The following is a 61,719-nucleotide window of genomic DNA, read 5'->3' on the forward strand; positions in this document are numbered from 1 at the left end:
TATGTATTCAGCATATTGTAATTATGTATTCAGATTTAACTGCACATGTATGTATTCATATTTATTTAAAATATAAATGCAATATGTATTCAGCAGTTTACTAAATTATATTCAGCAGAATGTATTCACGCAATAATCCAATACACCAACTAACTATATCCAGAATGTAATCACGCAAAAATCCAAATACACCAACTAATCAATATGTATTATTTCAAAATGTCACCGAAATCTATGACACATCGTTATAGCACTAATACAAGTCAGAATGTGAACTAAGTCCTACGTGGAGCATTTCTACAAGTACGCTTATTATGTCCTCTCTGCCCACATATGCTACATGAATGTTGATTTTTCTTCTGCAACAATTCACTGAGCGGCTTATCGCGCTTCTTCTTTGGCCTTTCAGGAGGTCTTTTCCATTTGGGTGGTAAGACAACTTCCTGTGATATATGTGCTGGTATATTCCATTTATTTTGATCCGGTAGCGGATACACGGGCACCTCGTATGTCATTACAACAGACTTTGGTTTGTAATAGTCAGAGCAATAATCTTCTGGCATTAGAAACTTGCTCTTCAAGACAGCTCAAGCGTGTGGGCATGGTAATTCATCAACTTGGAACCGCCCACAACTGCATTTTCTCTCTAAGAGGCACACGGTGTAATGCCTTCCTTCATCGTTCACCATATGCAAGTATTCAATCGATGGTACCACCTACATTTAAACATAGGCCTAGAAGTTTTGAACATTTTTAAAAAAAATCATATATATATCAAAGAATAGACGTATTAATTACAGTATAGATATATACAATTAAAATATAATTTAAATATACAACAGTAAATTTTTATTTATCTTTCAGAATCATCATATATATTTATTTCAAACAAATATGTATTTAATACAAATATATATGTATATATAAAATACAAAGACATACAGTTGTATACAATGAAATACATTGAATACAGTGGAATATATTTTATATGTAGGCTGGCAGAATATTAAAGATGATGACATCTTAACTGATGAATACAGTGATATACAGTAACTATCTGCTTATGAAATGCATATGGTTAGAAACAAAACCATTAAATTCAACTAACGATACAATGAGCATATGGACTGTATTTCGAATAGTAGAAATTGTATCAGAAATAAATACACCTTGTACCAGGGTTAAATATATGATACAATGACTTAAAAAAAAACTTACAGTCATGCATGTAGACATTGCCTCATTCAAAGTAAGCATCTCCTGGTATTTTTTTCCAAGCGTTGTGTATGTAGGTGAAGCTTCTTTCCGATTGCTGCAATTCCAACGTCCAAACATCTTCCTAACTTCTTCGAGCAATTCCCTTGCTGACACAAGTGCGGCATTGATTGACTTAGTAATATTTGACGTCATGGTCTATCCCCTATTAACAGGTGCATACAACCTAGCCCACTTTTTGTATCCAGCTAATTCCAAGTATTCTTTCACCCTAATATCTACCTTCTCCACCTTCTCCATTAGACCGTCAAATTCAGCATGTGTGTATGCTTTTGCCATCGAGAAGTATATCTCGCTCAACTTTGAATGACTCTTTTTAAATTTTTTATATACGTTGTTCCATAGATGCCATATACAAGTAAAATATGGTACCGCTGGATACACTCTCGATACAGATTTGATGATACTCTCACTCTTATCTGAAACGATGCACATGTTTTCCCTCTCACCATATGCTTCCTTGAATTGTTCAAAGAACCACGGCCAAGCAGCATCGTTCTCTGAATCAATAACACCATATGCTGGTGGCAGTATATGACCTGTAAAAATAATTGCATACATATTAAAAATATGTATTTCAATCTTTAATAGGCAGTAAGATTAACAAATTTTATTACAATCTCCATACTCACCTGCACCATCCAACGTATTGGTTGAGATGAATGTCCCGGTGTAATATGATTTTAGGTGGCTTCCATCCACAATCACAATGGGTATACAATGATCGAACCCTTTTATAAAGGCATACAAAGATATATACACATACATGAACTCATATTTTGGCGATTTTACCATTCTAATGTGCGAACCAGGATATGTCATATCCATTGTATATAAGTACCCTAGTAATTTATTGTATGAATCAGCCTGTTCGCCTCTCAAAAAATTTATTGCCTTTTCTTTAGCCCGCCACGCCAACATGTAACTAACATCTACACCCAAATCTGATTTCACATCATCAATTATATCCTTTGGGGTGTATTTTCTCTTATGATTAGTAAGCTCGGACCTAATCATACCACCGATAAGACTACTACTTGCTTGACGTTGCTCATACACCTTATTCTTCAACGGACATGTATGCTTATCATTGAACTCTCTCACTTTGAACATTTGTGATTTGTTAATGCTAGAAGCCTTAAACCTCCATTCACAATCATTTGACATGCATAATAATGTATAGCTGCAAATAATGTTTCCTCAATATATACGATGAGTATAAATGATTAACAATTCACTAATATATATGCGAATACATTGTTACATATATATATATATATATATATATACACACACACACATTATTATAAAATACACACATATACATGTGAATAAGACTGTAATTATATATATACATTTAAATATGTATAAATATATCTAAAAACAAACAGCGAAAGCCACTGTAATATCTATTTTATCAATAAAATATAGATGAATACATGTGTTCGAAATACATAGGTACACCAATGAAAGTCATGTAAATACATCCAAGCATATCTGAATACATCTAAATACAATTTAAAAATTCTACCATGAATACAATATATAAAAAATCTCAAAATACACACAAGTATACATGTGAGTACGGCTGTAATTATATATATACAATTAAATACGTATAAATACATCCAAGAACAACCAGTGAAAGTCACTGTAATAAATATTCATCAGTAAAATACAGATGAATACATGTATTTGAAAGTCACATTAATAATTATTATATGTTTAATATTTGAAAGTGATGTAAATACATCCAAACAAATCTAAATACATCTAAATACAATTTAAAAATTCTGACATGGAAACAATATACAATTTCACATTCAATATACATAACCATACATTTGAATATAATATGATGTTTAACAAGTTGCAGCTAAGAACGCTCAAACCTGATAGCATTAGACCTATCAACCCGGAATTAAAATCTTTCACATATTGCATAATGCTCCATCACCTGTTTCAATGTAGCTTTATCCTTATATACTTGTCCAGCCATAACCTCGCTTTGATTTGTTTTTGAAATAATCAAATTCGTATCCAATTCGAACACCTCAATTGATTCTCCTGAATTGACAGACTCAATAGCAAGTGTATCATCTGTATCAAAATTACACCTTTGATTTGCTTCATCAATTTGCACAATGTCGCCTTGAATTAAACTACCTCCAGCTACAACTTATTTGTCAATTGTTGTTATGCACAAAGGATACATTCTGAATTCTCTGTTCACTTTTTTCAACTCTACATACACCATGTAACCCATGTCGTTATGTATTTCCATTAGCGTGCAATTTCTATCTATTTTGTATTCGATTTTGATTGACTTTGAGCGCAAATCTATGTCGAATTGTTTCGAAATTGAAGCAACCAAATCATTGTACGAGGCATACCCCTTTATCAGTATCCCCTCAATCGAATAATCGACATAGTTGCTCTCACTGTCCCACTTACCAGAATGACGCAGTAGCACGGTTAAACTTGCCATATGTAAAATCGAATTATACCGATTTCTGTATATAATTGTATGAATCTTGAATTTTATTGGTTGAAAACAGAAACACCCAAGAACGATATCAACAGAAAAAGGGAAGGATTAGAAACTCGGCGATTGCTCTGTTTTGTTGTATTTATCGTGTGAGAAAAATATTCAGCATATTCGTGTCAAATACAGATTATGGGTGATGTAATTGAGTTAATTGAGTTATATTAGGAGTCTATTATGTTAATTGATTCACTTTCCGTTTAAAAACAGCTGAATAGACCATGAATTGTGCTATTTACGTTACTGTATTCACAAATATATATCGTGAATACAATCGAATACAATAATTGTCTAGCTGGAATCCCCTGTTTCACGCCGATTTTTGCTACTGTATTCTCGAATACACTCTAAAAAACTGAAAACATAGCTATAGGAAGTAATATAGTAAATGGTAGCTACAACTAGTTAATAACCACTAAACAATAGTGGTTTGTGAAATTTTCTCATCTTAAATTCCGTACTCAGTCAAACATATATCACATAAATTAAAATGGAGAGAATATGTCTTTCTTTTAGGTTAGACTTTGATGTTATTGTACTAAAACATAATATTCAATTCATAAAAAATGGTGAAGCAGAAGAGATATTGCAATATTACCGGGGTAAATACTTGTTTGCACCTGAGTATTTGCATTAAAATATACTAATTTATCCTTGCTGAGTTGATTAATGTAAAAATATGTAATTAACTATGACTCAGTGGTAACCATATTTGTGAAAACAAGTGTAGGGATGTTCACAAAAAAAAAAAAAAAAAAAAAAAGCCCGAACCAAAATCAAATCCAAAAAATCTATAATTTGGGTTTGATTTTTAATTTTAAAATTCGACAAAATCTAGTTATGTTTTTATTTTAAGTAAAATATAATTAAAAAAAATAAACAAAACCAACTATATAAATATTACTGTAAAAGTTATAATTATATCCTATATATGCATGAATAATTCTCTCTATATATATATATATATGATTTTTTTATGGTATATGTTTTGTTTTTCAAAGTAGTATTATTTAGAGAATAATGGGTCTAAGTTAACAAGAATATACAAACAATAGAAATTGTCGATAGACCTTCCGCCCTTCAGTCTATAGTATTTTTTATTCACGACTTACGACTACTTGTTTGGATGGTTGTTACCTGTTGTGTTGTGTTGTACGTATACTTATTTTAAATACAATATTTGTTTTGATTGTTACTTAAATTTTATTGTATTGTATCGTTAAATCTGTCGTTATGTAACGATGAAAAGTGTCACTTTATGGAATGACAAATTTGGTGTGATCGCACCGTTACCTTTTTTCTCATCTTGCCCTTCCTTATTATTAAGTAATCATATTTTATCATTTATCCTACTTTTTATATAACTAGTGTTAGTGTACGCGCTTTGCGCGTGTACCTAACTCAATAAAAATTTATTTAAAATTTATCTTTGAATTATAAAATAAAAATATAAGTTCTTAAAAATAATGAATGTTGGTCGTATATAACTAATAAAAAATAAAACTGGTCTACGGAAATACTCAATATTCAACTTAAAATGCATTTCAAAGAATGACTTAAGTTAGAAACTTAGAATAGAAAGTGTTTATTTAATTTGAAAGTATTATTATTTAAGTGAGATTAGTATTTAAATAATATTAATTAGCTAGCTCATACCAAATTTTAGGTATTTAATTGCAACTATATTTTTATTCGATAAGAATTCTTTCTCAAATAGTAAAACAATTAGGTGAAAAATCATTCATGCATGACGTGTTCCAAAAAAAAGCAAATTAAATTCTTTGTAAATCTAAAAAATTTAAGAATCACTTTATATCATAAATAAGGCCTGCAATTGAAATGCCCTTTTAGAAGCCATAATTATAGTCAAGAAACTCGCTTATATTCAGCTAAATTTAATATAATCTAGAAAAGTTAAAAGATCTCATAAATTATCTTGTTGGAATAATTGATAATTTTGGAGTTTGTTATTGATTTCGGCTCAATATTCCAAATAATTGTAATTGCTAATTTAAAAGCTTTGAAAACTAAAATTATAATATAGAATACTATTATTAGTGGAATAGACTTCTATATATTTTTAAATATTCTAATATATAAGAGTTTAGTATAAATCAGAACGTATAAAGGTTAAAAAATTGGACCACTCCATGTTATCCAAAGCCAAACTCATTTCCTCTTTCTTTAATGTTCTTATTCTCTCCTTTATTTATTTTATTTATTATTTATAAATTATAAATAATTTAAGTGTACAATTTATATAAGGTAAAATATTAATAATTTTAAAGTTCTAAATGTAAGAATAGTTAATACAGTTCAAATAAGGAAAAAAATTATTATACAAACTCCTAAATGTTAGGGAATTAATTAAATGACTATTTTTTTAATATTAGAAAAATAAACAAATGACTATTTTATCCAGTGTGATCTCTATTTTTAAAGGGTAAAAAAGGCGAACGACATTTCGCTAAGGGCCTTCGTGCTTTTAATATAGTATAGATAATTCCACCTCGTATTTTATTTTTTTTAATTTAGAGGATATTATATGCAGTTTATTAGGTGCAAATAACTTATGTTTAGTTTTCTTATATATTTTATCCTTCTAGCAATTCTACCTTTATATACAGCCAATGATCCGTTCACTATAAAGTTTTCAAATTTAGCAATATTTTATCACATGAGCAGATTTTAAAAAAGGACGAAAATCGACTTATTGAAACAAAAGACTTACTTGTTATGGTTTCACTTAACAATTTGAAACATTGAATTAATTGATTTGATTTTTTTTAAAATAAAAAATCGATTCAAATCAAATTATGAACACTCTCAAACACATATGTCATGTATTTATTAAATTGATAATTAATTTTTATTCATTTACCAGTCTACCTTCCCTCAAATTGCCAGCTCCCTTTGCCAATAGGTAGAATTAGAGGTGTACATAGGTCGGATTGGTTCGAATTTTTAAATTATCAAACCAAATTAATGATATCGGGTTTTTAAATTTATAAACCAAACCAAACCAAACCAACAAAGTCGGGTTTTTCAATCTCGATTTTTCTCGGTTTTTTCGGGGGGTTTTCCGGTAAAGTCTTCATAGCATAAAATATGTAACTTGTGCTCCAAATATTTTTTAAGTCCTAGTAAAATACAATTATATAATATATTTTCCAAGAAATTAACATAATAATATGAGATAAGTCATAGCATTATACTAAAATATTCAATAACAAAGATAAAATAATAAAATTACATAAAACAAATATTGCTAATTAATAAGCCATAATAAAAAATAACATAATCTAAAAATACTATATAGGTCATGCTAAAATAAGTATAGCTAATAAGTACTAATATTAATTACATAACTAAGCACTAAAGAAAAAGATAAACTAAGTTATGCATTTTAATTATAAACAATGTAAAACTAAAATAATTATCTAACACTTTCGTCATTTCTAGTATTGAAATTGAATTTTTTTTTTGTTAGCATTAGTATTTATTTGAACTTTGTTTGAGTTACTACATATATGGGCTTTAAAATTTATTTACCATTCAAGAATGTTAAATCTAAACTTGAAATAATACGTTAAAAGATAAAAATGTGAAAAAGTTTAAGAAATATTTATAAATTACATTACAATAAATATTTATATGTATAAAATATTTTTAAAAATTATATAAATGTACTATCGGGTTGGTTTGGTTTCGGTTTGACTTTTTTTAGTTAAAACCAAACCAAACCAGTTATGGTAAGGTTTGATTTTCCAATACCAAACCAAATCAAACCAAACCACATCGGATTTTTTTTCGGTTTGACTCGGATTATCGATTTGGTGCGGTTTATCGGTTTTCTTTGTACACCCCTAGGTAAAATCATTCATATTTTTCATTAAATTGTCTCCATGTGACCTATAGGCAGTGGCGTAGTCACATACATTGAAGGTTGGTCAACCAAATACCCTTCATCGAAAAATTATAATGTAACTGTATATATAAAAATTTATATTGTGTATATATATGTCAAAAATTATTTTTTATTAAAATTTGAACATACTTCGCGAAATTTCTGATTTTGTCACTGCTTATAGGTCACAGGTTTGAACTATAAAAACAATCACTAATACTTGATTCGAGTAGACTGTCTACATCTCACCCTTTGGAGTATAACTCTTCTCCGAATCTTATATAAATACGAATTGATTTGTGAATCGAGTTGTGCTTTTATCCATATTTGTTTTTGCGGCCCTAAAGACCCCATGGTTGTTGAAACTAAAGTTTGGAATTGGTACCCTTCATATATATATATGTATATACAGAGAGAGACCATGTACTTGCCCTTTCTCCTTGGTCTTTGATGCAAAGAACCTCCTATCCACAATTTCCTCCCACTCTCTTGTTTTCTCAACCACAAATAAAAAAACATAAAATTTTCTCTCTCACACAGTCACACATTGATGCCAAAATCAAGATTTGTCCATGTAAGCAAAATCAGATACTTGGAGAAGGAGAATCATATTCTTTTGATGCCACATCAGACATGTTCACGTGGTCTCACTCCACGTAAGCAATTCAATCGACAAAAACCTCAGCTGCTGTAGTCCACACTTTTGGTATAGAATGGGTGGATTGAGCTCTTCTTTTCTTTTCTTTTTAATTATTTTGAAATATACTTTAGGTTAAATTTTATGGGCTGTTTGAGTTTGTGCAGATGTACCGCATTTGACGTACACAGTAACCAATTTATCATGTAAATCTGTCTTAAAATAATACATTCTTTTATATAAACGTAGTTTGAGTGAGCTTCGAGGTGAAAAATAATCTTAAATTTATAGCTCTAAACTTGTCGTAAGATTTACGTGGCTATAAAGTATATAAGTAAGAATAAAATAAAATAAAAATTAAAATTAAATCATTTATATATATGTGTGTGTGATACTCTTCTTCAAATAGATATGATAAAAAGATAATGTCACATCAAAAGAAGAAGTATATATCTGCATCTTCGCATTAAGGTTAAAAAAGATACTTCTTTCGTTCAAATTTATGTGGCAGTGTCTCACTAAAAAAATTTAAAAAAAAAATTGAAACTTATAATTGAAAGAAGTCATAAATATTTGTGTGATTATATATTATTTTATTAAAAAATTAAAATTAAATTATTTTAGAAAAATATGTATAAAAATTGGGACAGAAGAAATAACAAAAGCAATAACACTTTCAAACAACCTCCTTAAAATTATAAATCTTCCTTTGTTAAAACCTTATTTATGAAAGTTATATATATATATATATATATATATATATATATATATATATATATATATATATATATAAGATAAGATAGAGCAAGTGGATTAGGCTAAAATGTTTTGACACCCTTATCCAACTCATTCTTTTTCTTTTTCTCCTTATCTAAGACATTAAATAATAATTAGCATAGGAAATGCCCATACTCCAAAAGACAGATAATGAAAAAATTGAAGGCCAAGGAACGCAGGTGGGTTTCACATGGTTCAATCTCTTATGTGGACTAAAATTAGCCATGTAAGCAAACACACAGAATTTGATTTCCTTTGTCCGTTACAACTTTAATTAAAGATTTCGGGTTTAAGTTCAGGTATAAAATCATTTATGTTAGAGAGCATTTTTACTCGAATGTTAGACTTTTCGTACAAATTCGGATATAATCAAATTCTAATAAGCGGACTCACTATCGATTAAAAATTTGAGCCAATACAAGAATAGGAATCGAACTTAATTAAGCAATGCACTAAAGGGGTCGTTGGGTATGATGGATAAGCAAAATAATCTGAGATAAAAATTTAGTATTGCCTTATTTTTTATTTGGTTACTAATCCTAGGATAAATTATCTCAGGATTAAAAATAGTATCAGGATAACTTATATCTGTCAGATAGTAAAATAGTAGTCTCAAGATAAGTTATCCTAAAATAAAATAATAAAATTGACAATTTCAAAATTAATATAACATACTAACAGACAATAAGAAATAATATTAAGGTAACTAATTTCAAGATTAATTAACACGAAAGTTCTTAAAGACTTTTTTGCCTCATGAGTTGGCCTCAAGTTGTTTAGTAAAGAATGAAGGTAAAACTATAAATATTCCTAATACGTATTCATACAAAAAAAAAAAAAAAATTATATGCGGCTTAAAAAGGAAGAAATGAATATTGTTATCATCATATCGGGTGTGTTTGGTATGATGGAAAATATTTCGTAAAAAATATTTTTATGAAAAATGAGTGATTTTATTACTTATTTTCTTTTGTTGGTTGGCGAGTGGAAAAAAAATTTTCGAAAAATATTTTATAGTGTTTGGTTAGAAAGTAGAAAAATATTTTTTTAGGAAAATACTTTTTTATGGTACTCTCCTCACTCCCACCCCTTCCCCCCAAGTCCACATGCTTCCTTGCTCCCCCTCCCCCCCACTCCCCCCTCTCCTCCCCCTCCCCCCAAATAGCCAATGTTTTTAGGACTTTATTTTCTTCAAAATTTTAATTATTCTTCTAAAAATTCACACAAACCTAAAGGAATTAATGTGATACTTTACTTTTTTACGCAAAAATAACGTTGAAATTTTTGCTCCATAGCTAAAAAGAAAATACTCTTTTTTTGGTTGAAAAAAAATACTCTTTCTACGGCATGAAAATAAAGTACTCATTTTATTAAAATAAAAGAAAATACTTTTTCTATATCATGACAGAAAAATACTCATTTTGTTGAAATGATAATACCGTTTTTACGTCATAAAAAGAAAATACTCCTTTTGTTGAAATGAAAGAAAATACTTTTTACTTATCATTTTTTGTTGAAATGAAAGAAAATACTTTTTCTATATCATGAAAAGAAAGTAATATTTTTATTAAAATGAAAAAAAAAATATTATATCATGAAAAAAAAATACTCATTTGTTAAAATGAAAAAAAAAATATCTATAACATAAAAAAGAAAGTACTATTAATAATATTTTTATTTAGGGTGGGGTGGAGTGGGGACGGTAGGTGGGGATGTGGGGGTGCATTGGTGGGGGTTGGTAGGGATGGGGAATAAGGTGTGGAAGGTTGAAAAAGAATTTTGAAAAATATTTTCTTTCTCTTGATAAGGAAAAATTTTTCCTCCAAATGAAGGAAAATGAGTTCATGAAAAAAATATTTAAACCAACCAAACATGAAAATTTTAAAAATTCTTAATGGTGCTTAATTATAGAAACATGAAAAATAGAGAAAATGTTTGATTGAATACTGAGTTATTCACTCGCGGGAACAGATCAATTTTCTTGAAGTTTAAGGGGAAAAAAGGACTTATAGTCAGAATAAATTATAGATATTTGTATGGTTTTATATTAATTCATCAAAAAACATTTTAAAAAATTAAAATTAAATTATTTTTAAAAAAAAAGGTATGCATAAATATTAAAATGCAATAACACTTCAAACAACCTACTTAAAAGTATAAAATTTCCTTTGATAAAGGTGATAAGATAGAGCAAGTGGATTAGGCTAAATTATTTTGACTCCCTTATCCAAGTCACTCTTTTTCTTTTTCTCCTTATCTAAGACATTAATAATTATCATCATAGGAAATGCCCATATTCCAAAAGACAGATAATCAAAAATTGAAGGCCAAGGAACGCAGGTGGATTTCACATGGGTCAATCTCTTATGTGGACTAAAATTAGCCATGTAAGCAAAAACACACAGAATCTAATTTCCTTGATCATTATAACACGTTGTTCCCTATGCTATTCGAAGCCACTTTTACATGCCGCAAACTAAAAGAATATTCTCCGAATAAGTTATCCTAGAATAAAATAATAAAATTATCAATCTCAAAATTAATACAATATATTATTTTATTCGTCTCATATTATTTGTCATAATTCTCTCGTACACATTCTTTAAAAAAAAATTAATTAGAATGTACTTTTTACTACTTTATCCATTCATATCTTAATATTTAATCTTTCTTTATTGATAATTGAACAAAGTTCGGTGTTTGTAGTATTCAAAGATAATTATTACTTCATCCATTTATTTTTACTTGTTAACTATTAACTTTGTACGCCCCTTAATAAATAAATAAAGTGTATAATTTATTATGATACCCATATTAATTGGTGTATAGCCTTAATGGATTTGGAAAATAATTTGGAATGAGTAATTAATGTTAATTGCAAAACAGAAAAAATAAATTATTTTTCTCTTGATATGCGAAAGTGGACAAGTAAAAGTGAAAATCTATTTTTAGAATAGTGGACAAATAAAAGTAAACGGAATAAGTACTAAGGGTAAAAAAGGAAAAATATAATTATTGTATCTTGAACTTCTAAAATGACAAATAATTTGAAATAATTATTTTTAGTAGCTATGACTGATAATATAAGACGGAAGAAGTAACAGACAATAACAAATATTATTAAGATAACTCATTTCAAGATTAGTTAATTAAAAGTTATGATATCGGGGTCGGAATAAAATTTCGAGAATTGAATTAGCTCCGTTATATTATTTGAAACTCAGCATGTAAAATTTGACGTTATTCCGTGTTGATTTGATAACTTTTTTGCCTCATGAGTTGGCCTAAGTTGTTTTGGTAAAGAATGAAGGTAAAACTAAAAATATTCCTAATACGTAATCATACAAAAAAACAAATCTTATGTGGGGCTTAAAAAGGAAGAAATGAATATTGTTATCATCATATCGTTTCTTCTCCCTTGTCTTTAGACAATTATTATTTTAATTTTACCATCATTCCTAACTCAAGCAATAGCAAATATTAGTGATTTGCATAAAGTACAATATTAATGACTCAAGCACAAGAGTTTAACATAAAATATTTGAACTTGTCTGTTGCCAACGAGTTGCACTAATATTCATTTGTATTAAATTATTATGAACATACCAATCTAACAATTTAACATTTAAAAAAAAGTTAACTTATATATATTGAGAGTATAAATAATTTCTAAATCATCAGCGCATTTTACTCTCTTTGTTCCAATTTAAGTAAAAGTATTTAGTTGAACACAAAATTTAAGAAAGAACCGAAAACTTTAAACTTTTAGTCTAAATTGAGATGTAAATATTTGTGTGACCGTAAATTATCTCATTAAAGATAAAGTGCGCATTTTAAAGTTAAATTTATACTACTAAATATAGAAAGATATCTTTTTTTTTGGTACTAATAAAAAAAAAATAATGTCATATAAATTGGGATGGAGAAAGTAGCTTACATTAGCAAATAACATTCCAGATTTTCCCAGTTATTATCCTACATTTATTATTGATGATTGCAATTTTTTAGATAGTCTGATGGGGCGGATGCACTCTTAGTGAAGCGGTGTCACGCTACACCGCTTCGTCAAATTTTTTTACTAAATATATGTATTAATATTGTGAGAAAACGAATAAATAGGAAAAAATGACACCACTTGACATAAATTGTCTTTTGGTGCGTTGGTTATGTGCTTGATTTTGCTTTAAAAGATCAGTTTGAAAGAGTCTGTATGATTAAAAAATGTGATGAAGTAGAATTGAACCCAGGACCTTTTCTAACTTGAAATTCAACAAAACCAATAGACTAGGAATATTTCTTGTCTAGAAGTATAATATTTGAAGTTATAATTCTTGTACTTCTATAAATTTTGACACCGCTTATAAAAATTCTTGCGTACGCCATTGTCTGATGGTGTAAAAAATTATATTGTTAATATATAATAATTAATAAAAAAATTTATATACACCGAATATTTATACCAAATTAACCAATACATAATACGTGTCTGTATCTATATTATATTAAAAACACAAAGCCCCTTAGCGAAATATTGTTCGCCTTTTTACCCTTTAAAAATGAATTTCACATTAGACAAATTGTCATTGTTATATCATTATTTTCTAATATTTAGGACTACTTATATTAACTAAAATTTTGACTATTAAATTTTTCCTTATTTGAACTATGTAAAAACTTCTAATATTTAGGAATTTAACTATTTCATAATGTTTAATATTAAAAAAAGGAACATTACATCGACATTCACGACATCTAAAAAATTAAAAGTGCTTGTTTTCATAAATAAATAAAAAATTGTTATTTCACAAAGAATGCAAATAATTCATATGTTTTTTATCTTTCTCGTAATAATTAGGAAAATTGAAATTGGATAACCAAACTGGGATGGAAAAGGTAATAAAGAGATGTTAATAATCAAAGCACCAAAGTTAGCCATTAAGCATCTCCTTATCGGTATATAATTGGATAAAATAATATTAAAAAATTTATTTGCACTTAAATTTTGAATTCTAACAAAACCACGATCTTCCAATTTATTAATTAGGATCTTAGAAGTAAACTATGTTTTTCTTTCTGTTTATTGAAGTGTCCTATAGCAATCTGAATATGATAATCTCAATATATTTCCTTTTTGAAAAATTGCCTATTATATTGGACATTAAAATCGAATTGTAAGAAAAAATATTTTTCTGTTACTTGTTTGTATTTATGTTAATTTTCGCTTGTATGTTTTCCACAGTCCTAAAGCATATTTTGTAGTCCCACTTTTTGTAACGAGGTTTCGTGTTGAAGGCATTTAATGAATGTGTTTTCTCCTAAATGTGCGTTTCTTTTACCTTATAAAAAGTGAAGTTGATTTATGTTTTTTAATTAAAAAATAGTACTAAGTACGCTCTCAAATATTAGTCATTTTGATAATCGAATCTACTTAAAATATTTAGTAAAAATTGACTTCTCTATCATCAGTACATTTTAACTTATACTAGTAGCAAATAACATATCGAATTTTCAGCTTATTATCCTACACTTATTATTGATGGTTGCTATCATTTAGATTGTCTAGTAATGTAAAAAAATTATACTATCAATACATAAGAATTAATAAAAAATTTACATGCACCGAGTGTTTACGTCAAATTAATAAATACATAATGCGTGTTTGCATATAAATTTTTTTCACTTAATTAATAGTTAATTAATATATATATTCTCACTTTATTAGAGCATGTAACCATAGTAAAATGATATAATTAGATATAAATATCTGATGCAGGTAATTCCACTATTCTAATTACTCCATCCGTTCATTACTTAGACTTTTTATGCTCCTTAAAAAATAATAATTATCGTATATATTTTACCATATAATCCGTATAATGATAGCATTTCAAAAAGTCTTAGGGAATAATTTTGAAAATGAGTAATTAATGATAAGGGTAAAATAAGAAAAAAAAATTGTCTTTCTCTTGATTTGCTAAAATAAATAAATAAAAATAAAAAAATATTTTTAATAAAAAATTGTTTAATTATTTTAAATTAAATGCAACATGGTATTTTAATATTTTCAGTAGGCAGCTAGGTAGCACCTTGCTAGAAGTGTAATAGCCATGGAAATATATACCAAAAATAAATGAGGGACCCATCCCCAAATAGGAGAGACACAATTCTTTCCAAATACTATAAGATTACCAATTGCAAACTTTTCATTCCCTATTTTCAGCTTTGTCCATCCAAATTCCAAAACTTTAAACCCCTCAAACATTATTAAAACCCAAATCACTCAACCCCCAATTCCTCCTATTTCTTGAAGTTCCTATATTTTTGAAGAGATCTACTTGAAAACCTAAATCACTCAACCCCAATTACTTCTATTTTTTGAAGCTCTAGTATTTTTGAAAAGATCTACCTCCATTTGTTTGGAACTGAATCGTAATTATTGTTGTCCTGTTTTCTAGAAGAAAAAATAGACATGAACAAGAAGAATTGTGAGTTGTGTGGTAAAAACAAGGCAAGAATGTATTGTGAATCAGATCAAGCAAGTCTTTGTTGGGATTGTGATACAAATGTTCACTGTGCTAATTTTCTTGTAGCTAAACATTCAAGAAATCTACTTTGTAATTCATGTCAATCACTTACTCCTTGGTCTGCTTCTGGTCCAAAACTTTCACCTACACTTTCCCTCTGCAATTCTTGTCTTGAAAATACCTCGGCGGCCGCCGTTCATTTGCAGAACCAAAATGAAGAAAGAGTTGAAGAAAATTATGAAACAGAAACTGATGAAGAAGAAGAATATGAAAGTGAGAGTGATTCTGATGATGAATATGATGATGATAATGAAGATGCTGGGAATCAAGTTGTTCCTTTGTCTTCTTCTCCGTCAATTTCTTCTTCTTCTACCGGCAGTTATGGAGATATATCTGCCGGAGACGGCGGTGACACGGCGGCTGTTTCTTCTCAGTGGAAAAAGCGATTAAGGGAAAGTGATTGTCTCCATTCTGAGGTAGGTCATCTACTCACTCAATTCAGAATTTACGATTTGACGTGTTTAACCTTTTAAGTTCTTATACTATGAGTATTGAATATAATATTTGTTAAAAAATTTAGTAAACTTTAACATATATTTAAATATCGTATCAACTATAATGAAGCTAAGGAGAGTTAAAAATTTAAAACATTAAATACACAGGGGATTCAATACATGATAAATTATGAGTTCAGAAAAGATTTTATGATTTTTCATGTATATAATCATGTTTTTATTAAAAAATATTGGGTTCAATTGAATATGTGGCTCAAAAGTTACATCTGCCGCTAATCGGCATCTACATATGTTTAATTGAACGTGGAATTATAAGTTCGGAAAAGATTTTGTGATTTTTCATATTTCGAAAAGAATATTAGGTTCAACTAAATCTATAGTTCAAAAAGCTACATTCGCCGTTGGTTGGCATGTACATACGTTCGATTGAGTGTGAATGTGCATTCGTAATTTATATGTTGTATCCGTCTCTTTATAATGCATTCGTAATTTATATGTTGGATTCGCCTCTTTATAATGCGTTCGTAATTTATATGTTGGATCCGCCTCTTTATAATGCATTCGTAATTTATATGTTAGATCCGTCTCTTTACAATTTCTCTATCCCGTTAGGACTAATATATGCTCTAATAATTATGCAGGATGAAGAGGCTTGCTCCTCAGATTTGAACTGCAACAATTTGTTGGAAGAGAATAAGGGGACATCTTCTTCAATAGGATTCTTAAGACCAATGAAATTGCTTAGGACAAATGAATTGTCTTAAGATTTCTACAAAATATGGATTCTCATTAGCAGGGTTGGATTGGAGTTAAGATTTTGAGTTTATGGTTTTAGATAAATTATTTAATACGTATTAAGTTCGATTTTTTGATACAAATATAGAATTTGAATTAATATTGTTGAACCCGTAAACAGAATCTTAGCTTGTCACTATCCGTTAGAAGTATGTAAACCAAATTAGTAGTCTTTTTATTTGCACTATCTTGTTTCTTTTACATTGAATGATTTTGACAAAAAGATATATACACAAATAGTTTATATAGCCCTTTGTTTACTAATTCTAATTTAATTAGAAGAATTATTGAACCAAAATTCATTTTTGGCTGAATTCTTTGTTTTGTTTACTCTAGTTTCTTCTACCTCTTGTTGCTGCATATATTACAATCTATTTCCAGTTTCTGGTTGCGCCGTAAAGATTAGGACTGCTTCGACCGGATTTAAAAATTTAGAAGATTAATTCTTAATGTATGATTTAATTATAATAAATCAGTATTGCTTGGTGTAAATACCGAATGCAAGTTAGTTTTTATTCATCCGAACAGAACAAGATATTAATTTGGTCAGGGAACAAGATATTACCTCATTATTTAAAAAATAACAAAGCTAGGAATAAATTCACACTTTGGCATCTGCCACGTGTTAGTTCAGCGGCTGGTGACAGCAACGCAGTTAAGGCAGCTCCATTATTTGCATAGTCAATACATTTGAGGTGCTTATACATACATATACACATGTTGATACATATATGTTGATATAAGTTATTTATGACAAACTGTTAATATAATGTAATATTTTTTATTTTGAACCAAACTTTTACGATACTCATACAATTAAGAGTATACTTACATCTTATCATCATAACTAGGAGCGTATCTAGAGGGGGTTCTCGGAGGTCACGTGAACCGATACTTTACTCTCTAGATCATGTATAGTAATGTTTTAATTTTTTAAAATATATTTATATATATATATGTGTGTGAGTATCATATGATGCAATGATTATATCTATCTCGTTAGATTTTTCCTTTTTTAACTAGAATTTGGTGCAACCACAAAAGATGACAAGTCTAATGTTACTTTTTGCATATTAATTAAATACTTTTCTTTTTCTTTCTTTCTTGTTTAGTGTATTCTTCCCAAAATTTATGTGCGTGAAAATAGCTAAAGGTTAAACCCGTAAAATTACTGGATTCAATTCTTTATAATCAAAATCCTAGATCTGCTTTAGATCATAGCTACTATCAAAGGTTAAATCTTGTGTGTGGTTGCTGATTTAACAACTGCACCACATTCTCAACCAAGTTGGAATTGAATATATAATACTTCACTAATTATCTCAAACTTAGATTACACAAAAGAAAAATAAAAGAAAAAGTAGTAATAGATGTTATTTATATTTTTTAACAAAAATATATAAATTTAAAGATGAGGCATGGAAACTAGGGACTAGGTAGTACTAGGACCACTATTTCTAAGTGCAAGGGAATGGCCTTAACAGATCATTACTAAGGAAAGTGCAGCCCCTCTGCCCTGTATTCTTGCACTTCTCTTTTTTTCTTTTTTCTTTTTTCTTCTAAAATACTTTTTAATTTGTAAGTGAAACAAGCAGTAGTGTTTTGTTTCATTTTTGGATTCTTCTATATGGCCTAATTCCTATTTAAAGACTTAATAACTTCTCTGATAGTTTTAGTTAATTCTAATTCAAAGAATAAAAGTTAGACTGTTTTCATATAGTTTGCAATTTTTTACAGATTTGATTAAAAATATATAAAGCAATATTCCTCCATCCCAATTTTTGTGATATTTTTTCCTATATAGTCCGTCTAAAAAAAAATGACACATTTTATATTTAGTAACATTTCAACTTAAATTTTTTTTTTTTATCCTTAATGAGAGGATTCTCAACGACACAAATTTTTGTAATTTATTTTAGATCACAAATTTTAAAAGATTTTTTTACATCTTAAATTTCATTCCCCGTCAAATATCTTCACATAAATTGGAACGGAGGAGTGATACGTTACTAAATTAAAATTAATCGGGTCAATCCTCGTAAGTTGATCAATAACCGAGAGTTTATCGAAAATAAGATCTTTATTTCACACAAGATAGGAGTAAGATCTGCATACACTATATCCTTCTCAAACCTTATCTATAAAATTATATCGGATATGTTGTTGTTATTGAATCCTCGTAAGTTGATCAATAACCGAGAGTTTATCGAAAATAACATCTTTATTTCACACAAGATAAGAGTAAGGTCTGCATACACTATATCCTTCTCAAACCTTATCTATAAAATTATATCGGGTATGTTGTTGTTATTGAATCCTCGTAAGTTGAATTTAGCCATATACCAATTGAGAGGAGGTGGTAGTAGATATTGCTAAGTTTCAACTTTTTTGTAATCCCCCCCCCCCCCCCCCCCCCACCCCCGACCCCCCCCCCCCCCTCCTATCCTTTGTCTCTTGATAGCAGTAGTTGGATGGAGTAGTTAACTAGCTGGTACCGATAATCAGTCTTAGGAGTACTTGGTCCACTCTTTTTCAAGTGCAGAGGGATGGCCTTCAAATTCAACAAATCAAAAGTTGTGGTTATTATTTATTTGGGAAAGTGCAGCCCCTCTGCCCTGCATTCTTGCACTTTTTTGTTTTCTAGAATACTTGCCTTTTCGTATCTTAATTCTTGAATTGGAGTAAATTCTTTTCTTTTTTTTAAATGGAAGTGTTCGAAGTTCAAACCAGCTTAACCAACCTCGTCAGTCTCGCACAAACATAAGTACTGATTAACTCTACTCATTAAGACTTACGCAAATAAAATAACCTAAATTTTTTGTTTGTGTTAAAATTTAAACCTTAATCTTCAAGATTTTGTATTTCAGTTCATTGACTACTGGGCAATAGCCTTGAATAAATTGAAGTATATTCTAGTGAAACAAGTAAAAGGTTGTATTATCTATCTTTGGCTTCTTTTTTAAGTTGTATGTGAGGGTGTTTGGCTAAACTTATAAGCTGGTAAAACTGACTTATAAGCACATTTTGATTTTTCTACGTATTTGGTAAACATCCAAAGTGCTTATAAGTCAAGTGTTTATAAGTTAAAATCAGTCATAAGTCATAAGTTGGTCACCCCCAACTTATGACTTTTCAGCTTATAAGCATTTTTAGTTTGACCAAGACTTTTACTAGTTTATCCTTAATAATATTTTTAATTTACAAAATATTTTTCCCAAAATAATTTTTTAAATTTTCTCTTCACTCCATATTCGTTGTTTATCATTTTCTCTACAAAGAAACTTTTTAATTCATATTTTTTTGTAAAAACTTTAAGGGTATTTTAGTCTTTTTAACAAGAGAACAACTTATCAGCACTTTTCTACCAAACATGTCAATTACTTATTATCAAATGTTTATTTTAAAAATTAGTTTCAGCACTTAAAAATAATTTTAAGCACTTCAAATTTATCAGCTATTTATAATCAGCTAATCCAAACGGACTCTAATTCCTTCTATAGAGTTAATAGGTTCTTTTTTATTTACTTTTAAAAGATAAAAAATAACGGAGTACAAAATTAATCAGGCCAATCCTCGAAGCTGAATTACGCAATGCCATCTTAGAGGAGCTAGCAGTAGATTAAACTCCCTTCATTTTTAACTGAATGTCCCATTTTAATTTTTAAACCGCTCTAAAGATAATCTCTTTCCAAGAACATAAACTATCTAAAATAATTTCCCTCAGATGACAGAGTAACTTATTGTGGATAGAACCACAAATTTGTACATGTTAATTTTGTGTATCTATCACTTGCAAAGCACACTAAGGACTTCATTTAGTTATGTTAGCCCCTTGTATCTGAATAAAGGAAGTATCAAATCACTCATTCTTATACATTACCAACAAACAAAAGAAATAACACATAAATCATCTCACAAGCCAAAAGATATTCAGCTTTATCATCTTATATGACTCGGATTGTGATTGTCACATGGCAAATTCATGCCTATCTTCTCAAACATCAAGTTTCCATGATTTCATCTAAGCTTAAATTCTACCAAATCACATGGCAAATTCAAGCGTAACTGGTAAAGTTGTTGCCATATAACCGTGGAAACAACCTCTTGCAGAAGTGCAAGATAAGGCTGCGTATAATAGACCCTTATGGTCCGGCCTTTTCCCAGACCCCGCATAGCAAAAGCTTAATGCACCGGGCTGCCCTTTTTTTGTTACCATCCCTAAGGGGCAAGATATGCATTGCCTTCATAAACCACGAAAAGGGACAATAGTAGCAATTGTTCTAGGCAACATCCAAATGCAGAGATCGTCTAGACATATTAACCCATCGCAACCCAGAAAACATGAAATTGATGACAAATGATTTCTCATCCAGGCTTATCAGTATTTACTAGTCATCATAGTAGATATAAGTAAGTGGAACTAACATTAGACTACATCAATACGAACAGGAAATTTCTATAACGCATATCCAACTAAGCTTGAGGATGTGAACAGGAGCATAAGTCTTAAAAGTTAAAAGAGTTTAGATTGCACCGGAAAGATCATTAGTGACAAAAAGGCACAAATTAAGTGAAACCGTACGAAGCCAGCAATCTCAAGAGAAGAACACGACAACATCATCTAGCCAACTGTGACAAGGTGAAGATGAGAGAGAGGAGCAACCACAATTCAGTTACAGAAGATGACTCCAGAGTCCAGTATAACACAAAAGATCAAGTGGTTCTCACACAATCGCTCAAATTTTGTGCAGCAAAAGGAGTGATCACCGCAACTTCCGCTAGGAATCTGTCAACCAAAGAAGCAGGTATATCAAAGTCTTATCAAACAAACAGAAAACTATCAGTAATCATCGAGTCAATAGAAAACAAACTAGGTGATGAAAAAGCTTCTAAGATTATTCTGCACATCAGAGTGCAAATATCAATTGCATAAAAAATATAAGGGCATACAAGAACTTGGTTCGACTGGTTTGCAACTCTCTGCATGGCAATCTGCACAGACCAAACACCTGTCCTCGATACTAAGCAGGGTGTTACACTTACCAGAAAAATCAATGTCAAAGATACGTTTCTAAACAGTCGAGCTAAGTGAACGCATCCCTTTCCCTAAATGTTAAAATATGGATACAATAGTGACTCTAAGTTGTATGTACATGTTAAAGCAGGTGAAATAAGTTTCTTTTTGCTATAATGAAGGGAGGCACAAATGCTTCTTATCACTTGCGTTTCAAAGTTCATTTTTTATGTTTCCGCAGTCATAACTGTTTTTAGGAAAAGTTCACTGAAAGAAAAACTTCTATTGTTACCGATCAGAAAAAGATTCTATTTTTTCTCTGAAACACAAGGTATGCAATTCTATTTTCAGGAAGGCAAAAGGAGGTTATCCAATATTTTGAAGAAACTGTCATTTTTCTAACTAAACCACGAAGAGACTAGCAATCATCAATTAACAGACTATTAAACAATTTGGATGCATATTGCTCGGGACCTCTAACTCATAGATATGATGGATAATGCATGAACCTCCTACAAGAGCAGAACAAATGGCATGAAAATTGTCAAAAGGTGATTTTTCTTCAGGGAAGAAAAGTGGTTCCTCATTCTCGCAAAGAATATTATGAGTGGACCAATCACTGAAAATACCAGACAGAAAAAGAAATAAAATGCCATGTTGCATCCCACTTGTATTCTCCTCCCAACATCTTTCGCAATGTGTCCTTAAATAAAGCACAGTGGAGAGAAATGATTCATCTATGTAATCTTTAGTGGCGTGACAAAGTTGATTTGACATCACCCACAACTCTACTAATTCAAATATAGAGGCCATGCAAACAAGTGTCTGCTCTTCATAAACATTAAACCACAATCCATAAGACAAATCAAGCTTAGGCAAACACTACAAATATTCAATAAGGTCTAGAGTTCAAATATTGGAAAGTCAAATCAAATTGACTCTAGGATAAACCGGCGTCTCCTTTGACAAAGTTGTTATTTCAACATCACACCTGCTTTATTTTTCCCCGGCTTTCACAACCAAAGGCAGTTATCACAAAATTACATCTTCCTCAAATCTGTTATGGAATTCATGTTTACATTTTTCATCCATTAACCCGAGGAAGAACTAGGCTTATTGGAGGTAAAAGTGCGGAGTACACAACTCAGTCCTAGCAAATCCTTTCATTTAAATGTTAAGCCCAAAAGCAGCCTGTAGGGGTGCCAAATTAAATTACATACACTAAGTTTACTTTCTAACAAGGAAGCAACAATAATCTGAATTCATCTTATTTAAAGTCCTCTCACAAACTTCATTAAAGAGTCGAAACTTAACAAGAATCCTATTGCTCTCATACAGTGGGAGATAGCTCGCACAAATGAATCATGCCCTAAATTCTACTCCTAGGCAGTGCAAGTACAATTTGTAAGTTATGCGAGCAACAAAAGTACAACGTTTCATAATCTAAAGTAATGGAATTTAAAATGAAAGAAGAGAAGCGATATTCATTGTGAAAATAAAAGTAACAAGCAATGTACCTTTCGCTTATCGTCTCTTCAAAGGACTTCTTAAACAACCTTAAGTTATTTATCCGTTTTCGAGCCTTTTCCTATCGCTGGCTGCAATCCTGCTTCATGGAGTTAAACAATTTAAAACAGAGTACCCTCAGGATTCAGCACACATGAGTGAGCATTGTAATAATAAGTTTTATTGAGGATTCTTTTGTCCAAGTTCTCATTTTAGCTTTAGACATTTGTTTCATTTTTTTCCAAAACAATGCTCACATATTGTTACCTTTAAAGCCCGTGTTCTTACATATTGCTGCCAAACATATAGTCGTTATAAAAAATTAAAGGTTTCTCACACTTTGCGTGACAAAATCATATGCAAACACTGTAAAGAGCATTGCGTTTCTTGAATGCAGCTATTTTGGGGCGTAATCCACCCAGTTTTCCTCTCTATCAATTTATTTGCTATAAAACACCACCAACTGTCAGAATTGGCAGCAGTATGCCAAATTAAATTTTACGTTATAAAATATGAAAGATCTTTCATTTCAATGAGGAAACGCACAAACTGATAACCAGTAGCAGAAGTTGCATAAATTTACATCAACACAAAATCCACTTTCCTCTTTCATGCAAAGATTTATAACTAACTGAAAGACTATTAGTATAAGGATCTACGAACCAACAGTTACAACAGTTTTTTTCGCAACTTACCTCGGCGATCATCAGAAGCATCATGATACTCGGTTTCCTCCTCATTTTCTTTTACCGCAGACGCCACAGAAACTAGCTGCTTACGAGCAGCATTCCCTCCATCCTTCTCATCAGGATACCTCACAACCACAACAGGGCAAACACAATGCCTAACACAGTAATCACTAACACTTCCAAGCCTCCCATCATTTCCTCTCTTCGTCGCCCCAAATCCTCGACTACCCATAATAACCGCACTCAATCCTAGCCTCTCAACCTCAAGACAAAGCCTCTCTTTCATATCATGATCTTTCACAATATGAATTTTGTACGGAATTTGTGCATCAACAAGCGGCTGAGCCAAAGCAGAAGATTTAGTGGCAGTAAAATTATCGAAATCATCTTCAAGCTTCCGGTGAGACTCTTCGTTATCGGGATCGATAATGGAGAGATCAACAGAACCCCAATCAGCACCGTAGAGGACGGAGGTAGGGCGGACGTGAAGAAGGATAACGGCGTCACCAGGACGGAGGTAGTGGTGGACGGCCCATTTAACGGCGAAGGCGGATTCGTCACTGAGATCAACGGCGATTCCGATTTTGCGTTGTGCACCGGCGGTGGGGGTCTCTGTGGCGGATGGAGTGGTGGGCGGTGGAAAACGCGGCGATGAACATTTCACCTTGATGTTCGCGAGATTTGGGATGTCGGAATCCGCCATGTGCGGTGGTTGTTTCTGCATTTCAAAGCTAGGGTTAGGGTTTTAAATCACAATTGAGTTAACTTTTTTTCCTTTCTGGTTTCGTTGACTGCTTTGTGCTAGTGTCTGCCTTCGATGACGGTGATAACTAACAAATAAAAACAAGAAACAAACACTTTTGTTTTTTGACGGCTTATGATCCGTTTAAAATTTTGTAAGTGCATAGTAACTAATATTTTATGGTATTTCGGACTTATGTAATACCAATTTATGATTAATATTTATTTTTTTGTTTGTATTAGTATATGGTGATTTTGTAATAAAAAAATTGACGGGCTTCGATTGGTCTGAAATATCGTAGGTCTATAAGAAACGACCTAGTGACCAATACTCATTGTTTCGTCATGATTATCGGGTTCATTTTATAGCATTTCATGGCCATGCAATACTAATTTAGGATTACATCAACTTTGCTTGTGTATTAGTAGTACATGCTAATTTTATAGAATTTTTTTAACGGATTTCGATTAGTCTGAATTTTCGTAGGTCCATATGAAATGGTCTAGTGACCAATATTCATTGCTTCACTCTGGCTTTCGGGTTCATTTTTGGTATTTCATGGTCATGCAACACGAGTTTGTGATTATATCCATTTTTTCGTGTATATTAGTATATACTGATTTTGTAGATTTTTTTGACAAATTCCGATTGGCCTGAAATTTAGTAGGTCTATAGGAAACGGCCTAGTGATCAATACTCATTGCTTCGCCATAACTTTCAGATTCTTTTTATGGCGTTCATGGTCATGCAACACGAGTATGTAATTATGTTCATTTTTTTCGTGTGTATTAGTCGTGATGATCTTGTAGCATTTTTTTGACAAAATTCGATTGACTTGAAATTTCGTATGCCAATAGGAAACAGTCCTAGTGACCAACGCTCATCGTTACGCTATGACTTTCAGGTACATTTTATGGCGTTTCAGGTTATGCAACATGAATTACTGATTATGTCCACTTTTTTGTGTGTATTAGTACATGCTAATTTTGTATAAATTTTTTACGGACTCCGATTGGGATGAAATTTCATAGGTCTATAGGAAATGGCCATGACTTTAGGGTTAATTTTTTGGGGTTTGGGGGTCATGCAACACGAACTTGTGATTATATCCATTTTTTCGTGTATATTTATACATGCCAATTTTGTAGAATTTTTTTGATGGACTCAGATTGGCCTGAAATGTCGTAGGTCCATAGGAAACGGCCTAGAGACCAATACTCATCGTTTCTCCATGATTTTGGGTTTATTGATTGGTATTTTAGGGTCATGCAACACAAATTTATAATTATATCCACTTTTCATGGCCTGAATTTTTGTAGGTTCATAGGAAACGACCTAGTGACCAATACTCAATGCTTTGTCATGACTTTCAGGTTTATTTTATGGCGTTTCATGGTCATGCAACACAAATTTGTGATTATATCCACTTTTTCGTGTGTATTAGTACATACTGATTTTGTAAAATTTTTTTGATAGACTCTAATTGGCCTGAAATTTCATAGGTCCATAGGAAATAATCATAGTGATCAATACTCATTATTTCACCATATATTTTTAGGTTCATTTTATGGCATTTCTTGGTCATATGTAGACGATTAAAATTTTATTAAATTCAAATCCATAAAGGATTTGAATTTTACCACAAATTAAATATATATTAGTCCAAATAATATTATGACCTAGTATAATTGGGTCAATTTTTTAAATTCAGTTAAATTGATTTGAATAAAGGTCCATTATATTAGTGGGCTAGCCTCCTAAATTGGTTTTGTATCAAATAAATCGACCTAATATGAGCCCCAAGCCCAATGGCCCGTGAGTCTTTTCTTGGAGGCTACTCCACCTCACGTCTATATAACTGGGTTACATTTTTCATTGTTAGGAGGAAAACATCACAATGTCAGAAATATATCAAGCAAGCAGAAGGAAGGTTATAGAAGCTACGAAGAGCGGCATCAAGGTATCCCTCTATATCTGTAATCTTTATCTGCGGTCAAATCCCATAAGCGGACTCAAATTCTAGGCGACCAGCTTCAAGTCTCCCGTTCGTGATAACTTAACATCAAATTCTAGTTCATTACGATCTTCAGATTGTTCACAAACACACCACAAGTCCAAATCCATCAAGTTGAAGATCAAGCTCTCGGGTTCTTGAACCATCATTCGTGAGGAGAATAATTAAAGAACTACATCTCTTTAGATTTGAGATATTCTAGAGATTGTAATCCCCTCACTTGAAATCGAATATCATATTTGTCACTATATTTCTTGTCTTGATTATTATTTTTCAAAAACAAAGTTTAGTTGTTACAAATTCTGGCACGCCCAATGGGACCAACTCTACCTTTCATCTCTTCTTTGCCATCTTTATGAATTCGGGCGACGGGCTCCTAATCTCCTAAAATTTTGTGAACTCGTCAGAAATTATCTAATGATCAATAGTCATTGCTTTTCCATGACCATCACTCATTTTTTGGCATCTTAGGGCCATAAAACAGGATTTCAGGATGATATTTAATTTTTCGTGTGCTATTGTCCATGCCATCTTCATAAATTCGGGCAACATACTCTGAATAGCCTAAAACTATAGGGACCCATAAAAAATGACCTAATGAACCATAGTCATTACCTCTCCATGATTGTCCCTCATTTTTTGGCATTTTAGGGCCATAAAATAGATATTTATGATGATTTTTCAATTTTTCGTGTGTTAATGTCAACGTCATATTCATGAATTTGGGCAAAGGGCTCCGGATCGCATAAAATTTTGTGGGTCCATCAGAAACGACCTAATGAACAATAGTAATTATTTTCCATGACCATTTGCTCATTTTTTGGTATTTAGGGTCATAAAACAGGACTTCAAGATGATTTTTAATTTTTCGTGTGCTAATGTTCACGCCATCTTCATGAATTCGGACGACGAGCTCCGAATCACCAAAAATTTTGTGGACTCATCACAAACAACCTAATAAATAATAGATATTGCTTCGCCATGACTGTCCCTCGTTCTTTAGCATTTTAGGGCTATAAAACAGAAATTCAAGACGTTTTTCAATTTTTTGTATGCTAATGTCCACAAAATCTTCATGAATTCAGTCTACAGGCTCAGAATCACCTAAAATTTTGTGGGCCCATCAGAAATGACATAATGAACAATAGTCATTGTTTCGCCATGGTTGTTCCTCTTTTTTGGCATTTTAATGCCATAAAACATGAATTCAAGATGATTTTTAATTTTTCGTGTGCTAATGTCCACGCCATCTTCATGAATTTGGACGACGGGCTCCGAATCGTCTAAAATTTTATTGGCCCATCAGAAACGACATAATGAACAATAATCATTGCTTCGCCATGATCGTTTCTCATTTTTTAGCTTATTGAAACACACTTCTTTTTATAACCCATATTTGAATATCTTTTTAGATATATTTTGACCATTTTTTCAAATCAGAAATATCCTAAAAGTTTGAAACTTTGTGCATAGTTTTATAAATTATTGAAGGTTTTTCTATAATGGTTTTTGAAAACTGAGCAAGCTGAAGAGGTTCTTAAAATAGAGAAGTTAGATGTACAAGGAGGAGGAAGGAGGCAACGGGGGAAGAAGTGGAGTGATGAGTTGGTAGTTTGCCAACTTATTTCTTCTCTTTACTTAGATTTTTGTTGTGATTATTGACTTCAAACACCACAACTAAGGTCAAGATTGTTACATATATATGCACGAGTTAAGTTTCAAATTAAATTTAACAAAAACACTGACTTTTTTTCAGCTGTCCAAGTTTTGGTGGACAGAGTTATTCGATATATGTGCTGGTAAAAGATAGTAAGTATCCTGCTAACAGGTACATGCAAATTGACCCGGACACCACAGTTATAAAAAAAATAATTAAGGATTTTCAACATTTATATATGTACAAAAAAAAAATCCTATTTGCGCAGTATAATTTTTTTGCTGAAGGAGATTCGTGAACTTTGCAATAGGTAACTCCACCCTCTGCAGAACTAGATCAGGTCAAACCCGAATATGTCTAAATCCCAAACTTGTCTATGATTTGTTTCATTACAATATTCAATTACTCAACTATCTTCCCTTTCACTTTCTTGTATCCAGAATCTATTATCCTTTCCTAGTTGAAAATCTTCAAGATTGTGTGCTGCGAAGTAGAATGCAGTACAAAGTTTAGTACTATAGAGAACTGGTAGTACGAGGTCATATTGTTGTTCAAAATGTACTACTTGAAAGCTCTCATGTACTATCGATGATTCAATTCCTATATTAACGAACTAATGAAAATAAGTCATACAGAAAGTTAGGAAGGAGTAGAGATGCAGAACACTTAGAAATATGATTGAGTGCAGCGTTGATGAAAATGTCGAGTTTCTGCCGATCCTGATGCTGCATTATTATTCAGTTGAGACAGTTTTCATCTACGTTGTACTCAATCATGTTTCAGTGCTCTGAAGAGATAGTTTACCCTAATACAGTCCCACAATCTTCTGTTGTCTACCTCATAAGTTCAGACCTCGAGTTTAACATCTTTTTCTGTAGGGTTAGCAACTCATGGTTCAAAACTCGATGGATAATATGAACCCACATATCTATCCTTCTCAAGTTGAATACAAGACTTTTGTTTGAGGAAGAATTTGAACCTGTAACGTGCACCAAACCCACACATTATGTGTTGCACCTCGAGTCTGCTATTTCATGCCCAATCCTCTCCAATGACAAATTAACCATTACCCACGATCAGACGACAAACAAAGGTTCATGGCCATGTTAAAACACTTCAGAAGGATCTTCCCCATGTTGCACAGTTGAATGTTCATAAAACTACTCATCAACTAGTCAAGCAATATACCAAATTATATTGAATATAATGTCCTCAAGGGATACAATATTACCCATAAGAGGAGGGATTACTCATTACACATCAGAAGGATCTTCCCCATGTTGCATAGCTGAACAGTTCATAAAACTACTCCTCAACTAGTTGAATATAAGTTCCATAAGAGACAAGATTACCCGTAAGAGAAGGTATTAACCATTGCAAATAGTATCAAAAGAAGAGTTGAGATTTGTCGCAGAATCTTCAGATCGCTATGAAAGTACTTACTACACAATCATTGGGGAAGTAAAAGTTGGATTACAAAATTTCCCTCACATTTCCACGGGTTTGATCACGGAATTGGATGCATCAGCCTACCGTGAGACATACGGCGTCAATCCCAGAACTCTCTCATCAATACATTCTTGATATTTATTCTCACACAGTGATCAAGAATAAGAAAAAATAACAAGAATTCAAGGTTAGAGCTAAACTAATCGCAGTTTTTTTTTAAAGGCATTTCATCCTTATTCTCTTATAATACCAGATGTTGTGTATATTATCTTTCCTTTACGAGATATTACTCCATCAAAATTGTGGAATCGTTTCCCCTACGTTGGGGTCGGGAGCAGAAGCAAGCAAATGAGACTTTTTTAAGGGGCCATCAGTCCTCCAATTGTGTGAAAGAGAGACTCCGCCCAGTCTTCTTTGAAAAGCAACTTTTGCAATGTCTGCAGCACATCGTATTCCGGATCCAGTTTTCGCTGCCATCCCTGTAGGAAGATAGACAAGCATAATGTAATACATTCCAACAAGTAATAGACATACTATGCTAAGCTTTTCCTTCTATTGGTATCTGGAAGAAAAATAGAGGGAAAAAAGAAATTATATGGCATAAGGCATGGAAAGAAAAGCATCTAGGAAGAAAAGCAGATAAGTTAAAGAAGACGAGATTAAAGATAACAGATAGAAACTAAATTATTTTTTGGAAACCATCATTCATGCTCAGCGGCTTTCACTTCACAAAATATGCACTTATGTTGTAATTACAACAATTCCAAGAGCCTATATGAACCCAGCTCAATAACCACAAGTTGTACAATACTCTTTATCCTAAAGCATCTTACAAGGTTGGGCTTATCATAATAAAGATGTAGTATGGCACAATTACTCCTTTTTTTCTTTAATGGTGGTGTCCGGACTAGCTGCACGCACCTCAACTAATTCCATCGGGTACCTACTACCTCCCACCAGCACAGGTACTGGGTGACTTTGTCCACCAAGGCTTAAATAGATGGAAAGAAATAACCTAATTTTTTGTCTCCACTGAGATTTGAACCCCATAGTCATGGTTCTCCACCCTTTGGTGCAATATGGTACAATTACTTTTGCTAGCTTTTTTGTTAATTGAATGTCAATAATCGTGTTGTGCAGATGTTTGAGCAATTCATACTTGAGAACCATAGATGCTGACTTCCCCAGCACACATAGCAGATAATAAGAACCATAAAAAAAAGGATAAATTAACTTAAGAATATAGCAGACGAGTCTACGCTGTGCAGAGTTATCAGAGGGTAAAAACATCCAATAAGGCCATAAGGTACCTCCAACACCAAAGTAGTCACAATCACAGTGCAAATGTTGCCATCAATATTCACCCGATGACGTCTAACTTGCTCAAGCAATTGTTGCATGCAATCCGCCGGATGAATGCCACCCCCTTCAGGTGTTCTCCAAAAGTCAAAAGTTCCCTCCACTTCCTATTACCAAAGTGTACATTCTTTTGTTATTCAACAAGGACATGAATCTACAAAAATTGGGGGGTTTCGACATAATTCACTAAGGAGACTACAACAATGTGTATTACTTGTATTCATCAGACAGAAATAGGTGAGACAAAAGGTATTTAAAATCGATTCTCATATTTCACACAAGCAACTCATAAGAAAACATCATAAAGCAGTTTCACATGGGATATCTTTTGATTGTGCATCTCCTTTCTCCTTTTAAGGATACTTCCATTAAAAAAAAAAATTTGAAACAGCAACAACAGCAGCAAACCCAGTGAGTTCCCACAAGTGGGGTCTAGGGAGGGTAGTGTATATGCAAAATAAATAACAAATTGGCATATACACATGCTGCATCAAAAAATTTGTCCATACATCGATGATGTGGTAGCACCATCCCATATAAGGAAGACAAACTTTTAGAAGAACGAACCAATTTGTAAGTTTATTTAACATACTGATGTATGGCCCTAAGATAAGATGAGAGGGAGTTTTTGCTTTTTAATTCTTTCCTTTATTATCCCCGAAAGACTCATAATGTACTATATGCACTGTGCTTGAACTAAAGTTAAACCAAAATTCAAGATGCGAATTAATACGTCTATTTAGCTTTTCCTTCTTGGACATTGAATTGACTCCTGAGAATCTAGCGACCAATAGTCTGCCACACTCTACAGTTTTGAGCTTCATCATTCTTTGACAACAATTATTAGAAGGCTAGGAAAGCACCTTGATGAATTCCTCTGGGTTCGGACAGCTCTGTTGTTTAGATAGTCCAAGAGTACATTCTGCGGCAGAGCGGCCATCTCGAAGTGCCACAGCCTTAAAGAACTCCAGCAGAAGGAGTCGATCCTTATTAGATAGCTCAGCAGTCATACCCACATCTAGGAAGACCACATGAGGCCTCGATTTGAAAAGTCCTTTACCTGAACCTCTGTCTTGCGGTGTTCTAACAAGAATGTTCCCAGGATGCATGTCTGCATGTATGAAATTGTCCACCTGGAATTAAAGAGTATAGTATCAAAAAAGAGCGCAGAAATAAATTTAGTGACTATGTTGCAGAAATAAAGAACTGCAAGATCCCAATGGAATAGCATTTCCCCCTCACCCTAACGAAAAGGAGAAAAGAATAAACAATCTCAACTTGAAGACTAGTTCGACAGCTTACAGACTTCTTACTCAAAAATAGAAGAAAAGAACGAAACAGCCAATACAGACTTGTTCAAATAAAGGAAGTTCTCCACTTTTTCTGAAAAACTGCCTTCAGCAATCTACTAGGCCAACATGTTTGATAACCTTGGTCACTAATAGTGAGCACCCTCCACTTCCAACCAAGAGGTTGTGAGTTCGAGTCATCCCAAGAGCAAGGTGGAGAGTTCTTGGAGGGAGGGAGCCGAGGGTTTATCGGAAACAGCCTCTCTACCCAAGGGTAGGGGTAAGGTCTGCGTACAAACTACCCTCCCCAGACCCCACTAGTGGGATTATACTGGGTTGTAGTTGTTGTTGGTGGTGGTGGTCACTAACCCGGAGTGTTTTATGCATTATTACCATTGCAGAAACTCGAGTTGCAACATGCAAAGGTGATTTAGGTATTTATTTTTTTATCAGAAGTTGATTTAGGTATTTATTAATGCAATTCAGAGATAATGCTCAGAAATCCTACATGATGGCCTGATAAAGCAACCCTTTTTTTCCTTATTGGTATGTTAAACCCCAACCCCAACTAATGCCCTTGCACAGGAGTCGACTATGGTCCCTCTATCACCGAACTTCAATATTGGAGGTGAATGGTTCTTAAAATTAGGATATCCTCCCTTGTCTTAGGAACCCATTTTTACTCATGTACTTAAGTAGTTACTTTCAGTTGAAGTTTCTATTGTCATATTCCTTCTTGTATTACTTGTGGTGATGATAACCAAGCTTTGACTTTTCCGGAACGGCTAAAATTACACAGACATACCAACATCATCTTTAGTAGTGCATGAGTCCCAATGTGCGCAAGGGCACTTCTGACACTCTCACGTCCGTCGAGCTCTTTAATATGTTCTTCAAGCTCTTCAATGTAGCGCAAGACATTTTCACCATCTTCATAAGTTTCCACTAAAACTGCTGGATGCACCAAAGGATATAGAGGTCTGGGAAATGATACATCCTTCCATCTGCGGAAGTTGTATATGAACCGACTTAAGTTAGCTGCTTCCCTAGAAAGATCAACCTGAGACATCATAAAGACCGCAAACTGCTGTATGCTTTCATCCAGTCTTAACCACTTCAAAGTCGGGAAGACTTTTGAAACTTTTGCAAACAAGTTAATTAATACGAAATCCCTCCTAATAGATTCACCAACGCCTGGGTGCCTAACTTTGACGGCCACACGAATGGGTTTAACCCGTTGTCTAGGATATCGAAATCTCAAGGTAGCCCGATGAATTTGAGCAATACTACCAGATGCGACAGGCTCCTCCTCAAAATTTTCGAATATTTCAGGCAGCTTGCGTCCGAACGCCTTTTCGATGCTTCTTTTTGTGTACGCATAGCTATGTGCTGGTGCCTTAGAATGGAGTTCCGCAAGTTCATTACACATATCATCTGGAAATAGATCTGGCCTTGCTGCCGCCCATTGACCCCACTTAATGAACGCTGGACCTGCCTTCTCTAGAGTTTTTCGCACAGCACGAAGCCACTTCTTCCTAAATTCAATACCAAGGGAGTCTGCAAAAGGAGCCATAAGTATACACGGGGAGAACAATAGTGTTAAGTATACAGCTCTGAAGAGCAAAATCAAGCCCTCTACAAGTAAGAAGACAACTGAAGTCAGGTAGACATGTCCATCCTTTGCATGCATGTAGAGTGATTCCGGGGATGTGAAGCCTTCTGCTTCGGCAAACACACTTCGCTTCCATGCTAGCTCTCCGATAAGGAAGGCCAAAATGCCAGGAGAAACCAGATGTGAGCGAGACAAAGCAAGGCTCATCATACACGTAACCCTACTTATCGGTGGCAGAATTGCTCCGCCGCTTGAATGAATTTGAAGTAGCCGTTTCCAGGCAATTCGAGCATGGTGTGACACTGTCTCACTTGTTAGGAACAAACAACTCGATTTAGAATTGTATACCTTCCATAAGGTTCCTTTTGCCTCATATAAAACGCTGGAGGTAAATCCTCTATGACAAACTCTACATTGTGAATGTAATCTGGAAAAGATGTAAGAAAATCCGGCAGGGCAAGACGTCCAAACCTCTGAGTAGCTGGCCTTTGGGCTGGCAAGAAAGGCATGAGCAACCCTTTTAACGCTGCCCTTCACCAAAATTCTGCACCTGACAAAACAAAACACATACTATAACAGTCACACTTTTTTGATTGTTTACACTAACAGTCACACTTGGCTGAGCAAAGCTCAAATTGTTGGGGTTAAAGAAACTAATTTTGACATAATGACAAATATTTTGCTTACAATATGTTCCTAGTTGAAATCTTTTTTCACTGTTCAGTTCATGAGTTGTAGAAACTGTTTCTCCAAGGAAAAATGTTTTCTACCAAAAGAGGGAGAATAACTTCGTTACATATGGGCAGTAGTTATTTTACCTTTACAAGTACTGGATTCTTACTCTACATGACTTGCTTCATCAAACAGTTGAACACTGTTGTCAACATTTAGTATTCAAAAACATCATGAAACACTGTCGTTATTCCCTATCCTCTACCTCGTAAGATTGCCATACTTCATCTACTTTTATACCATCTAAATCCTAAGTACCTCCCAGTGTTATAAATAGCGCTCGCCTCAGCGCTAATAGCGTGAGGCGAGGCGAGGCGAGACAGTGTCGCCACAGAGCCTCTGTTGCGTTGCGTTTCGAAATAGCGCTCGCCTTTGCCTGCGTGGCGAGAGGCGACAGTGTCGCGAGAAGCGACCATAGCGTCGCCTTTTGTTTTTTTAAAAAAAAAAAAGAAAAAAAGCAAAGACTCAACAAAAAGGGTCGTGATTAGGGCTTGACAACATATCTTCTTCAACTTGAACAAAACAACAGAGCTTCTTTGAGACTTTGACGTTCTGAACTCGCGAGCCATCGTCTTCTTCTTTCAGAAGCTTGAGGTTCCAGCCATTGAAAGTCCAGGTATGCTTCTTCTCCTTTCTTCTTTCTTCTTTTTTCTTTCTTCTTTCTTCTTCTTCTTCTTCTTTCTATTTTTTTTCCTCTGTTTTTTGTCGAAAAGAACAGAAACTGAGGTCTGTTTTCTGCTCTATTTTTCGAGCAAAATACAGAGGTTTCTTCTTCTCCTTTTTTCTTTCTTCTTTTTTCTTTCTTCTTTCTTCTTTCTCCTTTCTCCTTCTTCTTCTTCTTCTTCTTCTTTCTATTTTTTTTCCTCTGTTTTTTGTCGAAAAGAACAGAAACAGAGTTCTGTTTTCTGCTCTATTTTTCGAGCAAAATACAGAGGTTTCTTCTTCTCTTAACAGAAAGAGAGGTCTGTTTTTGTGCTCTATTTTTTTTGGTTCTGTTTTGGCAAAATAACAGAGGTTTTGAAGCTCTGTTTTTGCAAAATTACAGAGGTTGTTTCGAAGCCCCGTTTTTGCAAAATAACAGAGGTTGCTTCTTCTCTTAACAAACTTTCTGTTTCTTTCAGGCCCCCCTTTTTTTTTTTTTTTTCCAATTATTGACTTATAGTCTCTTATAGAGTAGAATTAATTGCATATTGACTTGATAATTTTTTTTTCAATAAAACAGCGTTGAAATGTCATCCGATAGTAATAAACGAAATGATATAGCTTGGAATTATGCTATACAAGGCTCATCAAGATCCGCAATTAAATGTGTATTTTGTGAAAAAACATACAATGGTGGGATAACTCGTCACAAGCAACATTTGATAGGTGGATTTAAAAATGTAGTACAATGTCCCCTTTGTCCGCCCGAGGTTAGGGAGGAAGTAAAAGCGTTTGTTGATAAGAAAAATGTGACAAGAACTCAAATGAATTTTGAAGCATCGGTGAATCTAATTGATGAAGATGATGAAATGGATGAAGATGGTGAAATGAGACCTCCCCCCAAAAACTCATAAGATATCTTCAAATAGTTCTAGTGGGTCATCCACGACGGCACGTACAGTGACAAAAGGTCCTCTCAATCTTTATTTCTCGGCAAAACAACAAGAAAAGGGAAAAGGTGAAGAAGGTCTAGGTTTAGAAGCCAAGAAGATTTTGAGAGACCGCGCCGTAAGTGCCTTTGCAGCATGGATGTATGATGCAGGGCTTCCTTTCAACTGTGTTAACTACAAAACTTTTGATAAATTCATTGAAGCTGTAGGACAATATGGCCCAGGAATGAAGCCTCCTAGCTATCATGAAGTTAGAGTAACTCATCTTAAAAAAGAGGTGAAGAAGATAGACCAAATTATTGAGGAGCATAAAGTGGAATGGAACAAGTTTGGATGTTCCATTATGATGGATAAATGGACAGCACGGAATGGAAAAATGATCATAAATGTGTTGGTGAACTCTCCAAGAGGGAGTGTTTTTCTTGAATCTCACGATGCTAGCAACTCTTCTACGGATGGAAGCAAAATGTACAGCTTGTTTAGAAAGACTATTGATAAAATTGGAAAGGAAAATGTTGTACAAATTGTTACAGATAATGCTAGTGAGAATGTTAGTGCGGGTAGGATGATGGAAGCTATGTATCCACACATTTATTGGACTCCATGTGCTGCCCATTGTATCAACTTGATGTTTGGTGACATATTCAAGGAAAACCCATATGCTTCAGGTAACTTTAATATAGTTATTTATACTTATGTCCTATCCTATTAAGTATTAACTATAAAATTGTTATTGTTACTTTTACAGTTTTCACTAAGGCCGTCGGGGTATATTCTTACATCAGTCAGAGGCCGTTGTTGTTGAATTTGATGAGGAAATTCACAAATGAAAGAAATTTGGTGAGACCGGCCAAGACTAGATTTGCAACGGCTTTCTTAACTTTGCATAGTTTTTACTTGCAAAAGAAAAAATTGAGAAAGCTAGTTCTTTCAAATGAATGGAAAGATAATAGATATGCAAAGGAAGTTGCGGGAAAAGAAACTGCCAAAGTTCTTATTTCTCCATCATTCTGGAATGACGTCGTTCGGGCTCTTAAAGTTGGTGGTCCTTTGATTAAGGTACTTCGTATGGTGGATGGGGAGAGAAAACCACCAATGGGCTATCTTTATGAGGCTATGGATAGAGCCAAAGAGACTATTGCAGCGTCATTTGAGGGAGATGTTAGAAAATATGAGAAAGTTTTTGAGATAATTGATATCAGGTGGGAGAATCAACTCCATCGACCTTTGCATGCAGCAGGCCATCTTCTGAACCCGGGATTATTTTACAAGAACACTAGAGATGAAACTTTGGCTTCAGAGGTGTGGATTGGATACCATGCATGTCTTGAGAAGTTGGTCCCTAATTCAGCGACGATAGATCAAATAGGGGAGGAGTTTGGTAGGTACTCACAAGCAGAGGGCCTATTTGGTTTACAAGCGGCCATTAGAGCCAGAGACATAAGGTCGCCAGGTAACTAACTTTAATATAGATATCCTTATAACTTTAAATTAATTTATTTGATTTATACTTATTAACTTTTAAAATATTTTTCTATAGTTGAATGGTGGAAGCAATTTGGACATCAAACTCCAAACTTGCAAAAGTTTGCCATCAAAGTACTAAGCCTAACTTGTAGTGCATCTGGATGCGAGAGAAATTGGAGCGTATTTGAGCATGTAAGAAGTAGATTTATTATATTAATATATTTTATATTGTATTATTATTAGTATCGATTAATTAATCTAAACAACTTATGCGCAGATTCACTCCAAGAAAAGGAATAGGCTTGAGCTATCGCGTCTCAATGATCTAGTGTATATTAAATACAATAGAACATTGAGGCGACGTTATGAAGCTCGCGATACCATTGATCCAATTTTGTTGGACAACATTGACGAGGCAAATGAATGGTTAACTGGAGCCCCCAAAATCATGAAGATGAACAAGTGTATGAAGGAGATGATCTTGATTGGGGTACTGTTTCTATGGCGGTTGGAGTTGAGGAGAATATCTATGGTCTTAGAGGGAGTTTTTCAAGTTACAAGGGAAAGGGAGTAGCAAGTTCAAGCCGGTCCCTAATTGATGAAAACTCCGAGGATGAAGAAGACGATAGCCAATATAATGCTAACATTCATGAAGTTGTAGAATTTGAAAATCTTGAAGAAGAATAGACGTTGCTTGTTTTAGACTATTAGACTTTAGTTTATGAATCTACTATGAGTCTATGACTATCTATTGAGTCTTTAATTTTTGAATGATATATTTATTAATATATTATTGTTATTGAGTTTTTAGTTATATGTATATAATATTTTATGTTTTTGTATAAATTGTCGCTTCACATCAAAAAGGCGAGCGCTTCGCTGCGCGCCTCTCGCCTCAGTGAAGCGGGCCCTCGTCGCTATTTGTCGCCGCACGCTATCCAAAACACTGGTACCTCCTACCTCCTACCTCCCACCAGCACAGGCAGGGCGGAGCTACAACCAATAAAGATTGTTCAACTAAACACTCTTCACCGGAAAATTATGCCATGTATTATGTATATAGGCCAAATTCTGTAGTATTTCAATATATACTAGTCGTTGAACACCCTTGACACAACTAAGCCTTCTAGAGTGGTGGTAAAGGGTAATAATTTTAAAGTGGAGGGTTCGAATCTAACACGATAAAGCCTACCGCATAATTTTTTGCTTCATTTGGTGGCAGGTTTGAAGCTCATATGCCACAGCTGCACGTGCTTTCGAATTACAGTTAAATAAAAATAGCCTAATCATCCCAACATCAATCAAAATGCTGCTGCATACATACACTTAAAAATTACAGCCATGGATTCTTTGAGGAAGTAATCCACAGTCAACATGATATTCTTCTTTAGCGAAGTCGATAGAATGATCACTAGTATTTCAGTTTATATAGTAGTCTGTATAATTTTACCCATCCAAAAAAAAAAGTAGTCCATATAATTTCATTACTAAAGCAACACAACTAAAAATTCTGAATGCTTTTCACTGTTTGTATTTGCTAGAAACATATTGTTGAGATTGTTCATGCCAGAATCGCTAGGCTGAACAATCACTAAACCACTGATCGAAATTTTTTGTTATTTACTTTTCCAACTCTTGAACACCCTCGAAAAAAATTCTGGCTCCACCACTGAACACACAGGTACTAGACAACTCTGTCCATCAACGCTTAGGCACATGAAAAAACTAACCTAGTCTTTTTGTCTCTTCTTGAAAATGTTAAGATAATTTATCCAAACATTGAAAATTGATCAAAAAAATTATTTCTCAAGGCAAAAACATTTTCCCCATGTCAACCACAATATAAACCTTAACGAAATAGGAGTGTCAGCGAATAACCATCCTTCGTGTTAAAACATTGCAGCTTAGGGTCCTATTAAGTACGAGCCAGTTCTAGCTTAATCTAAAAATACCGAATTGTACACATGAACAATCCTAAGCATATAAAGAGATCTAAAATTAAGGACAGGAAAAAACAAAACTCCAGAAATGAAAGCAATAATAATTGGGTTAAAATACGGACCTTGATGTGGCCATTGAAAATTGGTGCTGATGAGTCTACGATGAAGAGGTGATACGAATCAGTAGCCGGCATTTTTTACTTGCAGCCGAAGAATCGACGGTTCATGGCCTTCGAGTGAAGAGAACAGAAAAATCAGCTGCGACTGCGAACGGTTGTTTTGGGTTTAGTGGGTCGCGGCCCCCCACTTGCTGGCCCGTTATTTTTTAAAATATAATTTTATATTTTTTTCCTTTAAGTTCTAACCTAAAAACAAGGATAAATATTTAAAAGTTAAAAAATATCTTATTGTAAAAATTTCATTCACTAAAAGTCAAAACTCAAAATAAACTATTCAAGAGAACGTCCATGACGCTTATGGGATATCCAACAAATCATCTTTATCAAACATATTTCAATCCGTTTGTGACAAGGTTGTCTTAACATCTTCACTTTCATCTACACCTACAATCCATATGCAATGTTAATTAGTTAAATATTAAGAATAATTAAATTTAAAAAACTAATAATATTCAAATTCACATAAAGAAAAATATTACCAATTCGAGTTTGGGAAAAGTCGTGCAGCCAATTTCAAGTAGTAACAAGTGTTTGGACATTTTCATGATGGATAAAATTTCTGTACTTTGTCATAACACGCCCACCAAATGTTGATTCCGATGCTACAATGGCAATAGGAATACTAAGTACATCACGCGTCATCACTGAAAGATCGGGATATTTTCTAGAATGGTCCTTCCAATACATGACAATATCCATCTCTTAAAACTTCTCAAGATCAAGCTTTGGTTCTTCAAAGTAAAAATCCAATTCTGACTTTCCATCGCTAGAGGCAGTATACTTTTTTATATTTTATATATTTTTAATAAATATTTTAATTAGGCCCACGGGCCACTAGCTTACTCGGGCCAGGCTTAAAAGCCTCGTTTTTAAATGGGCTCCAAAATTTTAGCCCAACCCTGCTAAATCACGGGCTGGGCTAGGATAGCCCGACGAGCCAAGCCCATATTGATGCCTCTTTGTAGGCGATTGTATCTATTCTTTAGTAATTTTATGAAAGACAATTTTTGCAATTCAATTTTATAGGTTCAAAAACTAAAGAACTCTATTGGTTATGTATACGGTCAAAACCGGTTTCGACCTTCGTATGATTAGTCAAGATTGGAACATAATGGACCGAAGGTCATCTTCATAATATCGAGATGAGATCTTAATCCAGGTTACCAAGCTCGAAGTTATGGGACCGATCAAGTACCGAGCTCGAAGTCACTATTGAGCTCGAGTCCAAATCGAACTATGAGGTGAATCGGTGTCATCGAGCTCAAGAGCCAGAGACCGACAAATATCAAGCCTGATTCGATATCGAGCCCCGAGTCAATATCGAGCTCTAAATCTGAAAATCAACCAATACCAAATCCGACCAAGATCGAGCCAAGAGACAAGAACTGTTACAGCCGCACTAAAGGAGAGAATCTCTACGGAAATTAGGAAAAAACTAATCTATTATGAGATCCCCACTATGTATTTTTAATTATATCTAAAGTCCTCCACTATAACCAGGATAACTACTATTTTTGTAGGGCATCTAACATTGAAGGCATTCTTACACTCTCATATTATTCACAAGAAAACATACTGATATTGATATAGAGATTATCTTTTTTTGGGCTTAGCACATTGATTCATCTTGCTTGTTCATAAGATATTTTTCACTCAGTTTGGTTTGTATTTCATTCTTTATACAATCAATACTCAACATATTTTCCAATTTGTGCCAAGTTATACTACGTACCCTTAAAACTACGTATAAATTCAACTCTATCCATTTTTCGGGTAAACAGTTTGGTGTCCACCGTGAGGCTAAGGATAACAGTGGTTGTTTGGTACGAATCTCTACAAAACACACCATTTTACGCTTACTCTCGGAAGTATCTTTTATTTTTCACGTTAGAAACAACGATTTCTCAATTAATGGCCCTACCTATCGACAAAGAAACCGCCCTTCAAGATGAGAACAACAACTTAACCCCCGGAGGTGGAAGGCCACTTGTCGATCCCGTGGGAGCTCGGGTCGAAGAGCCAATAATTGTTAATTCACATGCGGCCATCGAGGCAAACCAACGTTTCGACCTTGAAAATAGCATTCACGGCTGAACTCGGTCTACAACTCGAAATACCCAAAATGCTGAGGAAAACGGAATCAGCTTGCGTATGATTTTTGAAATATTGCAAGCTCAACAAGTAGCAATAGCCAGTTGCAAAGCCAAACCCAGGCACCAACCAGACTCGAGCCCAGTCCACCCCAAGACGTCACCCACAAAATGGGGCCAGACATAATAAGGTCAAATGAGCAAGAATAGGGGACCAATCCCGAAATCGTTAAGATGTTCGAAGAACTAACAAAAAGAATAGAGTTAGGAGAAAGGAGGATCGAAGCAAACGACAAAAAAGTAGAAATGTATGACTCTAGGGTTGATCAGATCCCGGGGGCACCTCCGATATTGAAAGGCTTAGATTCCAAAAAAATTGTACAAAAGCCTTTCCCCCCGAGCGCGGATCCTAAACCAATCCCAAAGAAGTTTCGCATGTACGAAATTCCTAAGTATAATGGAACAACCGACCCCAACGAACATGTCACCTCTTACACATGTGCTATCAAAGGGAAAGATCTAGAGGACGATGATCGAATCTGTATTATTGAAAAGTTTCGGTGAAACCCTATCAAAGGGAGAAATGATATGGTATCATAATTTGCCATCTAACTCTATCGATTCCTTTGCTATGCTTGCATATTCTTTCGTAAAAGCACACGTCGGAGCCATAAAGGTCGAGACAAGGAAGTCGGACTTTTTCAAGGTAAGACAGAAGGACAACGAGATGCTGAGAGAGTTCGTATCTCGTTTCCAAATGGAATGAATGGATTTACCACCAGTCACTGACGATTGGGCTGTACAAGCTTTCACTCAAGGACTGAACGAGGGGAGCTCGATGGCTTCACAACAGTTGAAACAGAACTTGATCGAGTACCCGGCTATTACTTGGGCCTATGTACACAATCGATATCAATCGAAGATTAGAGTTGAAGGCGACCAGTTGGGGTCTAGGTCCATTATTAAAAGGGATATTGACCGAGAACCGAGGTCGAACAAGGATCGATATCGACCATATAATGGAGATCGTAGGGGTAGCGATCCTTCACATAACCCCATACGAGGCGAAAGGAGAAGTGATCGAGGCCAAGGGTCTCGGGGGCTGATGAACAGGAATGGGTTCGAGAGGCATACCGGACCTAAGGAAGCACCACGATTATCAGAGTATAACTTCAACATTGATGCATCCGCCATCGTGTCAGCTATCGGACGCATGAAAGATACTAAATGGCCTCGACCACTGCAGACCGATCCTGCCCAGAGGAATCCCAATCAAATGTGCGAATATCATGGCACGCATGGTCACAGAACGGAAGAATGCAGGCAACTGAGAGAAGAGGTGGCCCGGTTATTCAGTAAAGGGCACCTTCGAGAAATTTTAAATGACGGGGCCAAAAACCATTTCAAAGACAGGAATTTCAGTAGGAAGAATGAACAGGAAGAGACACAACACATGATCCACATGATCATCGGTGGGATCGATATCCCTCAGGGACCCTAGGGGCCGGTGCTGAAACGCACTAAGATGTTGTTTACAAGAGAGAAGCGACCTTTAACTCAGGGTTACGCACCCATAGGAACCATGTCCTTTAATGATAAAGATGCAGAAGGAGTCATGCAACCTCACAATGATGCGCTGGTATTATCTGTACTTATGAATAAAACTCAAGTTAAACGTGTGTTAATTGATCCAGGTAGCTCGACAACCATTATTAGATCGAAGGTTGTAGAGCAACTCGGTCTACAGGACCAGGTCATACCTGCAACCTTGGTTCAAACGGATTCAATATGGCATGTGAAACTACTAGGGGATAAATAATCCTGCCAGTTAACGTGGCCGGGACCATCCAAGAAATGAAGTTCCACGTGATCGAAGGCGATATGAGATACAACGCCCTGTTCGGAAGACCGTGGATCCACAATATGAGGGTTGTACCCTCGACCCTCCACCAAGTTTTGAAGTTCCCAACATCGGAGGGAATCAAAATGGTCTACGGGGAGCAACCGACCGCAAAAGAAATGTTTGTCGTCGATGAAGTGATTCCTATATCATCAGTATCATCAGCAAAATGATCGGATTCGAAGGGGGAACGGAATACCAAATAACAATCACAAACGTCAGCTTCGACCCAATTAGAGAATCAGAAGACTGACGAAGATGATGAACATGGGGTCCCACGATCCTTCGTGGTCCCCGATGATTCTGATGCTACCCAATCAACGGTCGGAGAACTGGAGCAAGTCATACTAATCGAATATCTGCCCGAACGAAGGGTATACCTGGAACGGGGTTAGATCCCGAGCTAAGAAAAAAGCTTATTCAATTTCTTATAGCTAACATAGACTATTTCGCTTGGTCCCATCTTGACATGACAGGGATCTCACCGGGAATCACCACTCATAAGCTAATCTTAGACCCAAAGTGCCACCCGGTAAAACAAAAAAGAAAGCCCCAGTCCAAGGTCAAACATGCCTTCATCAAGGACGAGGTAACCAAACTTCTTAAAATAGGGTCCATTCGGGAAGTAAGATATCCCAAATGGCTAGCAAATGTGGTGGTAGTCCCTAAAAAAGGGAACAAACTTAGAATATGTATAGATTATAAATACCTGAATAAAAGCATGCCTTAAGGATTCTTTTCCATTGCCTAATATCGATCGTATGATCAATGCCACGGCCGGCCTCGAGAGTCTCAGTTTTCTCGATGCCTATTCAGGGTACAACCAAATACAGATGAACCCAGAGGATCAGAAAAATACCTCGTTTATCACTAAGTACAGGACTTATTGTTATAATGTAATGCCATTCGGTCTAAAAAAAATGCTCGTGCAACTTATCAACGCCTAGTAAACCGAATGGAGGTTTATATTGATGACATGTTAGTTAAATCCCTGCGAGCAGAGGACCACTTAAAGAATTTGCAGGAAACTTTCGACATACTAAGGGAATACAATATGAAGCTCAATCAAGAAAAATATGCATTCGGGGTTTGCTCGGGCAAGTTTCTCGGTTTCATGGTATCCAATTGAGGAATCAAGATTAACCCCGAAAAAATAAAAGTAATCGAGGACATCACAATGGTTGATAATGTAAAGGCCGTACAAAGGCTAACGGGACGGATAGCCGCCTTGGGAAGATTCATTTTGAGATCCTCGGATATGAGCCACTGGTTTTTCTCTCTCCTTAAAAAGAAAAGCAATTTTGCATGGACTCCGGAATGTGAGCAGGCTTTGGAAGAGCTAAAACGGTATTTATCGAGCCCTCCATTGCTTCATACCCCGAAGGCAGACAGATATATTTATCTATATCTAGTTGTCTCGGAGAAAGCGGTAAGTGGAGTCCTAATTCGAGAAGAACGAGGTACGCAATTCCCTATTTATTATGTCAGTCGAACTTTAGGTGAAGCCGAAATTAGATATCCACACTTAGAAAAATTAGCGCTTGCTTTAATAAGTGCCTCTAGGAAACTAAAAACATATTTCCAGTGCCATCCGATACATGTTGTAACAACTTATCCTCTACGAAATATTTTACACAAACCTGAGCTTTCAGGTCGATTGGCCAAATGGGCCATAGAGATCGATGGGTACGACATCGAGTATCGACCTCGTATCGCTATCAAATCCCAAATCTTAGCGGACTTCGTGGATGATTTTACGCCGGCCTTCGTACCCGAGATTGAAAAAGAATTACTGATAAAATCGGGTACCTCTTCGGGAGTCTGGACCCTCTTTACGGATGGTGCCTCGAACACAAAGGGGTTCAGACAGGGCATCGTACTGAAATCGCCCACAGGTAATATAGTTAGACAGTCTATTAAAACTATAAAATTGACTAACAATGAGGTCGAGTATGAGGCCTTGATTGCAGGTCTCGTACTAGCCAGAAGTTTGGGGGCCGAGGTCAAGGAGGCTAAATGTGATTCCCTCATCGTGGTAAATCAAGTCAATGATACTTTTGAAGTTCGAGAAAATCGAATGCAGAGGTACTTGGATAAATTACAAGTAACTCTACATCGATTCAAAGAATGGACTTTGCAACATATACTTCGAGAGCAGAACAGTGAGGTCGACGCTCTTGCGAACTTAGGTTCGTCGGTCGAGGATGACAAACTCAACTCGAGGATTGTCGTGCAACTCATGAAATCGGTAATCGAAGAAGGTCATGCCGAGATAAAATCCACAAGTTTAACATGGGATTGGAGAAACAAATATATAGAGTACTTCAAGAATGGGAAACTTCCATCGGATCCAAAGAAATCGAGAGCTCTACGCATAAAAGCTGCACGATTCACCTTATCCAATGATGGAACGCTGTTTAGAAGGACATTCGATGATCCACTGGCAATATGTTTAGACCGGGAGATACTGACTACATCCTACGTGAGGTTCACGAGGGCACTTGTGGGAATCATTTCGGTGTCGATTCATTGGTCTACAAAATAATCAGAGCAGGATATTATTGGATCGATATGGACAAAGATGCAAGGGAGTTCATTAGAAAATGCGACAAATGTCAAAGACATGCGCCCATGATTCATCAACCCTGGGAGCTTCTCAACTCGGTCCTATCTCCTTGGCCTTTCATGAAATGGGGAATGGACATCGTCGGCCCCCTCCCATCGGCCCAAGGTAAGGCTCAGTTTATTTTGTTTATGACTGATTATTTCTCTAAATGGGTTGAAGCACAGGCTTTCGAGAAAGTCAGAGAAAAGGAGATTGTAGACTTCATTTGGGACCACATCATATGTCGGTTCGAGATGCCATCCGAGATTGTATGTGATAATGGAAAGCAATTCATCGGAAGCAAAGTAACTAAATTTTTTGAAGACCACAAAATCAAAAGTGTGAGACCCCAGGTGTTTCTCTCTTCTCTTACGTAATATACGTAACGTGGCATGGTTATATTAGGTATATATGATTGGATATAGCACATTGGGAGAATAAGACTGAAAATGTGTGGTAATATCAAGGAACTAAACTAAAGCTTTAAGTCAAAGGAATCCCTTAAACAAAGGTTCATGGTTAAAGAAATGGCTCGGGTAGCACCCCGCGCGTTCGGAAGGTTTAAGTTAACTTGCACCTGTGGGATAAGACTAAGAGTGTATAATATGCTAAGAATAATGTATTATGAGGTATTATAATATCACATTGGTCACATGTTAAGTTTTGGAGTCAAGCAAGTTGTGAAATAAAGGTTGGCAAAAGTTATCGTAAATTTCTCTAATACATTTTCTAAACTTTGGGTCAATTGTATTAGATCATTTATCCCAATATATAAAGAGTTATGGAACCCAAAATCTACCAAATCGAAGGTCTACGAGTCTAGTTTGCAACCAAAGAAATCTCACATCAAACCGACATTGGAGTAAAATGTTATGACTGTTTTACCGCAGACTATCCGGGCTGAAATCGGGTCGCGAACCGGGTCAGGTCAAACAAGTGGTATAAGTCGGAAAATCCGACTTTTAAGACCCCAAAACATTTCATCTTCGTCCCAAAACAGTGAGAAAGCTTAAGAGAGGGTTTCATGGTGTTCTTGAGTGATTAAGGTGCATTTTTAACGATTTCTATCGTTAAAGTTTGCCCCGTGCCTAGAAACGCAATCTCTATGCTTTGCAATCATTTTTCCCTTCTATTAGCTGTGTTTGGAGCTATTTTTGGAAGATAGGAAATTGTTGTTCTTGCTGGTTCTTCAGAATTTATACTTGGTTTGCCAAGGTAATCATCTTGGGACTCTTTTATGATCATTTTTACAAAGTTCTATGGGCGTTTCGTCAAGTTAGGGTCATATGGCAAATCTGCCGATTTAAACTCATTTATGAACTATTTATAGGTGCGTATAAGCTGCATATATATAGTGGTTTCGAAGCTTAGGATGTAAGGAACAACTTTCGTGAAGGAACTACAGGCATTCGGACGTTCGTTGGAGAGGTATGTTAAAGCTAAGCTTCGTCCTTCATTTTAGCATGAATTTTGGGAAATTCCTAAGACGCCAAATGTGATATTTTACTATTCTGTTGCTAGAAAGACCTTCTGTGAAAGGCATTGGTATCGTAGCTGAAGTATTTTCATGATGCTATTAGGTTGATATTCCACTCGTTCGGTTAAAAAGGGTATTCGATATCTATTTATGTCATTTTGTCGGCTTTCTTAAATATATGTCCATATATATGAATTCTTATTCGTCTTTGGGTTGTGTGACTTAAAAATAAAGGCATTTAGTATTTGTGATCAGTCCTTCTTCCTTGTTAAAGTGTATTTTAAAATCTCTAAAGTGACACGTCGATTTCAAAATTTTCAAATATAATTTTTATGTTTAAACTACTAAAATATTTGATTTTTTTTTTTTGAAATACTTTCTTTTACTAATTATCAAGAAATCAGGTATAAGGACTAAGTGAAGCACCTTAAGCTTTTTATGAACATATTCAGAGTTAAGTTATCTTTCTAAAAGTCGAGTTAAGTTTTCAAACTTATTGAAAAAGATATGATGTTCCACGAGACATTTGTATGTGATACGAAGGTGATTATGAGATTATGAGAATAAGAGTACCAATGAGCCAAGGTTGGCTAAGTTCTTGTTATGGCCTATTATGTGCACTCAAAGTTCATATCATACATGACATATTATGCATGGACTTCGAGCTATAATCGGAGGTAAGGGGCCTATTTGCCCGAAAGACTATATATATTGTACAGATGGTCACAGGTTGGCAATATGATACCGGTTAGCTACCGGGAGAGACCGCCATTGCTAGCATTTGGTTGGGTATGTCATGCATTTACATCAATATATATGTATTCATGACATACGATTACACGAGCATACCATGCATATTTTATTACTATGAGGTCGGATGTCGGCCATGGAGGCTATCAGAGTTTCAGTGTCAGGTGGTATCTTTATTACCTTTTTACATCAGCTATGTATGATTCTACTTTCTGCCTTACATACCAGTACATTTTTATTCGTACTGATGTCCCGTTGCCTGGGGACACTGCATTTTTGTTTCGTGCGTGCAGGTCCAGGTAGGGACTCTGATCGACCCCTCCGCTAGGATTTCGGGGTTCAGCTGTGAGTTGGTAAGCTCCACCTCTTCCTGGAGCTTTCATAGGATGGTTACTTTTGTTGTACAGTTTGGGTATAGTTGGGGCCTTATCCCGACAGTGCTTATGACACTCTTAGAGGCTATTGTGGACACAATATTCTAGGTTTCATTTTTGCTGCTTTCAGTCTCCAGCCCATAGGCTTGGCATGTATATATAGGTGTCTAGGCATGTATGTCTTCAGTCGCGGCCTCGTCGGCCAGCTAGTATTTTATTATTTTGGCTTGTTTACCTATGTTTATATGGCTTATTTTTATTCATGTCATAACCTTACGGTCCAGGCTTAGTATTTCAGATGTTGTGCTGCCCGATCTGTTGGGCCCCCAGTCTAGTTAGCTAGTATGTTTAGTGGCTAACTCGATCGAATACAGTATCGAGTGCCAGTCGTGCCTCCCCTAGTTTGGGGCGTGACAAACTTGGTATCAGAGCAGGTCGTATCCCAGGGAGTCCACAAGCCGTGTCTGGTAGAGTCTTGCTTATGGGTGTGTTGTGCACCACACTTATAATCAGGAGGCTATGAGGCATTTAGGAATAGTTACATTTCTTTCAATTAATAGATCGTGCTATAGAGCGAAGTTATAAGAACATATGAAATCTAAATCGTGCTTTGTGTTTCCTATCTAACAGGCTACCTACGCTCAGGAGATGGCACAACGAGAGGTAGGTATGGATCCGGGAGAAGGTACCAGTCATTCCCCACCGGGTCAGAGGGATAGATTTCCCTTAGAGGCTCACAGTGAGTCTCCAGTACCCCTAGTTTCAGCTTCCCCAACACTTGTTGGAGCCCAGGGAGATGCAGTACCCCCAGCCTCACCAGTTCCATTGGTACCTGAGGCAGCTAGAGACACAGGACCTCCAGCACCTATTGTTCCCCCATCAGAGACTGGGGAGCAGGGGATGAGGGAGGCTGTTCAGTTGCTGACTAGGATGGTTTCTATTCATGAGCGACAGCTAGAGTCAGGAGCAGATGCCCGGAGAGATCGGATAGGAAGCTCGACGGTACGAGAGTTTCTTCACTTGGCCCCTCCATTATTTACAGGATCAGTTCCACTGAGGATCCCCAGGACTTTATAGACCATATGTATAGAGTATTGAGGGTGATGCATGCCTCCGTCACCGAGGCTGTGGAGTTGGCTTCTTTTCGACTACGTGATGTAGCCGTCCTATGGTATGAGGCATGGGAGAGATCTAGAGGACCTGATGCTCCGCCAGCAGAGTGGGAGGACTTCTCTGAGGCTTTTTTAGCCCATTATTTGCCACGGGAGGTTCGGGAGGCCCGTCTTGACCAGTTTCTTAGCCTAAAGCAGGGGGATATGAGTGTGAGGGATTATAGCCATAAGTTTAATTCTTTGGCAAGGTATGCACCAGATATAGTACGTACCATGAGGGCTAGAGTTCATCATTATGTGGATGGTTTGGGGGATCATCTGATTAGAGACTGTAGGGTTGCATCCCTATCGGATGATGTAGATATTTCCCGCATACAGGCTTTCGCTCAGACTACAGAGGACCTTTCCCGTCGGATTCGTGATACTCGCAGGGATAGGGAGCAGAGTAAGAGGGCTCGTACTATAGGGTGGGTCTTATAGGGAGCCACGAGTTGATTTTAGGCCCCCACTCCATCGATATCCACCTCGGTCAGCAGGTAGTTTCCCACCACAGATGCAGGGCCAGCAGTTTGATCATTATATTCAGTCAGGACCGGGGCAGAGCTCAGGCCAGCCTGAGGGCCGTCGACAGGAACGTTCTGCACAGATGAGATAGCTTACTCCTCCATGTACTCAGTGCGGTAAGCTGCACACCGGGCAATGTAGACAGGGTTCGAGTGCATGTTTTCATTGTGGGCAGACAGGACATTATATTAGCCGGTGCCCGGGGTTAGGCAGAGGTACACCAGCTCAGCCTTCAGGATTCACAACAGCCTCTTCGCCCTCAGTCCGTGCTACCCAACCAGGTCCACAGTCTACTCAGGGCCGTGGTAGGGGGAGAGGTGGAGGAGATACCTCAGGTTCTAGTGGTGGCCAAAATCGCTTTTATGCACTCACAGGCCGACAGGATTCAGAGGCATCCCCAGATGTTGTCACAGGTATATTGACAATACATTCTCATGCCATTTATGCATTGATGGATCCCGGCTCTACATTTTCATATATTACTCCATTTATTGCTGGTAAGCTTGACATGAGATCTGAGTTGTTGCTACAGCCAGTTGAGGTGTCTATGCCAGTTGGCGACTCTATTGTAGCTAATCATGTCTATCGAGATTGTACAATGTTAATTAATAACCGTCCAACCTCTGTTGATTTATTTGAATTGGTTATGCTAGACTTCGATGTCATTATGGGTATGGATTGGTTGGCAGCTTGTTATGCTAATATTGATTGTCGTGCAAAGTTGGTCCGATTTCATTTTCCTGGTAAGCTTGTCCTTGAATGGAAAGGTAATGCAGCCACGCCCAAGGGTAAGTTTATTTCATACCTTAGGGCTCGGAAGTTTATTGCTAAACGTTGTATATACCATCTGGTTCATGTTAGGGATATAGATAAGGAGCCAACGACTCTTCAGTCGGTTCTTATTGTGAATGAATTCCCGACGGTATTCCCTGACGAGCTTCCAGGAATTCCCCCCGAAAGGGAAATCAATTTCGCTATAGATTTGCTTCCTGATGCGCAGCCTATACCCATTCCTCCCTACAGAATGGCTCCTGCAGAGCTAAGGGAATTGAAGGAACAACTGAAGGACTTGCTCGATAAAGGCTTTATTAGGCCAAGTACATCCCCATGGGGTGCTCCGATGCTCTTTGTTCGAAAGAAAGATAGGTCCTTGCGGATGTGCATTGACTACAGGCAACTAAATAAAGTCACTATCAAGAATAAGTATCCTCTTCCACGGATTGATGACTTGTTCGACCAGTTACAAGGTGCCAAATGCTTTTCGAAGATTGACTTGCGATCCGGTTATCATCAGTTACGAGTCAGGGATATTGATATCCCAAAAACAGCATTTAGGACGAGGTATGACCATTTTGAATTCCTTGTCATGTCTTTCGGGCTTACAAATGCCCCAGCAGCCTTTATGGATCTTATGAACCGGGTATTAAAACCATTCTTGGATGAATTTGTGATTGTGTTTATTGACGACATCCTGATATATTCGCGATCGGAAGCCGAGCATGCAGACCACTTGTGAGCTGTATTGCAGACTCTCCAGGACTACAGGTTATATGCTAAATTCTCTAAATGTAAATTTTGGCTAACTTCTGTATCTTTTCTTGGTCATGTTATTACCGGCGATGGTATCAAGGTTGATGGCCAAAAGATTAAAGCTGTGATGACTTGGCCGAGGCCCTTGAATCCGACAGAGGTTCGTAGCTTTTTAGGCTTGACAGGGTATTACCGAAGGTTTGTGGAGGGATTTTCCTCTATCTTTGCACCATTGACGAAACTGACACATAAGGGAGCTAAGTTTCAGTGGACTGAGGCATGTGAACAAAGTTTTCAGGAACTAAAGAAAAGGCTTACTACGGCACCTGTCTTGACTCTTCCGGATGGCACCGAGGGTTATGTTGTATATTGTGATGCCTCAAGAATTGGCCTAGGTTGTGTTCTTATGCAGCATGGTAAGGTTATCATGTACGCCTCCAGACAGTTGCGAAAACAAGAACAGAACTATCCTACGCACGATCTTGAGTTAGCCGCAGTTGTATTTGCCCTAAAGATTTGGCGGCATTATCTATATGGGGTTCATATTGATGTTTTCACCGACCACCAGAGCCTCCAGTATTTATTTAAACAGAGGGAGCTGAACCTACGACAAAGAAGATTTCTAGAATTACTAAAGGACTATGATGTTGATATTTTATATCATCCCGGCAAAGCTAATATTGTTGCTGATTCCCTTAGCCGGAAGTCCATGGGCAGTCTAAGCCATGTTGAAGCTGATAAGGTCAAGATGACCAAATATCTATGCCAGCTAGCTAGTTTGCAGGTGCATTTGGTAGATGCATAGGGTGGACGCACTCTCGTTCAGAATACGGCAAAATCTTCTTTTGTTACTGAAGTGAAAGAGCGACAACAGATCCTGAGCTTATAAAACTGAGGGAAAGTATTCCACAGCAGCGACAACCTTTATTTGAGCTAACTGGAGATGGAGTCCTTAGATACCAGGGCCGCTTATGTGTACCGTTAGTAGGAGAGCTCCGTGCCAAGATTCTTTCGGAGGCCCATTATTCTAGATATGCAGTTTATCCCGGAGCGACAAAGATGTATCGGGACCTTCGACAGATCTATTGGTGGAATGGAATGAAAAAAGATATCGCGGAGATGGTAGCCCAATGTCCTAACTGCCAGCAAGTTAAAGCCGAACATCAGAGGCCTGGAGGCCTAACTCAGCGTATTGAGCTTCCATTATGGAAATGGGACATGATAAATATGGACTTCATCACTGGTTTTCCTCGCACTCCACGGAGGTATGATTCTATTTGGGTAATTATTGATAGGCTTACAAAATCTGCTCATTTCCTGCCAGTCAGGACGACATATTTAGCCGAGGATTATGCCAAGCTTTACATTCGAGAGATTGTTCGCCTTCACGGTGTGCCATTATCTATTATCTCTGATCGAGGGGCTCAATTTACAGCATATTTTTGGAAATCTTTTCAGAAGGGTCTAGGCATGTAGGTAAATCTTAGCACCGCTTTTCATCCGCAAACTGATGGACATGCAGAGCGTACTATTCAGATAGTTGAGGATATGTTACGTGCTTGCGTGCTAGATTTTAAAGGAAGTTGGGATAATCATCTACCTCTTATTGAGTTTGCTTATAATAACAGCTTCCAAGCTAGTATTCAGATGGCTCCTTACGAAGCACTATACGGGCGGAAGTGTAGGTTGCCGATCGGTTGGTTCGAGGTCGGGGAAGTAGAGTTTCTAGGTCCTAACTTAGTCCAGCAAGCAATGGGAAAGGTAAAACTTATTAGAGACCGGCTGCGTACAGCACAAAGTCAGCAAAAGTCTTATGCAGATGTTCGACGACGAGACTTAGAGTTTGATGTAGAAGATTGGATTTTCCTGAAAGTATCACCTATGAAGGGCGTCATGCGATTTGGAAAGAAGGGGAAGCTCAGCCCTAGGTATGTTGGACCGTATAAGATTATTCGGAGGATTGGTAGGGTGGCGTACGAGCTTGATTTGCCTTTAGAATTGGAAGCAGTCCATCATGTGTTTCATGTATTTATGTTGCGGAAGTGCATTGGAGATCCTTCACGTATTACTTCCATTGAGGATATTCACATTGCTGAAGACTTATATTATGCAGAGGTACCCGTAGTTATTTTAGATCGGCAGGTAAGGAAGCTTTGAACTAAAGAAGTGGCTTCCGTGAAAGTGTTATGGCGAAATAACAACATCGAGGAAATGACCTGGGAAGCTAAGGAGGAAATGAGGAAGAAGTACCCCCACCTATTTACGACTTAAGGTGAGTCGCATTTAAATAATTGCCAATTATTTCTTTACAACAACTTAATTGGATTTTAAATGACTTGAAAGTGCAATTTAAATTTTTTTATTGCGAGATAGATATACGAAGCCTAGTAGTTGGAATCTTCAGAATTTGATTTATGCTTTGCAAATGTAACAAATATAGCCTCGCAAATAACGTATTAGCGGACAAGAAATGAAACCAAGGAATTGACTTTACCCATTCGCGGACGAATGTTCTTAAGGGGGGGAGACTGTGAGACCACAGGTGTTTCTCTCTTCTCTTACGTAATATACGTAACGTGGCGTGGTTATATTAGGTATATATGATTGGGTATAGCACATTGGGAGAATAAGACTGAAAATGTGTGGTAATATCAAGGAACTAAACTAAAGCTTTAAGTCAAAGGAATCCCTTAAACAAAGGTTCATGGTTAAAGAAATGGCTCGAGTAGCACCCCGCGCGTTCGGAAGGTTTAAGTTAACTTGCACCTGTGGGATAAGACTAAGAGTGTATAATATGCTAAGAATAATGTATTATGAGGTATTATAATATCACACTGGTCACATGTTAAGTTTTAGAGTCAAGCAAGTTGCGAAATAAAGGTCGGCAAAAGTTATCGTAAATTTCTCTAATAAATTTTCTAAACTTTGGGTCAAATGTATCAGATCATTTCTCCTAATATATAAAGAGTTATGGGACCCAAAACCTACCAAATCGAAGGTCTATGAGTCTAGTTTGCAACCAAAAAAATCTCACATCAAACCGACATTAGAGTAAAAGGTTATGACTATTTTACCGCGGACTGTCCGGGCTAAAATCGGGTCGCGAACCGGGTCGGGTCAAACAAGTGGTATAAGTCAGAGAATCCGACTTTTAAGACCCCAAAACATTTTATCTTCGTCCCAAAATAGTGAGAAAGCTTAATAGAGGGTTTCATGGTGTTCTTGAGTGATTAAGGTGCGTTTTTAACGATTTCTATCGTTAAAGTTTGCCCTCGTGCCTAGAAGCGCAATCTCTACGCTTTGCAATCGTTTTCCCCTTCTATTAGCTGTGTTTGGAGCTATTTTTGGAAGATAGAAAATTGTTGTTCTTTCTGGTTCTTAAGGATTTATACTTGGTTTACCAAGGTAATCATCTTGGGACTCTTTTATGATCGTTTTTACAAAGTTCTACGGGCGTTTCGTCAAGTTAGGGTCATATGACAAATCTGTCGATTTAAACTCATTTATGAACTGTTTATAGGTGCGTATAAGCTGCATATATATAGTGGTTTTGAATCTTAGGACGTAAGGAACAACTTTCGTGAAGGAACTACAGGCATTCGGACGTTCGTTGGAGAGGTTTGTTAAGGCTAAGCTTCGTCCTTCCTTTTAGCAAGAATTTTGGGAAATTCCTAAGACGCCAAATGTGATATTTTACTATTCTGTTGCTAGAAAGACCTTCTGTGAAAGGCATTGGTATCGTAGCTGAAGTATTTTCATGATGCTATTAGGTTGATATTCCACTCGTTCGGTTAAAAAGGGTATTAGACATCTATATATGTCATTTTGTCGGCTTTCTTAAATATATGTCCATATATATGAATTCTTATTCGTCTTTGGGTTGTGTGACTTAAAAATAAAGGCATTTAGTATTTGCGATCAGTCCTTCTTCCTTGTTAAAGTGTATTTTAAAATCTCTAAAGTGACACGTCGATTTCAAAATTTTCAAATATAATTTTTATGTTTAAACTACTAAAATATTTGATTTTTTTTTTGAAATACTTTCTTTTACTAATTATCAAGAAATCAGGTATAAGGACTAAGTGAAGCACCTTAAACTTTTTATGAACATATTCAGAGTTAAGTTATCTTTCTAAAAGTTGAGTTAAGTTTTCAAACTTATTAAAAAAGATATGAGGTTCCACGAGACATTTGTATGCGATACGAAGGTGATTATGAGATTATGAGAATAAGAGTACCAATGAGCCAAGGTTGGCTAAGTTCTTGTTATGGCCTATTATGTGCATTCAAAGTTCATATCATACATGACATATTATGCATGGACTTCGAGCTATAATCGGAGGTAAGGGGACTATTTGCCCAAAAGACTATATATATTATACAGATGGCCACAGGTTGACAATATGATACCGGTTAGCTACCGGGAGAGACCGCCATTGCTAGCATTTGGTTGGGTATGTCATGCATTTACATCAATATATATGTATTCACGACATACGATTACACGAGCATACCATGCATATTTTATTACTATGAGGTCGGATGTCGGCCATGGAGGCTATCAGAGTTTCAGTGTCAGGTGGTATCTTTATTACCTTTTTACATCAGTTATGTATGATTCTACTTTCTGCCTTACATACCAGTACATTTTTATTCGTACTGAAGTCCCGTTGCCTGGGGACACTGCATTTTTGTTTCGTGCGTGCAGGTCCAGGTAGGGACTCTGATCGACCCCTCCGCTAGGATTTCGGGGTTCAGCTGTGAGTTGGTAAGCTCCACCTCTTCCTGGAGCTTTCATAGGATGGTTACTTTTGTTGTACAGTTTGGGTATAGTTGGGGCCTTATCCCGACAGTGCTTATGACACTCTTAGAGGCTATTGTGGACACAATATTCTGGGTTTCTTTTTTGCTGCTTTCAGTCTCCAGCCCATAGGCTTGGCATGTATATATAGGTGTGTAGGCATGTATGTCTTCAGTCGCGGCCTCGTCGGCCAGCTAGTATTTTATTATTTTGGCTTGTCTACCTATGTTTATATGGCTTATTGTTATTCATGTCATAACCTTACGGTCCAGGCTTAGTATTTCAGATGTTGTGCTGCCCGATCTGTTGGGCCCCCAGTCTAGTTAGCTAGTATGTTTAGTGGCTAACTCGATCGAATACAGTATCGAGTGCCAGTCGTGCCTCCCCTAGTTTGGGGCGTGACAAAAAGGATCCTATTAATGCCTTATCATCCCAGCGGGAACGGACAGGCTGAATCGACCAACAAAACCATCATCCAAAATCTTAAGAAAAGATTAACCAACGCTAAAGGAAAATGGAGAGAAATACTACCCGAAGTTCTATGGGCATACCGCACAACATCGAAATCGAGTACCGGAGCGACACCATTCTCGTTGGCTTATGGCACCGAAGCTCTTATCCCGGTTGAGGTCGGATAACCTAGCATCAGGTTTCGATATGCAACATATGAGTCGAATAACGAGACGATGAACACGAGCCTAGAATTATTGGACAAAAAAAGAGAAGTGGCTCTTGTCCGATTAGCCGCCCAAAAACAGCGGATCGAAAGGTCTTATAATCGAAGAACTAATCTTCGATATTTTAAAATCGGGGACTTAGTTCTAAGGAAAGTCACCCTCAACACCCGAAATTCAAATGAAAGAAAACTAGGTCCGAATTGGGAAGGACCGTATCAGGTTCTCGAAATCGTCGGAAAAGGATCCTACAAGCTCGGTGTAATAAACGGCAAACAACTACCAAGGAATTGGAATGTGTCGCACCTAAAACGATACTATTGTTAAGGTACGACCCTCCTATGTTCATTTATATTTCGAAATTAACCCTTGCAGGTGTTCGATCAGAAACAAGGATGGATTATTCAACTCGAAGCCTTAGGCCTGAAAGCACGTGTTGCACTCTTTTTCCCTTAGACCAGTTTTGTTCCAAATGGATTTTTCGGCAAGGGTTTTAATGAGGAAACCATTGATCGTGCTATCTTAGAACAATTCAACAGTATCCGAGGCCTCTTTACAATCAACCTCGAATACTGCGGGGCATTACCCTCAAATATATAAGTTCAATTATCAAGTTCGATGCAAGTTACTTAATGACAACAGGGTTTCGATAGGAAAAATTGTAAGAGCCAAATGGTCAAAACGAACCATGCTCATGTAGTTTTCTCGATCCCTGGTACAAAACATAAACACATGTATAATTCCATAAAGAGAATTTTCTTCTTTACCGATATCTTATATCTCAGAATCCATCCTCTATTTCGCGATCTATTATCCATAAATCGGGGACTGCCAACCGAAACATCGACGAGATCAAAACCCCACATAAGCCTACAAGCTACATCACTTCGAGTTCGAGCAAACACTCATTCGATTATTAAGCCTAAGGGCTACTCTTACTTCGAGTTCGAGCAAACACTCACTCGACCATAAAGCCTATGGGCTACTCTTACTTCGAATTCGAGCAAACACTCACTCGACTATTAAGCCTACGGGCTACATCACTTCGAGGTCGAGCAAACACTCACTCGACTATAAAGCCTAAGGGCTACTCTTACTTCGAGTTCGAACAAGCACTCACTCGACCATAAAGCCTATGGGCTACATTACTTTGAGTTCGAGCAAACACTCACTCAGCTATTAAGCCTAAGGGCTACATTTCTTCGAGTTCGAGCAAACACCCACTTGACTATTAAGCCTAAGGGCTACATTTCTTCGAGTTCAAGCAATTACTCACTCGACTATTAAGCCCACGGGCTACATCACTTCGAGTTCGAGCAAAACTCTCACTCAACCATAAAGCCTACGGGCTACATTACTTCGAATTCGAGCAAACACTCACTAGACTATTAAGACTACGGGCTATATCACTTCGAGTTCGAGCAAACACTCACTCGACTATTAAGCCTAAGGGCCACTCTTACTTCGAGTTCGAGCAAGCACTCACTCGACCATAAAGCCTACGGGCTACATTACTTCGAGTTTGAGTAAACACTCGCTCGACTATTAAGCCTAAGGGCTATTCTTACTTTGAGTTTGAGCAAGCACTCACTCGACCATAAAGCCTACGGGCTACATTACTTCGAGTTCGAGCAAATACTCACTCGAATATTAAGCCTAAGGGCTACATTACTTCGAGTTCGAGCAAACACTCACTCGACTATTAAGCCTAAGGGCTACTCGTTGAGTTCAAGCAAGCAAACACTCGATCATAAAGCCTACGGGCTACATTACTTCGAGTTTGAGCAATCACTCACTCGACTATTAAGCCTACAGGCTACATCACTTCGAGTTCGAGCAAAACTCTCACTCAACCGTAAAGCCTACGGGCCACATTGCTTCGAGTTCGAGTTAAAACACATTTGACTGCTAAGCCTAAGGGATACTCTTACTTCGAGTAAGAGCAATTACTCACTCTACTATAAAGCCTAAAGACTACTTTTACTTCGAGTTCGAGAAACCAAATACACTAAACTATTAAGCCTAAGGGCTACTTTTTATTTTAAGTTTGAACAAACGCTCGCTCGGTTATAAAGGCTACAAGGTCCGACTTCGATCAAATTGCCTAAGGCCTCGAACTTATGAAAACTTTCATAAGGCATAAACGAAACAAAATCTTCATAAGGTAGAGAATAAAACATAGACAAGTCGGGAAATGAAAAGATCTTTATATATATATAAAGAGTATTTACAACGTCCGATCAGGACCCTACACTTTTTTGTCAAAATGGAAAAAACCTAAGTTTCCTGGATATCTCCGGGGGCAGTCTCTTCTCCATCGGGCTCCTCCCCGCTCTCAGACCCACTCCCGCTCCCATTATCATCATCATCGGAAGTCAAGTCTCCAGCATCGGCTTCAAGCTCTTTAGCCCTTTTATCTCTTCGGTAAGATCAAAACCTTGAGCATGGATCTCCTCGAGAGTTTCCCTCCGAAATTGGTATTGGCCGAGTTCAGCGACCCAATATGCTCGAGTTTGAGCGGTCTCGACTGCCTTTTTCGCTTGTATTTGAACGCATCGTCTGACACGCATTTAATGCCTTGGTAACTGAACTGACGGGACATCTATCACGTACGTCATGGTCGGGCTCGATGCAAACGTCAGTATATATCTAGTCATACCATTGGAAAATCATGTCGTTTCTCGCCGCATTCTTCCCGAGAAACGAGGAGACTATCTGTTTCGTATGATTAGTCAAGATTAGAACATAATGGACCGATGGTCATCTTCATAATATCTAGATAGGATCTGAATCTAGGTTACCAAGCTCGAAGTTCTGGGACCGATCAAGTACCGAGCTCGAGTCCAAATCGAACTATGAGGTGAAGCGGTGTCATCGAGCTCAAGAGCCAGAGACCAACCAATATCAAGCCCGATTCGATACCGAGCCACGAGTCAATATCGAGCTCTAAATCTGAAAATCAACTAATACCAAATCCGACCAAAATCGAGCCAAAAGACAAGAACCATTACAGCCGCACTAAGGGAGAGAATCTCTGCGGGAATTAGGGAAAAGCTAATCTATTATGGGATCCCCACTATGTATTTTTAATTATATCTAAAGTAGGATTTCTCCACTATAAGAGGGATAACTACTATTTCTGTAGGGCATCGAACATTGAAGGCATTCTTACACTCTCATATTATTCACAAGAAAACATACTGATATTGATATAAAGATTATCCTTTTTTGGGCTTAGCACATTGATTCATCTTGCTTGTTCATAAAATATTTTTCATTCAGTTTGGTTTGTATTTCATTATTTATACAGTCAGTACTTAATATATTTCTACTTATTTTTCAATTTGTGTCAAGTTATACCATGTACCCTTAAAACTACGTATAAATTCAACTATATCCATTTTTCGGGTAAACAGGTTATAATACCATAAATTCGTAATCGAATAGGCGATTTCAGATATATTTAGGCCATTGCCCTGCTTAACTTAAGCGATTCTACATTAATAATGTTAGGGAAAAAATCTTTAAATCTACTTTCTAGAATTTGCATAAGTACAAAAAAGAAAGCCCGTGGTAGTGGGAACTAGAATTTGCTTATTATACATTACATTTTAGACGTGGCATAT

General features: G+C 36.0%; 7 protein-coding genes across 9 annotated transcripts; 3 read left to right on the forward strand and 4 right to left on the reverse strand.

Annotated features, from left to right (window-relative positions):
- Positions 1-587: 587 nt before the first annotated feature.
- LOC107832115 (uncharacterized) lies at positions 588-1,410 on the reverse strand. Its single transcript, XM_075227541.1, has 2 exons — positions 1,219-1,410; positions 588-716 (listed from the first exon to the last, which is right to left on the reverse strand). Exons 1-2 carry the CDS (start codon positions 1,408-1,410, stop codon positions 588-590), a joined length of 321 nt encoding a protein of 106 aa, XP_075083642.1.
- Positions 1,411-1,413: 3 nt separating this feature from the next.
- On the reverse strand, positions 1,414-2,442 carry LOC107832123 (uncharacterized). Its single transcript, XM_016659934.1, has 2 exons — positions 1,908-2,442; positions 1,414-1,814 (listed from the first exon to the last, which is right to left on the reverse strand). The coding sequence occupies exons 1-2, from the start codon at positions 2,440-2,442 to the stop codon at positions 1,414-1,416; spliced, it is 936 nt and encodes a 311-aa protein (XP_016515420.1).
- Positions 2,443-15,353: 12,911 nt separating this feature from the next.
- Positions 15,354-17,159, forward strand: LOC107813335 (uncharacterized). Its single transcript, XM_016638592.2, has 2 exons — positions 15,354-16,141; positions 16,822-17,159. Exons 1-2 carry the CDS (start codon positions 15,611-15,613, stop codon positions 16,942-16,944), a joined length of 654 nt encoding a protein of 217 aa, XP_016494078.1. The 5' UTR covers positions 15,354-15,610; the 3' UTR covers positions 16,945-17,159.
- A 4,322-nt stretch (positions 17,160-21,481) lies between these two features.
- LOC107813334 (universal stress protein PHOS34-like) lies at positions 21,482-25,024 on the reverse strand. Of its 2 annotated transcripts, none has more exons than XM_016638589.2 (3): positions 24,191-25,024; positions 23,507-23,598; positions 21,482-21,761 (listed from the first exon to the last, which is right to left on the reverse strand). In XM_016638589.2, exons 1-2 carry the CDS (start codon positions 24,906-24,908, stop codon positions 23,552-23,554), a joined length of 765 nt encoding a protein of 254 aa, XP_016494075.1. In that variant the 5' UTR covers positions 24,909-25,024; the 3' UTR covers positions 21,482-21,761; positions 23,507-23,551. The 2 variants fall into 2 exon arrangements, with proteins under 2 accessions (XP_016494075.1, XP_016494076.1); XM_016638590.2 differs by having other exon boundaries at positions 23,507-23,595; positions 24,191-25,021.
- Positions 25,025-29,948: 4,924 nt separating this feature from the next.
- Positions 29,949-40,341, reverse strand: LOC107813333 (uncharacterized). Of its 2 annotated transcripts, none has more exons than XM_075227058.1 (5): positions 40,160-40,341; positions 33,500-34,850; positions 32,269-32,538; positions 31,357-31,512; positions 29,949-30,525 (listed from the first exon to the last, which is right to left on the reverse strand). In XM_075227058.1, exons 1-5 carry the CDS (start codon positions 40,171-40,173, stop codon positions 30,406-30,408), a joined length of 1,911 nt encoding a protein of 636 aa, XP_075083159.1. In that variant the 5' UTR covers positions 40,174-40,341; the 3' UTR covers positions 29,949-30,405. The 2 variants fall into 2 exon arrangements, with proteins under 2 accessions (XP_075083159.1, XP_075083158.1); XM_075227057.1 differs by having other exon boundaries at positions 33,500-34,856; positions 40,160-40,340.
- Positions 34,877-40,144, forward strand: LOC142166966 (uncharacterized). Its single transcript, XM_075227059.1, has 3 exons — positions 34,877-38,083; positions 38,171-38,289; positions 38,375-40,144. The coding sequence occupies exons 1-3, from the start codon at positions 37,441-37,443 to the stop codon at positions 38,669-38,671; spliced, it is 1,059 nt and encodes a 352-aa protein (XP_075083160.1). The 5' UTR covers positions 34,877-37,440; the 3' UTR covers positions 38,672-40,144.
- A 14,029-nt stretch (positions 40,342-54,370) lies between the features above and the next one.
- Positions 54,371-54,775, forward strand: LOC142167377 (uncharacterized). The gene has a single exon (XM_075227542.1). It carries the CDS (start codon positions 54,371-54,373, stop codon positions 54,773-54,775), a length of 405 nt encoding a protein of 134 aa, XP_075083643.1.
- Positions 54,776-61,719: the final 6,944 nt, after the last annotated feature.

Source organism: Nicotiana tabacum, chromosome 12 (assembly GCF_000715075.1).
Source record: "Nicotiana tabacum cultivar K326 chromosome 12, ASM71507v2, whole genome shotgun sequence".
NCBI lineage: Eukaryota > Viridiplantae > Streptophyta > Magnoliopsida > Solanales > Solanaceae > Nicotiana > Nicotiana tabacum.

Coding starts and splice junctions, on each gene's coding strand:
- LOC107832115 (XM_075227541.1), bottom strand. CDS start 1,410: ATGACGTCAAATATTACTAAGTCAATCAATGCCGCACTTGTGTCAGCA. Junction 717..1,218: donor CAATGTCTACATGCATGACT/GTAAGTTTTTTT, acceptor GTTTAAATGTAG/GTGGTACCATCGATTGAATA.
- LOC107832123 (XM_016659934.1), bottom strand. CDS start 2,442: ATGTCAAATGATTGTGAATGGAGGTTTAAGGCTTCTAGCATTAACAAA. Junction 1,815..1,907: donor CAATACGTTGGATGGTGCAG/GTGAGTATGGAG, acceptor TTATTTTTACAG/GTCATATACTGCCACCAGCA.
- LOC107813335 (XM_016638592.2), top strand. CDS start 15,611: ATGAACAAGAAGAATTGTGAGTTGTGTGGTAAAAACAAGGCAAGAATG. Junction 16,142..16,821: donor GTGATTGTCTCCATTCTGAG/GTAGGTCATCTA, acceptor ATAATTATGCAG/GATGAAGAGGCTTGCTCCTC.
- LOC107813334 (XM_016638589.2), bottom strand. CDS start 24,908: ATGCAGAAACAACCACCGCACATGGCGGATTCCGACATCCCAAATCTC. Junction 23,599..24,190: donor TGCTTCTGATGATCGCCGAG/GTAAGTTGCGAA, acceptor AACTCCATGAAG/CAGGATTGCAGCCAGCGATA.
- LOC142166966 (XM_075227059.1), top strand. CDS start 37,441: ATGAGGAAATTCACAAATGAAAGAAATTTGGTGAGACCGGCCAAGACT. Junction 38,084..38,170: donor CAGAGACATAAGGTCGCCAG/GTAACTAACTTT, acceptor ATTTTTCTATAG/TTGAATGGTGGAAGCAATTT. Junction 38,290..38,374: donor ATTGGAGCGTATTTGAGCAT/GTAAGAAGTAGA, acceptor ACTTATGCGCAG/ATTCACTCCAAGAAAAGGAA.
- LOC107813333 (XM_075227057.1), bottom strand. Junction 32,539..33,499: donor CACTACTAAAGATGATGTTG/GTATGTCTGTGT, acceptor CTTTAATTCCAG/GTGGACAATTTCATACATGC. Junction 31,513..32,268: donor ACCCAGAGGAATTCATCAAG/GTGCTTTCCTAG, acceptor CTTTGGTAATAG/GAAGTGGAGGGAACTTTTGA.
- LOC142167377 (XM_075227542.1), top strand. CDS start 54,371: ATGGGAAAGGTAAAACTTATTAGAGACCGGCTGCGTACAGCACAAAGT.